This window comes from Passer domesticus, unplaced genomic scaffold (assembly GCF_036417665.1).
Source record: "Passer domesticus isolate bPasDom1 unplaced genomic scaffold, bPasDom1.hap1 HAP1_SCAFFOLD_63, whole genome shotgun sequence".
Classification (NCBI taxonomy): Eukaryota; Metazoa; Chordata; class Aves; order Passeriformes; family Passeridae; genus Passer; species Passer domesticus.
In genome coordinates this window covers 320,373-384,277 of record NW_026990166.1, presented here as the reverse complement: position 1 = coordinate 384,277, position 63,905 = coordinate 320,373, and the positions used below count along the sequence as shown (strand labels likewise).

At 48.9% G+C, this 63,905-nt stretch overlaps 1 protein-coding gene and 1 long non-coding RNA gene across 9 annotated transcripts; one reads left to right on the top strand and one right to left on the bottom strand.

Moving 5' to 3' along the window:
- Nucleotides 1-3,270: 3,270 nt before the first annotated feature.
- LOC135293020 (TOG array regulator of axonemal microtubules protein 2-like) lies at nt 3,271-34,830 on the bottom strand. Of its 4 annotated transcripts, XM_064407023.1 has the most exons (26): nt 34,061-34,830; nt 33,230-33,267; nt 31,752-31,855; nt 28,862-28,989; nt 28,494-28,663; nt 27,607-27,678; nt 25,796-25,956; nt 25,306-25,352; nt 22,688-22,902; nt 21,683-21,843; nt 21,202-21,248; nt 19,534-19,622; nt 18,432-18,579; nt 17,178-17,339; nt 16,333-16,465; nt 14,585-14,690; nt 13,616-13,851; nt 12,450-12,602; nt 11,181-11,298; nt 10,687-10,731; nt 10,114-10,217; nt 8,530-8,734; nt 7,142-7,358; nt 5,975-6,061; nt 4,120-4,674; nt 3,271-3,639 (listed from the first exon to the last, which is right to left on the bottom strand). In XM_064407023.1, exons 1-25 carry the CDS (start codon nt 34,134-34,136, stop codon nt 4,439-4,441), a joined length of 3,258 nt encoding a protein of 1,085 aa, XP_064263093.1. In that variant the 5' UTR covers nt 34,137-34,830; the 3' UTR covers nt 3,271-3,639; nt 4,120-4,438. The 4 variants fall into 4 exon arrangements, with proteins under 4 accessions (XP_064263093.1, XP_064263096.1, XP_064263095.1 ...); XM_064407026.1 differs by lacking the exons at nt 21,202-21,248; nt 21,683-21,843; nt 22,688-22,902; XM_064407025.1 differs by lacking the exons at nt 21,683-21,843; nt 22,688-22,902; nt 25,306-25,352.
- A 2,874-nt stretch (nt 34,831-37,704) lies between these two features.
- On the top strand, nt 37,705-47,834 carry LOC135293025 (uncharacterized). Of its 5 annotated transcripts, XR_010355179.1 has the most exons (4): nt 39,795-43,595; nt 44,346-45,274; nt 45,682-45,772; nt 47,072-47,834. It is a non-coding gene; the product is annotated as an uncharacterized LOC135293025 (long non-coding RNA). The 5 variants fall into 5 exon arrangements; XR_010355175.1 differs by adding an exon at nt 37,705-38,205 and having other exon boundaries at nt 43,325-43,595; nt 44,346-47,834; XR_010355176.1 differs by having other exon boundaries at nt 39,837-43,595; nt 44,346-45,772.
- Nucleotides 47,835-63,905: the final 16,071 nt, after the last annotated feature.

Below are 63,905 nucleotides of genomic sequence, written 5' to 3'. Positions count from 1 at the left end.
CAAATATTTACTGTGTGTGGCACAGAGAACAGAGGAAAGATTTAATATCAAAGGCATCGCCCAGGCAATGCTCTTTTGACAAGTTCTGCCCTGAGCTTTCCTGAGGAAGATCGGAAAGGTTCAGTGTCACTAGCACAAGCTCCTGCAATGGCTGCTGGCCAGCAGAGCAGGGCTGGCAGCTGGGAAACAAGTGTTGCCACAAGCAGCAGCTCAACCAGGGCAGCAAATCCAGAGCAGGGAAGGAGCTGATCTGAAGGCCAAACCCCCTTTTAGCTCCTCCCAAAAGGGCTGGAACAGTTCCTCATCCCAGTGAGGTGCAGTGCTGGACCCCACAGCTCTGTGTGAGCACTGGACAAAAGTTTGCTCCCACTGGCTGGTGCGATGGTTTCTACAGGAGCTCTGGGCTCCTGTTTGTGCTGGACACAAGGAGGAGACGAGGAGCCAAGCCCGGCCTGGACCAAACACACTGCAAGGGTTCCCCTTTGGCCCATGTCTCGAAACATCAGGTGCACTGTTTGATGACTCAGGCTGGTTTGGTGTCAAGGAATTTGCCTCAGAAAGACTGGGTTTGTCTCCCTCTGTGCCTTCCCCTCAGCAGCATTGCGGATGTTCCTGTGTGAAGCCATCTATCCCATGCAGTTTGAGACAACTTAAAACAATAAGTTGTGTCCTCTAAACTGTTCCAACAATCCCCTTCCAGCAACAGGAAATGAAAACTAAAGAAAAAAGGCCAGTGACTTCTAGATACCAAACTGTCAGACCTCACTGTCCCCCCTCTGGAACAAAGGCCCAAAATGCCGGAGGACAATCCCCCCAGGACACGCGCCACAAGATGGCTCCGGGTTCTCCCTCAGGAAGAACAGGAGCTGTCACAGAGCAGTTCCAGCAGCAGATGAAAGTTCGGTGGCTCGTCTGGCATCTGGGACTTTCTCCCAATGGCAGAGCTCTGTGGAGGGGTCACGGCAGGGGAATCAGCTGGGCTGGAGCCCCTCGTGTCTTTTCTGCCCAGTGTGGCACAGCTCACACTCTTGGGCTGGGAGTGGGACCGTTCCACTTCTGCCAGCACGATGTCCCTGGGCTTGGACAAACAGTTTTCTGCCAGGACAGCCCTGCAGACTGTTCCACATATCTTTCATAAAGCCCATAAAACAACTCCAAACACTCTGCCTACAGCAGCTTTCAGAAAGAGCTGCAGAAATCCAGGACAGCTTAAAGCGAGAGTCAGAAGGCTTTTGTCTTGTTCCTGCCTGCAGAATTCTTGATGATCTGATGCAATTTTATTCAAATGTAACATGGGATCTGAGTTTTTCTGTTAAAATATTTCATGATGAGTGCAAGCCTCTAGAGCATGAGGTACAGGAGTGATGTGTGAAACCATGAGCATATCCTCCAAAGTGGCCAGTTTAGTTGTCCATTTTACTATTCTTGTATTTATTCTACACTAATAAGCAAAATCAAGCTTTGCTTGGATGTAAAACAGGCACGGCATACACTACAGTCCTCACAGGATCACCAGGGCTGGCAGTGACAAAGCATGCAATCTGCTTCATTGTGAACCACTACAGAGCTACATCACAATGTGGGTTTAAGTAGCATGGTATTATTAAGACCTCCTTTTTTGCATGAGATACAAAAAGGAAGTCCCAAATGACCTTCATGCAAGCATGCAGTAAAGAACTGATCCTGCTATCCTAACAAAGCTTTGGCTTTGGCATTTACACTCTTCCCATTCATCTTTTGACACAGACACTCCAGGTTTTCCCCCCCACCCCTGCAAGGCTGGCAGTCGCTGTTTCCCATTTACTGTTCTTCCCTAGAGCCAGTACAGCGGCTGGTGAAACTAAAAGCCCTGAGATCTGGATATCATGAAGGAGAATGAAATGCTAATTAAGTGTTCACATTAGTAATACCCAGGTCTGCACTTCCCAGTGCTCTGAAGTAGCAGCTGGAGGTCCTTGCATTGTTCCTGTTTGTGGATGTTCATGTTTCAGGGCTGCAACAGCAATGGCTTTGAGGAGGGACAAGAATGCCCCTATTCAAACAGTGGCTGTGCAAGGAGATGTGAAGTTTCACTGCCCTTTTTAGAATATTTTAGAAAGATCTAAGAGAATATTGTGGCATGGAGCAGATCCCTAATTGTGTCTCCAGAGAAAGCCCCAAAGCACACGTTCACTCTGCCGCTGATGGCAACCCCATAAGCACATGGACTTGTTTTCCCTGCAACATGCCACCCTGCCTGGGCTTTACTAGACCAGGACTAGACTCATAGCTAAGCAAACACATGCAGCCACGTGATATAGAGTTTTCCCATCAGAAAACCTAATTAACGCATTCACACGCAGTTCCTTCTGTAACATCAGAAGCTGGCAACCATGAGGACTTTGCTGTCAAAAGCTTGCAGTATGCATTGGGCCCAGGAAGTGTTTTCCCTTAAGGCAAAGCAAATTGAAATGTGAACTTTAAAAGTTTCAAAAGACTATGAAAGGAAATTGCAAAAGAATTTCTGGATAGGGAGTATTGTCAATGATTATGCAGCCCACCAAGCAATTCTGGAGCAGAATCCTGAATTGCTTGTTCCAGCTATGCAGGAATTCATTACCCTGGCAGGCAGTGGTCCATGGGAACAAATGATCCCTCAGCTCTGGGCTGAATGGTACACAGGCTGCACTTTAGGTTTGAGGAAACCTTGTCACTCGTTATTGGCCTCCCAGTCCACTCATCCTTCTGCAAACAAGTTGCAAACAACAAAGTTGGACTGCTGGCCTGGGTAAATCTATATACAGATGACTTTTCCAAAGCAGTGCATCGTTTCCCAGTGAAATACACGACCTCTTCTTACCTATGAAATTGTGATTGAAGACACCTGTGAGCCAGCTCTGTGCAAGATTGCAAAGGAGCAAAGCTTTGGCATTTGGGCACACTTCTCTTTGTTTCTTTGCTCAGGCCTTTGGTGAGCACAGAACTCATCTAGGTAGAAAACTTTTGACCATACAGGATCTTTTGGATCCATTGTCCCCCAAACATGTCAATGTGTGGCCCTGTTGTCATGACAAGTTAAAAACAGCAGCACAAGTGACACAAAGAAAACATGGCAAAGAGGAAGAAGAGAGGCCCAGTGAAGAAAGGATGTGGTGAGACACTGCACTCCCATAATCTCCAGGAGATCCTGGTGTCACATTCTTCTTTTGGTTTATTTAAATTTAATTGATTCATTTAGGTTGTTTTAAATCATCAAAATAAAATATATACAATTAAAATATGTCATCAAAATTTAAATATACAATCAAACACATTTATTCAAAACTATCAGAACATAGATACATCTGCAACTATGAAGCCTAAACCTATTCCAAAATCCTAACTCCTATTGTTGATGAATCCTATAGTTGATGAATCCTATTCTTGATGAATCCTATTGTTGATGAATACTTTTCTTGATGAATCCTATTCTTAATGAATCCTATTCTTGATAATCCTAAAGCCTAAATCCTATTCTTGAAACATTCTTTGGACAGTTGGCAGCTTCTTCCTGATCTTGGAAGAAAGAGCATTTCTGGACTGGAGGCAAGGACTTTCTTGGTAAGGGAATATCAGAAATGTCCAGAGAAAACTTCTTGGAAAGACTGTAGCCAGTCGTATCTGTGGAGACACAAAGTTTAACAGAGCCTGGAATGCAAACCTAAAGCATCTGAAGCTCCGTATTTCATGGGACAGATTCCTTGGAAATTTCTAAAGAGCTGCACAGGGAAACATGCTCCTGCTGGTTGCAGCTTGAAGCAGACCAGGGGGAAAACCCTGCCCCACTTCCACAGAGCTGCCACAGGAACAGCCTGGCCTCTGGGCTGCCCTGGGACAGCAGGGAGCCCAGAGCCCTGTGCTCTCCAGCCATGGCTCAGCTGCACATGCACCCTGCTGCTGCTCTCCCTGCCCCACAGCTGAGCAGCCCTACAGCTCCACAGGGCACTGCCAGCAGCACAGCTCATTGCAGGGCACATGCAGGGCACAATGTGCACAGCCATTGTGTAATTCAAGCCAATGTTCCCTGCCAATGTGCACAGCCTCTCTGGGCTGCCACAAGACCCTTCCCCCCAACAGAGAGTGGCCCAGCTCCCACCTCACCTCTGTGTGAGGCAGATCCATGCTTGGTCTTCATCTTGTCCTCTGTCTGCAGTTGCTTCAGGCTGATCCATGCTTAGTCTTCACCTTTTCCTCAGTCTGGGTTCACTTGAGGCTGATCCATACTTCATCTTCACCTTGTCATCAGTCTGCTGTTGCTTCTGGCCCCCCATGTCATGACTAGGAAGGGCAATGGTGATAACAGAGCGGGGGCAGATCCACACCCTTCCTTAGTATTTTGTCATTTCTGGCACAGCTGAAAAGTCACGTCCGGTGGTGTCCAGCTCAGAAACTTGTCCGCTTTCTGGAGAACATCAAACCTTCACCAGCCCAGAAGGCTGTTGAGGTTTTCCTGCACGTGTGGAGGTGTGCTGTCAGCAAACTTAATGATCTGGCTGCCCAGTGCCTCACATAGGGCACAGGCCAGCTTGGTGACCACAGCGCAGACGTTGGCGCTTCGCACAGGCAGCGCCTTGTTCTCCAGGCAGGACCAGAGCACGGGCAGGGCGTAGCGCTCGACCGCTTCAGGGCTCCTGGCATGAGCCCATTCCACAAGCACTGTCGGGAGAGAGACACAGCTGCTTACCCACCAGCCTCCATGCAAACAGGGACCTACCTCTACTCTTGCTTCTTGGAAGCCTCTCGGGCCAAGATCAGTGAAAGCACACACAGCCCCGTGACCCAGAAATGGGCAAAGCCGCTGATCATCCTTGAAACACAACCACCAACCCCTCGGGACTAATATCTCCAACCAGAGCCTTGTACCTGTGGCAGACTTTGTACCTTTACTCAATTATTGCACAATTTCTTTCTGCATGAACAATGAATGAAACGTCAAATTGCCTTCTATTTCCATTAACAAGTTGTCTAAACCCACGTAGAAGATTTGGAAATGCACCCTAGAGAGACAATTGAGAGATTTCTAATAAAAGCAATGATTCCATTTTTGAAACTTTGATGTCAAGGGCCAAAAGTCTAATCTGGCTCTCCCCTTTGCTCCGTGGCACACAGCAAAGGGCAGTATTAGAACACACTTCAAAACTCCAGCCCACCAGAGATGGCTGCTACTTGACAGCTGGATGAGAACCACCAGAGACTAGCTGGTGTCTTTGGCAGAATGCTTTTGTGGCTTCCAACAAAGAGTTGTTTCAAACCTCCAAGAAACCTCAGGGTGTCTTGGAGAATTACCCAGACCCATTGCCCTGGCATTTGCCCCGGCACTTGAGCATCTCCACATTTTAATGACATTTTCCCTCCCAATGTTAATAGCATTTCTTCTTACAACGTGCACTGAAATAGGGGCATAGAGACAGAAAAAAGCTACACAGGGGACTGAAATTTATCCAAAACACGAGGGTTTTCTCACATTGCCTCTGGAATCTGCTCTCTGCTCATTTTCTGAACTGAACTATATCAAACACAGACAAAAAGTGACTACCAACAGGCTCCTTGCATGGCAGATTTGGCTGAAAGATCAAAACCTGAAATGCTCAGGAGACCAGTCTTGTTTCCTGATCAGGCAAACTGTTATGTAGTAGCCATTTACTATTCTGTGGTGGAAGAAACTTCATTTCCTCTATGCTGTTAATCCACCAGCAGTCATCAACATTGAAAAAGCTCCTGAAAGTACCCAAAACCAATTTGGCTAAGCAGGAAAAGGGTTATGGTACCCATTCAAAAATGGGACTTCATTTGAGTTTAAATGCAATTAAAGGCATTGGCCACTATGGGACTTGAGAAGGGCCCCAGTGAGAGCTCAGCACCTCCTGATGTGGAGGAGCTACTCTACTGTCTGTTCACTGGCATTCCCTGTAAATACTCCCTCGGAGACCTCTTGGCTTAGAAGGGGAGGCCGTACCTGTGATACGCTCCGTGACATCCAGCAGAGCTTGGCCACTCAGTCGTCTCCATTGGTGGCAGAGCTCTTTCATCAGTGATACTTCATCTACAAGAGAAACACACGTTTCTATTCACTCTTCTGAGGGCATAGGAGAGAGAACAGTGGTGAGGGAAAGGGCAGGGGCAACCCCATTTTATACAATAAAGTCCATTTCTGCTGATTTTTGAATCCTTTTCTTCTTTCCTTCCAGCCTACTTGTCAGTGTTTAAAATGCCAAAAGAAAAGCTCTCCTTTCACATTTGTAAATCCAAAGTTGTCTGCTCTATCAGGAGCTATGTTAAAACATTTCACATCAGGGTCCTTGAGAGTTCAGTCACATGGAAAAAATGAAAAGGTTCTGCATCCCAGAGCCAAAAGGAAGAAGCCTATACTTGGGACACAGAAAGGCACTGAGGCAGTCCATGACTTCGCAGAGCAGCTGAGGTGGAGAAAGTGGAAACTCCCCTTGAAGACCTGCCTCTTCAACACTCCATTGTTCAGCCATATTCCCCCAGTGTGGCATTTTCAGACCCGACATCAATCTGTGTGGCAGAAAAATTTACAGCTGCCCTTGCCTCTATAGGTATTTGCCATTTCCTTCTTGTCCCATGCAAAACAACGTGTGGAACAAGGCATCATTGACAGATGGATTTTGACCCATGTGTTATAAAGAAATGAACTTGATGAATCCTATGGTCCCCTTTGAAAAAAAGAAGACAAAGAAGAAAGGTGGAAAACAGGCAGCTACTGCCTATAATGTAGAGCCTTCCAGGTGGCTGCTGTGCAGAAGCTCTGATGGGCCGGTGTCCCTTCATGCCTACAGCAAAGCTGTTCATTTGGCAAGTCAGACGGGGCCCAAGCAAACTCCAAAACCCCTTTGCCTCTGAATTGCAGCAAAGCTGTAGTCCAGGACTTGCTCTTCAGACCAGCAGCACAGAGCCAAGGGCTCCTGGGACTGTTGGGAAATGCTGCTGCACATTCCAGCCAGTTGGGGATGGTGCATAAGGACTGCACCTGCACAGCTTCTGGTGGGTGTCAGCTGGAGCATTCCACAGACAGCAACAGCTACCAAGGCACTCAGCGTTCTCTTGTGTCGGAGAGACAGAGACACAGGTGAGGAGAGTCCATGCCAGAGCTCAGCCTTACCTAAATGCACAACAGATTGGTCCAGTGCCGTCATAGCTGCAGCATGAACCCCGGGATCCTTTGAGTTTAGGTTCTTTGTTATGCCTTCAACCAAACGGATCATCAACGGGTTCATGGCATCCTGCAGCAGTCCTATGATTTCTGCCAGCGCCTCCAGCGCCTTCTGCTTCACTTTCTTATGTGTGTCACAGATTCTCAGGCCAAAATAATCAAAAATCTGTGAAGAGAACAAACAACATGAAAGCTTGATTAAAATGACCTTTTTTGAAGAGGCGATGTAGAAATGAGCACTCAGGAATCTAAAAGGTGAAAGTGATCCTTTCTCTCAGGTCAGCCCTTGCTTGCACATTTTCACTGTTTTCCTGTGGGCCACTCACTGGAATGGTTGCACAACCTCATGCTGCTTGAAAGATTTTCATCTGTTTTTAAGAGGTTTGGGTGGGGACAGAAAAGTTCCTATGGTGTTTCTCTCCACCTATAAATCATTAAATCAATTCCATTTATTAATTCAAAAGACTACCTTTGCTTTACAAGTATGGAAGCAGATGTTTACAATGCCCATTTTTTTATACAGTTGCCTCAAGTATTGAGGGCAGCTATGATTTTGCCTAAACTATGGCTGGAGGAGATCTAAGTTTTATTTTCTCTGTCTCAGAACCTGTGTCTGGAGAAGGGCAGGGCTCAGATCAACTCTTCCAGGATCCAGACCATTGCTCTGACTAACAGGTGGACTTGTGAAATATAATGTGCTGTACAGCTCTCATTCCAGCAGGTTCAGTCCCTTGACAGCCACATTATCAGGCACACTTTTCTGGAAAAAGGGGAAAAGCAGCTACAGGGAGGAGAAGGGATGGATCTGTCCTTATTTGTTTTCTTCCTTTCCAAAGAGAAAAAAAGGCCCCCCAAGAAGGGTGAGCACCATCTTTACCAAGAGGAATAGGGACGAGGATGGAAATGAGTTTTACCTGTGCAAGACAAGATGGAGTTCACAGAAGTATCCTTTTAAAAACATTTTGTTTAAACCAACCCAGCCTGATACTTCTCTTCCCCATGCAAACCCATTTTTTCTCTAGAGAATAATTGCCATGTCTTCAATGGCTCAATTCCCTCCACTTAACCCAACTGGGAGTAGGAGACAGCAGAGGTTACACCAGCAGAAAATTCTGCCATCATCTGATGAACAGCAGCAATAGGCACCTGCCAGACAAATACAGCTGGACTGAAATAACTTGTCCTGAAGCCTGGAGCTCAATTAATTTGTCTGGATAAGAAGGGCCAGTCTGTCCCAAACAGCCAGGATATAGTGCCAAGACACACTGAATTGAATTTACTTCTGCAGGCTTGGGAAAGGAGCTAAATGAAAGGAGCAATGAAGGTATCCTACATACTTGGACAATGTTAGTGGAGATGAGCTGGGGTCTGGTTTTGGACAGGTCTAGGAGGAGTGCCACTCCTTCCATCCGTGTCTGGAACGCCTTGGCTTCCAGGAGATGGTAAAGCTTCTGGAGCAGCTGCCTTTCTTCCACAGATGCAGGTAACATGACCTGGGCTCTTGCACGGTGTAGGCGGCGTCCACCAGTGGCAGACTTTGCCCTGGAAAATAAAATCAAATTAGGATCTGTTTCTGATAATCCCTTCAGTTAATTGTGAGCCAAACATCTTGGGGAGCTTTCCTAATGATGTGATTTCAAGCTAGAAAATCATGAGGCTCTGAAGTGAAGAACAACGTGGACCTCATGACAATCATTATGGGAAACAATCTGCAAGTCACATTCTCCCAGTGCTCACGCAGGAAAACCAAGGATGAGATGCATCTGATCTAGCTTCAGATGGCTTCTAAGACACACAGGCCACGTTGCTTTGTGGGGAAAGAGAGACACTGCTTCCAAGTTTAAATGCCTCCTCATACGGGATGTGTGTGTCTTACAATAAGGAAACTCATCACTCTGGAGAAGTGTCTCTACAACCAGGCATGACAATCTGCAAAAGTAGCTCAGATGCATCTGAACAGATGAACAGGGGCATAGCTAAATGATCCAGAAAATCAGTAACAGAGAGAAAAACAGAAATCAGACATCCCAGAACTACGCTCACATTTCATTTGCTTCCCTAGAAACTAGATGCACAGCGTAACAAACCCACTGGGAATAATCCTCTTGGATCAACCTGTCTCTTCCATGAGAATGGGAAGATGCTGGGTATGCTACTGAGGCATGTGGTCACTTTCTTGCCACCGCTGAGCATGACAGAGCTAAATAAATCCCCTCTGTTGTCAGAGGAGAACAGTACAAGTAGCTCTGCCACTGGCATGAAGAGACAGCAAGGACCAAATTCCTGTCTTAAATGCTGATTGCAGCACAGGGCGAAAGAAACCAAACACGCTGTCCATCAAGCAAACTGTAGGAAGGACAGGAATCGCAAGACAAAAAGTCCACCTTGAGATACCTGTTGACCAAAATGGCTTAGGAATTGTCTTGGTCCTTACTACTCAAACTTGGTACTGCTGTTTGAGGGTAAGAAAACCAACAATCAGCTAGACCAAACCTCATGGAAGGGAACTGCTTGTTTGAGGAATGGCATCCTGCCTCTAGACTGGGACTTCTCATTAAAACACCCATCTAAAAAGGACTCCACTTGGATGAAAAAAAACCCTGGTTGAATTTACTTGTCTCAAGTCAGGCAGCAGAGACTTGGCCCTCTCTCCCAGCCTCCACAGCCCTGCCCTTGCCACTGCACTGGATCATCTGAACTGCAAGCAATGGGTGACTTTTTGTCGCCCAGTATTTGTGGAAAGCCCTCCAGAGAAACTGTGTTCAACACAATGCAGAAATAGATATTTTTTATCCTAGAGCATTTGTAGGGAAAGGAAACAATCTTTGGCACTGGTCATTTCCATCAGAAAGATGTGCCTGAGGAAGAGGCATGTGAAGTTTTTCATGGGCTTTGTCACATCTGGCAAAAGTGCTCAGTACCGTTTGCTAGGAGGTGATGTGGCCTGGGGCTTCTGGGAGCCATCATTCCTCTTCTTCACCGGCTCCTGCACAGGTGGGAGTTCAGCCTTGTTGTTTTCCATCCCCTACAGAGACACAGAGAAACCCCATCAATCTTTAGAATAGAACTAGGAAATTCCCTCTTTAAAACACCAGTTAGAACCAGGATCACTGCTACCAAGGCCTAGGGAAACATTTCCTAATTTACAGAAATAAACAGACCAGAGATTCAGTGATGCCAACTCTTTCTTTTTGGTAGCCCAAGGCAGGTTATGGGTGCTACCATACTGAGCTGCTGTCTAAAATCCCAAATTTATTAGTTTTGACCATAAATGGGAATTATGCAAACTGGTAGGCAATGAGTGGTCTTAAAGGAAGCAGCAGAAAAAACTGGACTCTTTGGGGGTGGGCCCATTGTGTTGGAAGTTGATTTGGTTCAACACTTATTCTCCCTGCCCCTGCATAAAGAAACACTCCCTTCTGTAATGTAGATAAAAAGAATAAAATCCCTCCCAATCAAAGAAATGATTTTCCACTGGATGCTGCTGAATTTACCAAGCTTCTTCCAGCTCCACAGGGCTTGACAGCAGGGCAGTATTCCTAAAAGACAGACAATAATTGTAGTAACTAGGATTGACTTGGACATCTTTTGTATATTTGGAAATTTTCTTGGTACTACTAAGAGACTTAGAGTCTCTTTTGCAAAGACTCTGTTATGTTCAGAAGCACTATTGTCACTTAATTGCTTTACTGAGGGCAGGGTAGGGAGAGTGCTGTGGGGGCTTACACATGAATATAAACCCATTTTCTTCTCTCTCCCTTTCCTCTTTGTGACCCATATTCAAAGTATTCAAAACCCCACTTTTCCCCTAAGAATACAGTTCCTCTGTGGTCTGCAGAAGAACACGCTGAGGATTAACAGCTCATTTTCAGGAATAAAATGATTCAGCAAAAGAGGAATGAGATACAGACACATTCGGTATGTTGGATCTCCTATTAGCAGTGGCAATACTTGCACAAAGGAGACATTTGTCCTGCCAAGCACTTACTTTCTTCTTAATTCTCTTCAGGATATCTTCCAGGTCATGCGTTGAAAGAGATTGTTCCAAAAGCTTTTTAAATTTTTGATTACTAAGCAACATCTTCACCATCTCCTGTCCATAATGCCTAAGGAAGGAAGGAAGGAAACAAAAGAAAAGTGAACAAAGGAAGAGTGTTAACAGAAGAGGCTGATGCCTTAAACTCATCGGGTGCAATGTTTGCATGAGAAGGCGTTACCTAGACTCAGCAAAGAGGGAGATTTACCTCACTTGACACTGCACAGTGCTGTCAGCTGAACACAAGAGGCAAGAGGAGAATGTGGGGCAACAGAAAAATACCATTTCTCTCTGAAACTTGGGGTGTGCTTCTGTGGGATCAAAGGATCCCAGGCAACAAGGGAAACACATCTGCTTTGTTGTCAGAGCCTATTAGCAGTGTTCTGCTGCCCTTGCACATCCATTTTCCTTCCTTTAACTGGCAGGGAAGCCAGGACAAAACACCTCATCCTTGCTTTTGATTATTCTATACTATCTTTATGCACATGGGCAGTTAGTTGCTCTGGTGTTCTTGGCAGCTATTAATGGGAATTTCATCATCAAAGGAAGGGGATTTTGGTGGCTTGGGGTGGTTTTGCCACTAGGAAACCACAATTTTCTTCAAGAAGAAATGTGGAGGTCACTGAGCCACAGATAATAGCACTCTAGAAATCTGCAGAAGAGGTTTAGAAAGACTGAATACATTGGCTAAAGACCTCTAAAATATTTCTAGGGAAGTCTTAAGTTAATGAGAAACAGATGTTTGGGATCCTTCAATGATGAACATTAGCCAACACTTTGGCTTTCTCTTGTGCACCTAAGGCCAAACAAAACTGTTGGACTGGCTAATCAGAGCTCTTGTGATCTCAGTAAAGAATCTTTCAAGTGTCACAGGAAGGTGGCAATGCTCCTTGCTGCCAACCTCAGGTTACCCAGTACAGTCATGTCCCCAGACAACCCAGAGCAGTGGTCACAGCACCAAGCCTGACAGAGCTCAAGAAGCGTTTGGACAATGCTCTCAGGCACATGGAGTGACTCTTGGGCTGTCCTGCACATGGCCGGGAGCTGGACTGCATGACCTACATGGCTCCCCTCCAACTCTGCATATTCCATGATTCTATGCCTCTTAGCCACACTGTGAGGTCACTTATTATTGCCTTGAGTTTCCACTCTTTCTGGTTTTAGCTTAAAGCCAAACACAAAATGGTTTTCCTGTTTTAGGAGGTGAAAGAAGATCATTACCTCGTGTCCTTGTGACTGTCCTGAGCGAGTGTCCCTGCCACCTGTGCCAGCCTCTCAGCCCTGGGTGTGCCTGCAAGCTTCGTGACTCCCATTTTCTCCATCAAGGACAGGAGGAGTTCCGCCGTACACTTCCGCGCCGGGACGTAGCGGCTCCTGGGAAGGAGAGAGCAAACCCTGGGACACAGGGAGAAGGAGCAGCAGCAGCACAGGCCTTGGCCACAGCCTGCTCCCTGTCCGTGCTGGGGGAAGGAGCCTGGCTTCTCCCTGCAGCTGCAGACACCTGTAGAAGGTTCTGTCCTCAGATAAACACAAAGTTAGCATTGTACAGAAGGGCTGTCTGCATGGAAAAGGGAAGCATTCAGTCTCCCTGCACTATCGGATGCTCAATTTCTTTCCCGAAGTTTACTCGGAGAAAGATTAAAGTAATAGATTACATATGAATTATTTAGAAATTAAGGATAATTCGTGCTGACCCATCAGAGGGCACCCACTACCCAGAGCTGCAGCAGGATGAGGCTCTTTCCACCCATTCATCCCCAAATCTGCAGACCCCTGGGAAAACACAAATGCAGAGAAAACACGCCGTGGGCCGTGAAGTTGAGGAATACCCAGCAATGCAGCCTGTTTCTTTTGTAAAGCTTGGCAAGGGATACGTCTGAGTGCTTTACCATATTCCAAAGCTGAGGAAAGGGTGGCAGTCAGTTTAGCAGCTTGTCCTATTCTAGAGACTGTCTCTTGGAAACTATCAGGCCCAGCACCAACACTTAAGGCATTATTTGCTTCAGCTGTCCCATGGCACTCAGCCGGTGAGGGTGCCTGGAAAGTGCTCCATCATCTCAGGGCTAACATGAAACATCAGTTTGAATAGAAAGCAGAGCTCTAAGGCCAGGACAGTCACACAAGACTCCTTTTGGCAGGAGCTGCACCTGCTGTGCGGGCTATGCCACACCCAGCACATTCTCCCTGATGTGCTCCATGCCCCAGCAAGTACCCTCCTTATTTCTCAGAAAGGAGAAATGAGGTTGATCAGAGAATCAAGTCACTGAGTCCACAGGAGATGCAGGATACAGGGCCCTTCCCTTCCACCATTCCTGTTCTCTCTGTCATCCCTTCCCTCACCCACACACTAGAAGGTCAAGAATATCACAGAAAGAAGAAGAACCTACTTGACTCCATTGTCCATGAGAGCAGTCATTGCTCGTGTAGGAGTCACGTTCTCTACCATCATCCCCAGGCTCTGACAGGCTGCCTTCTGAATAAACTCTGGGGAGTTCCGCAACATGTGGAGAAGGACTGCAGCAATCTGATCCACCTCGGAGTCCATGTCCTTCCCCAAGATCGCAAAGAGCTCTCCCAGAGTGACAATTGCAGAGCAGGACACGTTGGACCGGAGGTTGGTCACCTGGGGAAGTCATGAGGGGAAACATAAGCATCACCTTGAAAAGAAAACCAGTTTCCTTAGACAAAACTCCCAGGAAATCACAACACGTCCCACTGTGTATAAAAGCACAGTAGGAGCAGAAGAGCCCAAGCACAGAAAGGCACTTACTCTGGCACCAATTTCTGGCCACACCCCTGCTTACTGCAGGCATGAAAAATAGGCTTTACTAAAGTGTTCCACTTAACCCTTCTATAATGTCTACTGCTTTGATTTTAGGCCCTTTTATTTGAAAAACATAGAAGCAAAATATAGGAAGGGCTGCTTTCAAACCATAAAGGCACAAGGCATAAAGATAAAACATTCAGATGCTCCTGTTCAAAAAAGCAACACCTATAGCTGAAGCACCCAGGCAGAAAACAGAAAACACAGGCTCAGGTCTACAGACTCATTTGCAGTGTTCAATTACAGCTTGAGCAGAGATTGGGACTCTGGTATATCATGTCATTAGTGTCTCTTTTCTGCCTTGCATTATAATGGTACCTCACTCACAGACAAGTGTCAGATACCCGACCTGCCAGTAAATACAGCTACATGTACACACAGATCCTACAGATAGCTGACAGACATTAGAAATAGAAGGTCTAAAACCAGAAATGAAGGCAGTCCCTGAGCACACATGGAGATGAACAAGCACATATTCTACTCTACAAGCTGTGTATCAAGTATGGGGGACAATTCAGAGCAATGTTCTCACCTCACTGGTAACTGCCAAGCAAATCTCACGAAGTCGACAGAGCAGGACTTCTGAATGGGACTCAGCCAGCAGTGTGATGTTCAAGAGTCCCTTCTTCTTCTGTTCCCTGAAAGGCAAGTACAAAAAAGATTGATTTTTCTCTCTACCCAAGCACTTGGCAGCACCCTCTGAAATCACCAGGCTGGCAGCTCAGTCAAAGCATGGCAGGTGCTTTTCAAGGAGTATTTAATGAAATCGTGGAACACATTGCCACAGGATGTTGTGGCTGTCAAAAGCATACACAAATCCAAGAGGCAAAGAGAGGGCTTTCAGAGTCTTCATTTGTGACCTTTCTGAAAATCTCTGCTATGAAGTCCCTCTGTCATCACTGCTTCCTAGAAGCTGTGAGGCCAGGCCATGCTGCTGGTTCTTGTCACCTCCCTGTACCTGTCCCTGAGACACAGTCCCATTGGGCTGTTACTGGGACATTTTCCTTCTTTAGCAGCCCCAGCAGGCAGTTCAGCACTGAGAGTCTGCACTGGCACTCTGGAGCTGAGTTTCCACTCTACAATCGAGGCCTGTGTGTCACCCACTCCACCTCACACGTTCCCCAAAAAAGTAGCAGGATGCCCCAGAAGATTAAGATTCCACCCCTGGGCAAGAACTGTTAAAACTCTGGCTTTTCCCAGAACACTCCGACCTAAAACAACGCCCACAACAGCAAAGTGTTATTGAAAAGGGGCAAACAACTCCATCTCTCAGCACTTGCTTTGTGCAGGCCCTCAGCTACAGGAAGGTGTGTGAGGCATCAGGGCTGCAGCCAGGGTTGGCAACTGATCCCACGGGCACCCCTGAGTGTCATCTGGACCCCCACACCTGCAGAAGCTCTCTGCACCTCCCAGGGCATCAAAGAGAAATGGGGAAGAGAAAGCAGAAGAGAAAGGGCAAAGCAAAGGAGACTGCACAAGGAGATGCAACGTGGCTAATTTTTCATGCTTATCCCTGTGAGAATGAAGCATCCACCAGTGAGTGGATGCTAACCCGGACATCAAAAAGACAACCAATATCACCTAACATTTGGAAGGGTATCACCTCTGGGCCTCCTTCTGTCTGTGTAGAGTTTTGGGACACATTGTGAGTATTGACAAAATATCTCAAGCCCGTATGATTCCTTGAGAAAGAAAAGTTGAATTGCAAAAGTGCAAGATTCCCAGAGGATTTTATTTCTCTTTCCTTCTCTTCTGCCATGAGCCCTTCAGGAGTAATGGCAGGCAGAGGGACCTGAAGGCCCAACTCAGTCCATTTCTCAAAAAGAGGAGCTGCCTGGAGCACCTTCTGGGACTCACATGCAGGAGTCCCTGCCATTGCTGTCAGCAGTGGGAGCAGAGAGGAATCTTACTCAGTCCCACTGGGCCAGTGGCCCAAGGCACCCAAATCTCTACACTCAAAACTGCTGCCATCCTGCTTCTGCCTTCAGCCAGCAAAGCATCTCGTCCCACAGCTTTCTCTCTTCCCTCAGCATTTCCTTTGAAGCTCCATGGAGCAGCAGCCAAAGCCAGGAAACAGCATGGACCTGCTGCAGTTGGAGCAGTGCTGCAGAGCAAGGCCAAGAAAAGGCTGCTCTCCATCTTTATCCTCTCACAGCTCCACAGTGGTTTCAGCAGTGCCCTTTGGCCCTCTGGGCTCTCGGGGCTCAGAGGCACCAGCAAGACACACTTCTGACCGACCTTAATGCCAAGAGGGACACAGAGTGATAGGGCCTTTCTTACCAGTCGTCGCTGCCCAGCAAGGACAGTGCCTCCTGCAAGGCCTGCTGTGGGTCCGAAAAGGCTCTGTCCTTCTGCCTGTGCCCACGGAGCGGCTCCTCTTGGCGCTGGGCACCAGTGGCTGTCTGCGAGGTCTCTGCAAGGACAGGGTCGGCCATGGGCACTGCAGGCCCGGGCAAGGCACCCGCCATGGAGCGGCCTGCAGCCCATCTCCCAGCCAGGGTTCCCTGTGGCACACACTGCCACTGGGGCAGAGACTTCCCTGCTCTCTGGATCCTGGGGCTCCCTGCTTTCTCTCAGCCTCCCCAGCTGAGCACAGCTCCAGGCTAAACCTGACAATTGCCCCACAGCCCCAGCTCCAAGTGCCACAGGTGCCACAGCCAGCGGCAGGTTCCTGAGGCCGCAGAGCTCCCACTCCCTGCCAGGCAGTGCCAACAGCAGGACTGGCCAGCCCAGCAGGGAACCCCTCAGGTGCCCCTCTTGTCTCAGCACACTGATTTTCCACAGCCCTGAGGACAGGGGCTCTTGGCAAGTCCCTGAGGAGAGACCTGCAGCACCAAGCCAAGCCTGAAGAACCCAGCCCTGCTGGGCCCAGCTCAATCCCCAGGGAGCAACAACCAGGGAACAGCCACACCTGACCCTTCACACCTGACAGTGCCTCTGTTTCCATTGACTTCAAATATTCTAGACTACCAAGCTGGAGTAACTCCAAAGTAGATTTGCTGTTCATTCTCATTACAGACTATGGACCCAAGATCCCAGCTGTGCTGGCTGAGGCAGGAGGCAGTTCGTGCTCCTTTTGCAAGGACAAACCCCTGCAGGAAAATGCTGCCATGGAGCAGGCTTACCCGAGGAGCTGCGTGGGAAGCTGCCATCTCCAGGGAGGGTGGGCGTACTGGGCTGTAAGGGCACCGTGTCCTGCTTTCTCACGACCGTTTTCTTCATGGCGCTACCAGGGTCTTTTCTCTGTACACTGGAAACTGTGCCATTGATAGGTGGTAGGCTGAAGCCTGCAGGGACCAAAGAGGAGCCTGTAAGTGGTGAGTTCTGGACAGGGTGACGATGGAAAAGGCCAGAGAAGTTGCTAGAGCTGGGTAACATTCGTTGTTGTCCCAAAGAACTTCAAGTATAACAATGGCACACTAACATGGGACAGTGATCACAGAATCCCAGAGAAGTTTGGGCTGGAAGGCACCTTTAACCACCATCTAGTCCAACCCCTGTGAGCAGGGACGTTGTCTAGATCAGGTTTGTCAGAGCCCTACGTAAACTGGCCTTGAACACCTTCAAGGATAGACCAACAACAGCTTCCTTTGGCAAATCCTGCCAGCTTTTCATCCCCTTCATTTAAGAAAAAATTCTCCTTAATATCTAATGTAAATCTGCCCTCTTCTAGTTTAAAAGCAAACTGCAGTGACGTTTCTCCCAAGAAACAAGGAAAACCCAGTATTGCTTTGCTTTTGTTCTCCTGTTCCAGAGGCAGGCAGGGAAGTTACCAAAGTGCAGATAGCCTGGTGTGATGCCCTCGGGCTGAGTGCTGCCCCTGAGGGCCCCGCTGCCGCCCTCGGGCAGCGCTCACGGCCCTGCAGGCTGAGCCCCTCAGCCAGGATTCAGTGGGGAACGCTGCTTGCTCCTGGGGCTACAGCAGAAGCACTGCCTGGGGCTTCAGCACAGCTCTACAGCGCCAGCTCCTCAGCAGGGAGCGGCAGGAGAAGGATCTCTGGTGTTTTCATCAGAAGGAATGGAATTTTGTTCCTTCCAGGTTGCAGCCTGGTTGAAAAGCATCCTTTTGGCCTCACCTTCCCTGGAGGCTGCTCTCCAGGAGAGAGTCTGAAGTCCCAGTGTACTTTGCAAGACAGAATTTTCTACTCTGAAAGACTTTACAAGTGGAGGTGGGAAGCTAATATTCTGTTACTGACTCAATGAGGCCATGGGCAAGACACTTCATGTCTCTCTATTTTTCTTTAGGAAACAGAATTAAATCCTAATGCAAGCTTCTTACTCATATGCAAGCAGAACAGCCCCCTCAGTCTGATTGCAACATTGTGCAAAGGGCAAGCAAGTGGTCAAAAAGGACCACTACAAGTGTAGCCACCACTTACTTGCTTCAGCTGCATCCCCAGGCTCAAATGTCTCTGGAGGAAGTTGCAAGGATTTTTCATTTTGTCTCCTCTTCATCTCTTCCATCAAAATCTCCATTTTCTTCAGCTCTAAGTTCTCTTTAGCCAACCTGCACAATTCAGCGTGGGTCTAGGTGCAATGGAAACACATCACAGACTGTAAGCAGAGACACACCAAGCAGACACAACATCTCATCAGGAGCACAGAGTGCACAGAGTGCCACAGTCTTCCATGCAGCTCCATATCCATTCCAATAGTTTCAGAGGAATGTCTCCCATGCTCACCTTGGCAATTACACACAGTGAGGTGGAACACACTTCACTGCCACAACCTCACACTGCTGCAACTGCAACCTATGTCAGGAAGCCCTGCTTGAAGCATGAAAGTCATAGGAGTGCTCCAAGACAGATGAAGAGCTCACATGACAGTGAGCAGGCAGTGCAGTTCCTACAGGCCATGGCAGAAGAATGAAAACCATGTGCAATAACCAGCAAGGAGGGGCAATGGCTGTTGCTTAACACTCATGGCTAGGAATTGCAGCTGTTTCTCACTTCCTGGCTTCTGAAGGACTCAGCTCTGAAGGACTTGGTCTCTGGGGCCAGCAGACCAAAAGGAGGAGTCTTGTGAAAACAAGTTGCACAAACGCTGATGTTAATGAGCAGAAAACATGAGAATGAGAGGGCTGTGAGATACAGCCACAAAGGTAACCAGGAAAAAGCAAACTCTCCCATTTTAGTTTGCAGCCTTGCTTACACTCAACATTAGAGTCTTTGCTTCTCTGCATCCAAGGATGCACTTCTCCCACATTCACTGATGTCTAGCATGATCTGCCATTCCGAACTTCTCTAAACCAGCCTTTGCACATAAAGAATGCTTCTGGTGTGACCTTAGCACCATCTCCAAACCAGTCACCTTGGCACTACTGGAAATAGCCAAGCAATTGCTCTGTAGCTGTCAAATACATTCCCAAGAGAATCCCCATCCCCCAAGGAGTGGAAGATTATGATTTTCAGTGGCATTTTGGGCCAAGCACTAAACAGCCACTGGAAAGGAAGTCTGCTCATCCCTGTTCTTATCCCTTACCTTTCCAAAGCTGTCCCTCCGCTCCTTGTCACTCCTAAGACCAGGACTGCTGGGATGATCTGTCTCCTTGGCCTGACTCAGTGAGAGGCCTGGGAATGGAAGCAAAGGTTCCTGTAAATCTCTGGCACCACGTGTTGGAAGCAAAAGAAGCTTTGCTTTCCTCATTAGATGTGCCCAGTATTCTGCAATCCTGTATTTGCAGGGAACAAAGTGCTCATCCAAAAGTTCCACTTTTGCTCTCCTTCCTCATTCCAGGGGTTTATTCTCTGCTTTCTTTTCAGCAGAGACATCCAAACCCAAATAAACATGACCTATCTCAAAATAATTTTGATCTTGGCTGATATTGACAATTCAAAATGTCCTTAATAGAAATAGCTGATGGCTGGTCATTCTGAAACACTCCCCAACAGAGCTGGTAGAACTAGGAGAACTGATTCTTCACATGGTTTCACAGAGGATAAAAAAATGTAGCAGTCAAGCACTATGAGAGGTATACCTGTCTTAAAACTGGATTCTATCACCCTGCTAAATGATTGGGTCAGTAACAAAACAAAGACCGGAAAGGATGAATGACAGAAGTGATTTTTAGTCCAGAATTAATCCAGAAAAAATGTCATTTACTTACTAAGGACTACCGCTGCCTAGCTGCAGTAAGCATTGCAGTTGCATATACACAATTAAGGAGTTATTCCAAAGGTGCCATACTCAGGATGTGGCAGAACAAACCCTGAGCAAAGGGACCAGGTGATCTGATCCCTTTTTCTGCATCAGCAGAATTACTTCTCCAAGTCTCATCTCTCCTATCATTACACAACCAGAGATGCCAAAGGAACAACAACAGTGTCATTGAGGCTTACAGCTTGAAAGCAGTGGATGACCCAGAGGTGCCAGAGACTGCATTTTGTCTGGCATAATTCCACTTGTCTGGGATCAGGCAAGGCAGGGACAGGAACAAGGCAGGAGTCATCTCCTCCCCAGCCTCAGCCTGCAGCACTGACACAGGCACAGACAGCCAGGGAAGAGATTTGTCATTGGGAACCTGCCACAGGTGGCTTTGGCCTTGTGCTGTCAGAGGATGACAAACTCACACCCTGCCTAGGCTGCAGCCATTTGGAAGTCTCCTTCTCCTTCACTGGAAAATTCAAAAGGACTTTCATCATAGGAGGTATGCCTATTCCATACAGTGCAAAACAAGGAATAACCAAGTGCAGACCAAAAATCCATGAATCTCCATCAAATCTCAAAGGGTTCAGACCAGAAACTACCTCAAGGAATGGTTTACTCCTTCAAAAGCAGGAGGAAGGAGTGGAAACATTTCTCATTTCATACTAAATTCCTTCATTTTCTACTCTAATTTTGACACAAGAAAGGCTGCAGGGAGATAAAAGGCATGTGCAAGAATGTTTCCTCTTCCTGCACAGCACATCCAGGAGCCAAGGTATCCCCCCAGCTCCTGCCACTCAGCATTTCACACTGGAGGAATTTTCACTGCACTGCCAGAGAACACTCCGAGTCATTGGGCTCTGGGAGAGTCCACTGAGCCCATCAAGAAAATGAAATTAATATAAAGATATCTTTAAATGAATGTGTTTTATCAAAGCTTTCCAAGTGTCACCTCTGAGTCAAGATCCCAATGATCATTTTAGGACAGACATGCCCTGTACATACTTGCATGCTCCGGGGTCTTCTCTTGGCTTCTGCTGCTGGGTCTTGCCCTGAAGAAAATGGAGGACAAAAAAACATATGAGGAGCTAGAAGGAGAAGGGAGAGAATGGGTGTACCATGCAAGGAGGCAAACCTTCTTAGCATGGTCACTGTGACGAAGGAGGAATTGTAACACATAAACCCAAATATGATTTATTGTCCTTAAGCTTTCAGTTGCTGGAATCACACAGAACTGGCCAAGCTCTGGCTGAAGTAACAGCCAAGTTCAGCAGGGGACCCATTCTGACATGTTTTGAAGCCCTGCCTCCTCTTCCCCAGCACCACCTCTGCTCTTGGGGCATTGCTCTTGGGTTTGACATTGGATGGGCAAAATGCGGAATATTCAGAGGTTTGCCTAAATACATGGGAGACTGTGCCAAATCACCACAGGAGATGGGAAGAGTGAGGTGAAGAGCACACTGGAGCAGCAGACACCTTGGCTTACCTCATCTCTTGGGACTCCTGCAATTCCATCTTTGGAGAGCTGTGCACAGACCCAGCAGCACTGCCCACAGGGGGAACTCCTGCCTTGCACAGACGGGGGATTAAAGATTTTCCCAATTGTCTCTTCTTCATTTCCCCGCCAGTGGAGCACAGCAAGGAGGTCTGGAAAGAGTAGAACACAGTGCTCAGATCAATCATCCACACTTGCCCCGTTTGATGCCTCAAGAATTTTATCAATGCTCTTAACTGGGACCTGGTAGGAAAAGTCAAACTGATGCAGCAGCTTGGCTGTGGATTGGGAATGCAAAGGGAACTGGGAGAGACTATGTCCCACATTTCTGAGCTCTCCCCACCTTCTCACTTCCCTGGAAATGCGACTACATTCCCAGCTGGCATCCACATGTTAGACATCAAGGTGTTCTGGGGTGCCACTGCCTCCCCTGGCCTTTTGGATGCCATGGCAGTGGGTTTAGATCACTCTTCTCTCCCTGCCCCTAATGTGTCTCACAGCCAGTGCTGATCTCCAGCCAAATCCCCACAAAGCCATTCTGCAGCATGTCCAAACCTGCTTGTCTCAAGTCCCTCATTCCTTCTGCTGCTGCCCTTCCCTCCTACACTTCCCCAGCAGCCTTGGAGCCCAGATGCTGCTGCTGAGCTCTCGGGATGCTCGCTGCTCTCCAGCTCCCACACATCCATCATCTCAGCCTCACTGCCATTCAGGAAGTTCAGCAGAGCTCCCTGCCCTGCTGCTCTCTGCAAGGTCTCTGCCTGCCCAACTTGCTCCAGGGCCCCCATGCCATGGCCAGGAATGGGGGAGGAGGCAGCAGGGGCAGATGCACACCCATGCTTAGTATCCCATCATTTCTGGCCCTGCTAAAGAGCCAAGCCAGGACCTGTTCAAAATTCAGTGAAAGGGTCAGTTCCTGTCAGGGAAGAGGTCTCAGAGCTCTGCTGACAGCACATGAAATGAAAATTTAGCACAAAGGACTTAGCTTGGTCTCCTTACCTCTCTTCCTTTTCCCTCTGCTGTGAGCTCCTGGTTTTTTCTACTCTCCTCATCCCAGCCATTGCCAGCATTCCCAGTCTCCTGCTCTCCGCTGCAAATCTTGCTTGGCATGGCAGAAGGAGAGCTCCTCTGGATGGGAGGCAACGGCTTGGAGGGAAGGAGCATCGAGGGACTTGCCAGGGAAAACCTCTTGGCAAGAGGGTAGCCAGTCAGATCTGCAAAGTGGAGACACAAAATATAAGAGAGTCCACAAAGTAAATCTAAAACATGTGAAGCTCCGTATTTCATGGGACAGATTCCTTGGAAGCTTCTAAAGAGCTGCACAGGGAAACATGCTCCTGCAGGCTGCAGCTTGAAGCAGACCAGGGGGAAAACCCTGCCCCACTTCCACAGAGCTACCACAGGAGCATCCTGGCCTCTGGGCTGCCCTGGGACAGCAGGGAGCCCAGAGCCCTGTGCTCTCCAGCCATGGCTCAGCTGCACATGCACCCTGCTGCTGCTCTCCCTGCCCCACAGCTGAGCAGCCCTACAGCTCCACGGGGCACTGCCAGCAGCACAGCTCATTGCAGGGGCACATGCAGGCCACAGCTGTTCCCTGCCAATGTGCACTCTCTGGGCTGCCACAAGACCCTTCCTCCCAACAGAGAGCGGCCAAGCTCCCACCTCACCTCTGTGTGAGGCTGAGCCACGCTCACAAGGGAACAAGTGAGTTCGGTGAACTCCCGTTTTTACAATCAATCCATCTAATGGGTGAGGCATGCAAGGGGTGTTTTCATTATTCAGAAGATCTCTCTGCTTTTTCTTTTCATGCAACTACCATCACTAGAATTCCTTTGAAATGTATGGAGCTGGCAAACCAGGAGAGAAAGCTTCTACAACTTTGCTTATGTGTTGTTCATTACCCATCCACTACTTTGAAATCCCTTTCCTTCTAAACTGTGGGCAACCCACAGTAGTCAAGAGAATTTGACAATTACAACCCAGAAGTAATTGCTTTTCAAAGCTAGAGTTCATGGCCTTTGTTTCAGTAACTCCCACTCAGTTCCAGGTTGGGTTTTATTGCTTCATTGCTTTTCTTTCTCTTCACAACAGAGGAAGTGCTGACACATGAACAATGGCACCTCATGTTGGAAGAAGCTTTGCAATCCAGGTTACATGACCCCAGTACTCAAGGAGTCTACATTTGCAGGGCATAAACTGGCCATTCAATTGGAAATTGCCACTTTTGCTGTGCTTCGTTGCTCCATGGGTTTTTCTCCCTGCATTCTTTCATGCAGACAACAACCAACCAACATAAAACCCAAAACCAACATAAACATGATCTGCCACAACACGTTTCTTATCTTGGCTAATACTGCCAATTTAAATTTTCTGAATGGGAAGAGTGGAGGGCAGGTGATTCTGAAATGCCCTCCAACAGAGCTGTTAGAAGTAAGAGAACTAATTTTTTACATTATTTCACAAAGGGGAAAATAAAAAGGCAGCCAAGCAATACAAGACGAACACATCTTTTAAAACTGGATACTTTCAGCTGGTATATTGCTCTGAGGGAGCAAAAATATCACCTGCTTACAGAGCAATACTGGTCACTTGATGCATTAAGTATTGCAGGTGCATACCAGCAATGAAGGAGTCATTCCAAAGGGGCCATACCCAGCATTTGGCAGAACTAACCCTGAGCAAAGGGACCAGGGAATCTGATCCCTTTTTCTGAATCATTTCTCCAAGTCTCATCTCTCCTATCTTTACATGCCCATAGATGCCAAAGGAACAACAACAGTGTCAATGAGCCCTACACCTTGAAAGCATTGCCGGACATAGATGTGCCAGAGACTGCATTTTGTCTGGCACAATTCCACTTGTCAGGGATCAGGCAAGGCAGGGACAGGGACAAGGCAGGAGGCATCTCCTCCCCAGCCTCAGCCTGCAGCACTGACACAGGCACAGACAGCCAGGGAAGAGATTTGTCATTGGGAACCTGCCACAGGTGGCTTTGGCCTTGTGCTGTCAGAGGATGACAAACTCACACCCTGCCTAGGCTGCAGCCATTTGGAAGTCTCCTTCTCCTTCACTGGAAAATTCAAAAGGACTTTCCATCATAAGAGATTTCCCTATTCTTCCCAGAGCAAAACCATGAATAACCCAGTGCAGAACCAATATCCATGAATCTCCTTTAAATCTAAAGGAGTTCAGACCAGAAAATACCCAAAGGAATGGTTTTCTCTTTCAAAAGCAGGAGGAAGGAACGGGAATATTTCTCATTTCATGCTAAATGCCTTCTTTTTCTACTCTAATTTTGACACAAGAAAAGCTGCAGGGACATAAAAGGCATATGCAGCGTGGAGCGGAAATGTTTTCTTTTTTGCGCTGCAGTTCCAGAATCCCAAGGTACCACTCAAGCTCCTGCCACTCAACACTTCACACTGGAAGAATTTTCACTCCACCACCAGAGAACACACTCAGGGACTGGGCTCTGGGAGAGTCCACTGAGACCATCAAGGAATTGAAATTAATTTAAAGACTTTTTTTAAAGAATGCATTTTAACCAACCTTTCCAATTGTCAACTCTGAGTCAAATTCCCAATGGTCATTTTAGGACAGACGTGCCCTGTACATACCTGCATGCTCTGGGGTCTTCTCCTGGCTTCTGCTGCTGGGTCTTGGCCTGGAGAAAATGGAAGACAAAAGAACATATGAGGAGCTAGAAGGAGAAGGGAGGGAATGGGCATACCATGAAAGAGGCAAACCTTCTTGGCATGGTCACTGTGATGAAGGAGGAATTGCAACACATAAACCCAAGAGGATGCAAAGGTGATGCATTGTCCTTAAGCTTTCAGTTCCTGGAGTCACACAGAACTGGCCAAGCTCTGGCTGAAGTAACAGCCAAGTCCAGCAGGGGACCCATCCTGAGACACTTTGAAGCCCTGCCTCCCCTTCCCCAGCACCACCTCTGCTCTTGGGGCATTGCTCTTGGGTTTGACATTGGATGGGCAAAATGCGGAATATTCAGAGGTTTGCCTAAATACATGGGAGACTGTGCCAAATCACCACAGGAGATGGGAAGAGTGAGGTGAAGAGCACACTGGAGCAGCAGACACCTTGGCTTACCTCATCTCCTGGGACTCCTGCAATTCCATCTGGGGAGAGCTGTGCACAGACCCAGCAGCACTGCCCACAGGGGGAATTCCTGCCTTGCACAGACGGGGGATTAAAGATTTTCCCAATTGTCTCTTCTTCATTTCCCCACCCTTGGAATACAGCAAGGAGGTCTGGAAAGAGTAGAACACAGTGCTCAGATCAATCATCCACACTTGCCCCCTTTGATGCCTCAAGAATTTTATCAATGCTCTTAACTGGGACCTGGTAGGAAAAGTCAAACTGATGCAGCAGCTTGGCTGTGGATTGGGAATGCAAAGGGAACTGGACAGGGAGAGACCATGTCCCACATTTCCAAGCTCTCCCCACCTTCTCACTTCCCTGGAAATGCGACTACATTCCCAGCTGACATCCATACGTTTGACATCAAGGTGTTCTGGGGTGCCACTGCCTCCCCTGGCCTTTTGGATGCCATGGCAGTGGGTTTAGATCACTCTTCTCTCCCTGCCCCTAAGGTGTCTCACAGCCAGTGCTGATCTCCAGCCAAATCCCCACAAAGCCATTCTGCAGCATGTCCAAACCTGCTTGTCTCAAGCCCCTCATTCCTTCTGCTGCTGCCCTTCCCTCCTACACTTCCCCAGCAGCCTTGGAGCCCAGATGCTGCTGCTGAGCTCTCGGGATGCTCGCTGCTCTCCAGCTCCCACACATCCATCATCTCAGCCTCACTGCCATTCAGGAAGTTCAGCAGAGCTCCCTGCCCTGCTGCTCTCTGCAAGGTCTCTGCCTGCCCAACTTGCTCCAGGGCCCCCATGCCATGGCCAGGAATGGGGGTGGAGGCAGCAGGGGCAGATGCACACCCATGCTTAGTATCCCATCATTTCTGGCCCAGCTAAAGAGCCAAGCCAGGACCTGTTCAAAGTTCACTGAAAGGGTCGGTTCCTGTCAGGGAAAAGGTGTCAGAGCTCTGCTGTGTCCTGGGTTGACTATATGATGCTTTTATCCCCAATTGTCTTGTTCTGTTTATACTGAATAATAAGTTTTACACCTTTAAGACTCTCTTCCAGACAGTGAAGAGGGGAGGGAAGAAGCGCGAAGTTTGTTTTCAGACTGCTCTCACTCCTCCACATTCCTGCTCCTGGACTGTGTTGTCTGCGGATGGACAGACAGCCGGACAGTGCTCCTTTTCCCCTTTTTTTCTGCTTTTAGTTAGTTTTAGCTAGCTGAGGCAAAGAAGTTCCCTGGAGTGTGATTTTTTTCCTTTTTTCTTGGACCTGTTCAAGCCTGCTCTGGACTGAATACCCAGAAGAGCACCGGCAGCTCCACCTGTGGCCCCCTGGCCAGGCCTGCGCCGCGGCGTTTCCAGCACCAGAGACTGGTCAAAGACTGAGTGAGCCGAGCTGCAACCCGGGGAGGGGACTGTTCTGAGTTTGCTTTCTTTGGAGCAGTGAGAAGTTTTATTGTTTAATATTGTTTGGGTTCTATTGTTTAATAACAGGTTTCTTTCCACTTTTTCTCCAAGGAGATATTTTCTCCCGAACAGGTTAGAGGGGGCAGGGGCAATTGAATCTGCTTTTGTAGAGAAGCCCCTTTGGGGGTTATCTCCCAAACTTGCCCTAAACCAGGACACAATGCCACCCAGACAGACAGTGCCCAGGGAATCAGTGCCCATAAGGAGCCCAGAGGAGTCCAAAACAGCACACAAACTCTCTTTCCACACTCTGTGCCTCTTGACTGCCTCTGCTTAGTAGCTTTTTTTCTTCAGCTTGCATGACGGCAATTTCCCCCTTCATCTCAAGCAGCCTTTTCTCCTGCTCCCTCTGTACCTCTGCCAGGAAGTTTGCCCGTTCCTCCAGCTGCTTCCATGCCTCCACATGCTGCTCTTCCAGTTGTCTCTCCTGATGAGGGGAACAGACACTTCCTGATGAAGTCCAAGCAATGCTCCCCATAGAAAGAAATGGAAGCTTCATCCCTCCAACAACCCCCCCACCTGGAAAGTGCACATGAGTTGTGACTTTGTGCCCTCCAGCAATGCTGTTCTAACCCAAAATGTAGAGGGAGTGTCAGCAGGTGGAAGGAAGGAGATGCCACCTTCCTTCCCTGCTCTCATGGCTGCCCGTTTTCTAGCCCCTCTCTCCTCAGCATTTCTGCCTGTTCTCAGAGGCTCGGTGCTAACATTCCCCCTGCCCTTTGATCAAGGAAGAGCTGCACATGGACTGCAGGATGAGGATGAGGCCAGCGCCTCGATGATCCAGTCACAAGGCAGGCCACCAGCTGAAATACCAGCAACACGGGGCCTCTTGCATATGATTCAGGCCCAAAGACATCTGTCCACCATGGGAGGACTGAAAGCAAGGAACCCAGTTGCTGGGACTGCAGTTGGCAGCAAGGTCAGCAGCCGCCTGCTGCATGGCACAAGGCTGTGGGGAAGATCCTGCCCCTTCGCTGCCATGCTTTGGGTGGCGATCACCCAGCCTCTTGGGGAACTTGGCTGATGCCCATCCTCAACCTGTGCATGCATATTCTGTCCCTGCATTGTCCTCTGGCTCTTCACAGGCCTTCAAGTATGAGCCCTTGAAGGCCCCTGCTGCCTGGCCCAGCAACGTCTGGCCTACAGCAGATGCTTGTGGCCATGTCACATACTCAGGCTGCTCTTCTGCTTAGCCAGGCCACCAAACCTGCCTGAAATCTTCAGGGGCCTCTTGTTTCTTACCAGTTCTTGCATGAGATTCGTTTTTTCCTCTTCCTGGGCAGAGTGCCAGAGTCTCAGAGCCTTGCAGCACTGCTCTTGTGCCCAGCGGAGCTGTTCAGCCATGTCTTCACATTGCTGCTGGCTGAGAGCTCTTACAGCCAGCAGCTCACGACGAAGGCCCCTCACATCCTCTGCAAACATTACACACAGCAGCAGTCAGACACTCCACAAGCAGAGCAATCTGCTGGCCTTAAGCCCTTCCAGTTTCAGGCAAGGAGGGACCTGCCCTCAGCTGCTTCACTGCTCAGAAGCCCTGGGCACAGAGCTGCCTTGGCAGCCACTGCACTGGGCAGGGCCATCAGCAGAAACAAAGCACACCAGGCTCTCACCCAGTATCGCCTCCTTGGCCTGCCTGGCCCTGCACACTTGGGCTTCCACACGGCTCCTGGCCATCTCCAGCTCCCATATGTGCTGCTGTGCCTCCAGCAGGCTGCTTTGCAGGCTCTCCTTCTCTGACCTACAAGGCGTGAAGATGAAGAGCAATTGCTCCTGGCACACAGGGGCAGCTTCTCCAGTAAGATGTGCCTTAAGATCCCTACACCTTAGTATGGAAAATGGCTTGCATGGAAACTCAGATACAGCAGGACTATTTTGCCACTTTACATAGCAAAGCAGGCCCCTCCAGGTGACTGGGCAGCCTTTCCTCATGACCTAGCCCAGCTCAGTTTGGTCTCAGCAGCCAAAGCTGAAATTGCTGTTGCCTGACCTATCACACACGGGTGTGCCCACCAAGTATCTGCAAAGGGACAAAAGCCCAGCCTCTGCTCACAGCCCTGAGCTCATCAGCACTTCCAAGTCACTCTGCAGGTGCAGGACAGAACAGGGCTCTTCTGGCTGACTCCTCAATGCTTCATGCCATTCATAGTGGATGTATAGGTACTTTGTTGGCCAGGCACTCTCTAAGTAAAAGGGACTAAAGGCATTCACCAAACCATATAGCAAAACCTTTGACTTCTAGCAGCATGAGTAGGAAACCAGAAGTAGGTTTCTATCTGCACAAGAACTCACTAGGAGGAGGGACAGATATCCGGCCAATTAAATTACTGGAATTGGATGAACAAGACCACTTGCTACCTTTATGTTTGGCTAACTAAGCCAGCAGTGCCCAAATATCTGGGCACTCTTTAAAAAGGAAAAAGGACCAGCCAAAAAGATCCTTGACAGGTTACAGAGGTGGCTGGACAAGTGGGAAAGAATCAGTGCGCAGCAAGAATCCCCAGACACTGTCAAGAAGTCACAAGACCTTTCCCTTCTGCTGCTGCTGCTCTTTGTAAGCAGTTCTAGGTTCTGCACCATCCTTCACAGGAGTCAGCTCTGCAGGCTCTCAAGATTTTCAGCATGACCCTCCAGCTTCACCTGAAGCGTCAGCACCCTATTCACAACATTCACATCTAAGAGCCTTGAATTCCAAAAACCCCATGTCAAACAACTTGGCAAGCAAAGATTGATGGTCAGATGCACTGAAGGAGAAAGCAAAACCAGAGGGAAACTTCTGGTTTCAGCAAACATCTGCACAGTGTCCCTGGTCCTCAATTCAGTGCCAAGTTGGCTTGCTTTGCACTTGTCACAGGAATGTGCAAGGGGTCCCAAGCAGGCACCCAAAAAATGCTTTGAGAGCTTGAGCTGGCAGAAAAGTAAGATTCACATCACAGTATCCTTCTCTTTTTGCTTGTATCTCTTTGTTTCTCTGTCCGACAAACATCTGGAGAGCACAGAGCAGGCAGTAAATCCTGACATAATGCTCACCACCTTTGTAACTACAGACCTTCAGTAATGTCCCACCCAGGGTCTCCTCCCTGCCTTTACCTGGCCTCTGCCAGCTGCTCTGAAAGGCCTCGCAGGTCCCGCTCCGTGGCTGCCAGTCGGGCTTCCAGGGCAGCGTTCTCCTGTGCCATCACCGCCTTCTCTCTGCACACCTGGGACAGGGTGTGCCCTTGGCGGGAGAACTCCTGCAGCAGCTTCTCCAGGCCCCTGTGGGCTGGCCGCTGCCGCCGGAAAACCTGGCAGTGGAGGGGCACCATTTTTCAAGAGGAACAACAACAACAACACAGGCTCGGTCTCAGCTTGCTGCCAGAAGCAGCATTCGGGGGGGTCTTGCTAGGACAAATCCCTCTCCCACAAGTGCTGCCTAGGAACAAGGTGAGCATACCTTTGGCACTGCCAGAGGAACAGCTTCCTTCAGCAGATCCCTCTGAGGCTGCCATTCCTCCGCTGTCGCTGCCGCCACTTCAGACACCCTCTCCAGTGAGGAGTGGCGCTTTCTCTCAAATGCAGCCAACTCCTTCCACCTACGGCAAGCAGACAGACAAACAAGCCTTTAATTGCAACACAGTCTCCTTGCAAGACCAGGACTGCATACCATGTCCCACACAAGGCAGTCTCAGGGGCTTCCAACAGCCCTCTACTTCCCCCTCAAGTGAATGCTGCAATTCCCTCCCTAGACCAGCATCTCTCTTTGTTGTTCATGTAGGTGAAAGTCACCACTGAGGAAGTCAAACAAGCTTCCAGAAGCCACAGAACACTTCCAGAAAGCTCAGGTACTCTCAGTTGAGTAACAGCTTCCTGCCTGCTAGCTCTTACACTCCTTTCTGATTACGGTGGATACTGGACTTGCAAAAGTTCTTCTTTGGCTAAGACATGCTTGCTAAGTCGAGATGAGTACTGCCACAATTACTCTTGCTTTCACTAGTGAAACAAGGAAAGAGCCTGCAAGCCATAGCTTGGGGAGGAGGTGGGGATGATTTTCCAATCCAGTTATCAAAGGATGGTTAGGCTGGCAGAGATGCCAGGAAGCCTCTAGCCCAGTCTTCAGTTCCAAGTACTTGGGGTCAGCATCTGGACAGGCTGCTCAAGGCCCCATCCAGCTGGGGTTCTGAATTTCCAGGGGTGCAATCTACACAAGCTCTCTGAGACACTTGTTATGCTGCATGACTGCCTTTGCAGGTCAATGCTTTGCTCTCCTTAAGCCCAGCCTGAGCCTCCCTTGCTTTTACTCTGGTCTAGTTTGGAATGCTTTTTGTCAAGGTTTAAGGAGTGAGTCCCAGGAGGCATCTGTGCTCTAGGTTGCTCAGCAGCCACACCTGCCCTGGGCTGCCTTCCCCCGTCTGTGCTCAGCAAGTCCAACAAGGAGAAAGCCAAATTTGTCCTTTGACACTGGGCCTCCTAAAGCCCAGCAACGCCCACCCCTGCTCAGAGAAAGCGAGAAAGCTCAACACACACCTGAACTCCTGGGCGCCGTGCACTCCGTCCGTGCTCTCCTGCCGCTCCGCCTTTCCTGCCTGGGCCCAGGAGTCCTGACTGGCAAGATCCTCTCCTAGCGGAACCTGCAAGGAATAGGCAGGGAAAAAGCACAAACAAGCAATCAGGAGCAGGGAAGTTGGCTCCTGAGAGCTGGCAGAAGCAGCAAGCAGCAGCTCACCTGAAGGCAAAAGCTGTTGTGTGGGGCTGTTTATGTGGTGTTCATGTGGTGTTTATGTCCCAACTAACCCTGGAGTTGTTCAGGGAGTATCTGAGTAGAAGCAGGGAACATTTCCCTGCTCAGCTCTGCTCAACTGGCTTCCCCTCAGGATTTCAGGCCTTCAAGAGCAGCCAACAGGAACTGCATTCCAGCCCTTCACAGACAGATTTTGTCTCTGCCATGCAGAGCTGCTCAGGAGTCTCCTCAACACACTTGGGTCATGTCAAAGTTAAGGGGGCAGTCGAAGCAGTGCCTGTAGGTACCTAGATAGGGCGTGGAGAGGGGTGGGTCCCTGCAGGCAACAGCAGCTCCTCGGCACCCCACAAGGCTGTGAACTGCACCTGGGGACCTCTCTCTGCTGACAGCAGGGAGCCTGCACAGGCTCTGTGCACAAAGGGGCTGACTTCCACACCAGTAGCACTAAAGGACATCATGCTACCGCTTCTCTGACACCAAGGCAAGTTCACAGTCCCTGTGAGAATGCCAGGAAAACGATGCCTGCATGTCAATTTTCAGATGCCATTTCCCACGGGTCAGTGGCTGGGCTGAAGAGTGAGGTCATGGCAGGACTCCAGCCCCCAGCATCCTCAGCCACAAAGGGCAAGGGCTGCCTGCTCGGAAACTTGCAGCTCTGCACTGCCCCAAAGCTTTGCACTCAACCAACCAAAGCTGCCACTGATTGCTGCAGGATGCTCAGGCCCTGGACTGACAACACCTAGAGGTTTGTTGTCCTTTGTGTCCCCTTTAGCCTCTGGAGGCAGAGAGCGAGCCAGAGGAGGTTCTGCTGCTGCTGTGGTGCTCTGCAGACAGGCAGCAGTGTGAGGGACAGGGAGTCACCTGTCATTTAGAACCTGATTTCTTCTGAGCTCTATTCCCAGCTGTCCTAAGCACAAGTCATGAATTTGGATAAAAGTGAGATACTCAGGCATTAAAACTCAATTAAAAAGGGCTGATAAGTCTAATGTTTAAACGGGATTGTGCATGCTTCTGCAGGAGATATTTCAGGCTGGCTACAATCAGCATGCAGCCTCCTGTCTGCAAAGCTTGACTTTCATTAGTTAAAACCTCCTCAGTGGAAAAGGAGGAAAGGGATGGAATCCTTCTAGTAGTGTTCATGCAGATGCTGATGTGGACTTTCTTTCAGCTTGCCAGGCTGACACTGTACTGCAACAGGCCAAGCCCACAGCTTTCTCCACACTCCTCAGACACCAGGAATGTCAAGGGTGCCCGTCCCACTCACCGAAGCGCGCGCTTGACTCCTTCCACCTCTGAGGCGAGCTGCCGGGGGCAAGGGAAAATGAACCAGGTGCTGTTAGAAAACTGTTTGTGCTGAGGAATCCCACAGAACAAGCCCACCCAAGCAGAGAGCATTCTCCTTTCACAACATCCCTCCAGGAGCAACACTTCTTTAACACAGCAAGCAAGACTGCAGGCCAATACCCTAGGCTGTGTCTACCTTTTGCTCGGCATTGCCACTAAGGAACTAGAAACTTGGCCGTGAAGATGCAAATTGTTCCTTAGCAGGCAGTGCCTACATTGGAGCTCATTTTCGAGCCTGCAGCTAAAGCAGCTTTTTTCTCCTCTCTTTCCTGGACTTGCTTTTTCTTTTTGTAAATTGCATGTAGCATGTGCCATGTGCTTGCCGTAAACAATTCCCTACAAAACCTTCCACCAAACCCCTCTCAGCACTTGCAGTTCTGTTGGGACACAGCACAGGCCCAGCTCTGGGCTTCAGGAGCACACACCAAGTGCTCGGCAGTTTGCCCTTCAGCACAGAGCCAATGGCTCTTGGAGCACACAGAGGGGGTCCAGTTACACAGGCACATCCTTGAAGGATGGAATGCAATCAAAAGATGCTTTTCCTCAGTTCTGGAGAGACCTGCATAGTTTTTAGGAGGATGCCTGCAAAGCTCTCCCAGTCTGCATTTTGGAGGTTCCTACACCCTGCTGGGCAAGAGACACCCCCGTCTCCAGCGGAAGCTCTTGACAGGAGCTTTACCAAACAAATGGCATCTTTATGCCATTTTTGTTCCAACGTGCTGCCCCAAGGGGAAAAACAACTTCTATTTACCAGCCAAATGAAGAAAAGCTTTCCGAGAAGCCGCCAATGAAAAGGCGCTTCTGACTGCTCTACGGACTCGCTCCATCCTTTGAGCAGGGCTGCTCGAGTCCGTAGGCCAGGAAACAACAATGGAAAAAAACCCCACTTGCACAAGTCCCGGGACTGTGCAAGTAAAAAGGGGGAAAACAGGACACTTGCACAAGTCCTGAGACTGTGCAAGTAAAAAGGAGAAAAACAGGACACTTGCACAAGTCCTGAGACTGTGCAAGTAAAAAGGGGGAAAACAGGACACTTGCACAAGTCCTGAGACTGTGCAAGTAAAAAACGGGTAAAACAGGACACTTGCACAAGTCCTGAGACTGTGCAAGTAAAAAGGGGAAAAACAGGACACTTGCACAAGTCCTGAGACTGTGCAAGTAAAAAGGGGAAAAACAGGACACTTGCACAAGTCCTGAGACTGTGCAAGTAACAAGGGGTAAAACAGGACACTTGCACAAGTCCTGAGACTGTGCAAGTAAAAAGGAGAAAAACAGGACACTTGCACAAGTCCTGAGACTGTGCAAGTAAAAAAGGGGTAAAACAGGACACTTGCACAAGTCCTGAGACTGTGCAAGTAAAAAGGGGAAAAACAGGACACTTGCACCAGTCCAAGGACTGTGCAAGCAAATACAGAGACAAAACAACACTGTCTGTAATCTGAGAACAGCTCAGACGAGGTGATCCTCCTGCAAGGAGCACACCAAGAGCTGCTCTGGACGCTGAGGCCTTGTGGGCACCAGGAAAACCTCCTGCTGACAATGCTGTGACGTGGCAGCCCTCTGCTGACATCACAATAGCAGCCGCTCTGGCTTGCTCTGTGAGTTCATGTATGGCAACCAAACCTTCCCTACAGCTAATGCAAAACAAAAGCCCCGAAAGTTCTCCTCTGCCCCAAAGGAGCACAAAACCCCCCTGCAGTCCATAACCCACAGCTCAAAGGATCCCAGAGTAACACAGAACAGGCACCAAGCCCATTCACCCTGTTCGCCAAGCTGAACACTCAGAAAGAGCCAGCATGTCAGGAAACCAAAGGCAATGTGCCCTTTTGCCCAGCAGTGCTTCTGACTAAAACCAAGAACTCTTGGTTAAATGCTGTGGATGAAATTGTGCTTTGCTAATATCCTGGAGAGTTCCCTCAACTGGAATGCCTGTCATTCCCACCCACTTGCTGCATGGCTAACATCAACCAGCAAACTGTAGGGCTTGCTGAAGGAACAATGACACCTAAGTGGGGAGAAAAAGCCAAGTAACCAACCTGCTGCACACACAGCACACTGCTGATGCACAATTACAGCACCTCAAAGAAGCCTTTGGGGCCTGTGCCTCACTTCTGGCAGCTTCCCTGCAGTATGCATCTGGCAGTCACAGGGATCTGACTCCAATGGACACACAGAAAGAAGGAAAAGAACCTTAAATCCCAATGTGGGACAATGTAGAAGCTGGTGGGGGGAGGAAAACCACCAAAATGGGCAAGTCCCACCTAAAAGGGAGTTATGAGGCAGAGACCAAATAGCTCAGCTGGTGGGCACACCTTAGCAAGGCAGGCTCAGGAAAACAGAGCAACCACAAGCTTTCCAAAGTTCAGAAGCTTCCTTCCCCCTCCTCTCCTCTGCCCTTGGAACCAATTTTTTTTCTCCCTCCTAAAAATAACTTCATGAGCACGAACAGAAAGTGCCTGGAAAAACCACCAGGTCTCAGTTAAAAACTAAAGGAATGGAGAAAGATCTGGGCTTTTGCTGTTTGCCTGCTCTTGCAGCCATGGCAGCATTTTGGAAGGGCTCTACACAAGTCCAGGTGTTTCCCAGCTCCAGGACCACCTCTGGCATGAGCCCAGCAAGTGGAGTGGAGAGAGCAGCTGGTCAGACACCACATGTGACAGCTGGGAGGCTGCATATTGTCCTGATGCAAATTCCCTCTGCGTGTCACATGGAAAGTCATGATAATTCTCAAGAAATGTCTGATTAGATGAGGAATGCCTGTGGATCTGCACACCCCACATTTGTGCCTTACTGGTGTCATAATCCTGAAGCTTTTATATGTTGCTGGGTGACCCTAAATTCCTCCAGGCTAGACATCAGGGAACAGTTTCAAACATGCACTGCTTACAAAACAGTCCCCAGAGCCAGGCATACCGTTTTCTGCCCACCATTCACAAAACACTGCTGTTTCCTCAAAGGAAAGCAACAGAAAGCTCCAGCAGCCTGGCCCCAGCCCAAGAGTGTTTCCACATTCTCTTCACAGAGAAAAGCAAGGCACAATTCTTCCCAGGAATATTTCTGGGTTTCACATTTTCTGAACATCAGAGAAAGAGAAAACACAATTCTTATGACTGTGTTGTGCCAAAGTAGAATGCAATATGGAGATTGTTTCCCCAAAGTGAGGATGTTTTGTTCCCTTGGCCTATCAGGGCCAGGAGAATGTGTGTGTTGGGACTGCCACGAGACAGACACGAGAGAATCAGAGTGGATGCAGTTTTGTGCAGCTGTGAGCAAGGGTGAGTGTGTGGCAGATTCAGTTTAGATGCAATGTTATAGTATGGTATAAGAAAGTAATTATTTAGCCTTCTGATAAGGTGGAGTCAGATGAATCCTTCTCTCTCCCTCTCCACAATGTCAGTCGCCTTGATTTTCCATACAAGAGTTTCCAACTGATTTTTTTCCTCTACTTACTTTCTATGTCCTGTGTCTCAGCAAAAGTGGCTTCTGCCAGCACAATGAAGTGGACACAGACCATTGGTTCACATGCAACAGCATGGGTTGGTGCTCCAGCCTGAGAGCTGGAACTCAGCAATTGGGCAACTGTGCTTTGAGATGCAACAGCAGCCAGAGAACGAGGCTGGGGGTGACAGCTTGGGGACAAGGCTGGCCCAGCAATGGCATGGCACACAAGCTGTACAGGAGGCACTGTCAGCAAGACAGCCCTAAGAATGCCACAAAACCCACACAGTTTTACACATTTATGCAACGCTGGTTGCTCTGCATATATGTCTGTACTGCTGCCTTTATAACCTTTTGGAAATGGTCAGAGCTAGCAGGATTCACCCCCACCAGGAGCTGATGCAGCCTGGCAACCTGCTGACTTACAGACGCTTCTGGCTTTCCAGGTGAAGCCAAGGCAAGCCCTGATGCTGCTGCTGCTGCTGTGGCAGAAAGCCCCGTCTGGGCAGGGATGGCACCACTGTGCCACGGGCTGTTTCTCCTTCCAGAGCTGGGCGCTGCTTTTGAGCCACTGATGACAGCTGGCGGCAGAAGGAAGGGGCCTTTTCCTGCACCAGCACTCATGGACGCACCAGGGCCACCTTCAGGGGAGACGTTCGGCCCCACAGAGTAAAGCAGAGGGCCACAGCTGGCAAACGCTTCCTTTGGAGCCTTCCTCTCTCTGGAAAGAAGGGAGCCGAGGGACAGCACGAGCAGCAGGGCCCGATCCCGGCCCGGGCCTGCAGGGAGGGGCGGCTGCCGCTGGGCGGCGCCATGGGCAGGGAGCGCGCCTGCGCGGGGCGGGCGGGGCCGGGCAGCCGCCAGGGGGCGCCCGGGGCGGGGCGGGGCCCCTGTGTGAGGGGGGAGAGCCTCGGGCAGTGCGGAGCCACAAACGGGACTGTCCGTGCGGCACGCACAGCGCCAGGGCAATGCACAGCGCCGGGCACAGCACAGCTTCAGCGCAGCCTGGCCAGGAAGGGAATGCTCCCACGGAGTGCAGGAGTCAGGTGGTTGGATTCCCAGTCCTGTGCTGAGCTGGCAGGGCACAGAGCCTCCTCAAGCACCGCTGCCTCCTCTCCAGGCTTCCTGCCCTTCCTTTGCTGACAGGGTCCCATCAGCCCGGCTGGGGGCAGGCTCAGCTGATGTTACAAAGCACAAAGATTTTTACAAAGGTTTCTTCAAATCCCAAGATGTTGTCTTGAGCTAAGAGGCTTTGGCTCTTTTTATTCCAGAATAATGTATCCAGGATTTTACCCTGTCTGTTTCAATGCAGCAATATTGTCTGCAGAACTTGGGAAGGTCCTGCTTTGGCTGCAGCAGAGCAGTTTCCCCAGCCTTTCAAGTACACCCAAGCTCTTGGTTGGAACTTGTGCACTGCTATGTCCAGTCCTGTTGGTCTGGAGATCGCCACTGCTCGCTGTAAGTCCTGTAAAGTTTTGCTAAGAGAAATGAGGTAATTATTCAAATCAGCCTCTCCTTATATGTGTGTGTTTCCTGAAATGTGTGGTACTTGGTAGGGTCAACCATACAGCAGCTTACAGGGCCAGATTTTGCTGGTGCCCCATGTCTGATTCAAAGCAGAGCCATGGGTAAGGCTTGAACCATGTCAAGGAGGTTTTCTGACATATTTTACCCAAGTTCAGTTGGATTATGTAATTCATTCTCTCTCCTTTGCCACTAGCTTGCGGTCTGTAAGGAGCATGAAGACCCCAAGCTATTCCCAAGGCTTTCCTAACCTCTTGTACCCCTTCTGCAAGAAAGTGGGAACCTCTATCTGATGACATTCCCAAAGGTACCCCAAATCTAGGTATTATTTGATTCAACAGTATTTCAGCCACTTCCCTAGACTGGTTGATATGACAAGGGAAGTCTTCTGGCCACCCAGAAAAGGTATCCACCAGAACTAGGAGGGATTGATACCCCCATTTTCTGGGAAATTCAGTGAAATCCATCAGGCACTATTCCCTTGGAACACCTCCAGATTTTATGGCTCTTAGCACTACATTATGAGCTGTGCTACAGTTGTCTCTTTTACAAACTATACATTTTAGAGTCTTGGTTGTACAATCTGAGCCATTTCAGACCCAGCTAAAGTTTTTTGCAAATGTTTCCAAAGTTTTTCAGTACTCCAACGAGTGGCTTTGTGTTTGCAATCCATTTTTTCACACAAGAGTGATTCTGGGACTACTCTTTGCCCAGCTGGGATAACTGCCCAGCCTTGTGGATCAAATCACCCTTCTACAGTTTCAATTAATTGACAGTTTCTAGCATTATACTCTGGTTTTTCTACTGGGAGAGGTATCTCTGGCAAGGGTATTAAAGATAAAGCTTTGTTTTCTAACATGTCTTTTTCTGCAGCCTCGTTGGCTAAATGTTTCCCCAATTCCAGTTTGGTCTTATCCACTTGGTGTGCTCTGCAATGCCTGATGGCAATTTCCTCTGGTTTCTGGACACTTTCAAGTGTACCCGAGATTTGTTTTCCATTTTTGATTGATGTGCCTTGAGAGGTCAAAAGGTCCCTTTCTTTCCAGAAATACCATGTGCCCGTAGCACTCCAAAGGTGTATAATGAATCAGTTCAAATGTTAACTCATTTTGCTCTACTCAGTTCCAAAGCTCGGGTGACTGAAATTAGTTCTACCTTCTGGGCTGGAACATCAGAGGGGAGTGCCCCCGATTGGATTACCTCGGGCTGTGGAGTCACTGTGTATCCAGATGTTTGGATAGGAAGATTGAGGACATGGTCCTGTGAGAGAGCAGCTGCTCCTGCTGCCCGCTCTGCCTTTGGCATCTGATATGCTGCAGGTGTGGCAGCTGCAGAAGGATTTCCTGTGGGAAGAGGCAGCACTGCTGCCATGGCCCTCAGACTGCAGGGGCCCTTGGCTGTGCCCCCAGCACAGGAGTGTCACCCACGGGGGGGCACAAGGGGAAGGGGAAGGGCATTAGGAGGGAGAGAAAGCAGTGTCTAGGGAGTGTGTGAGGGAAATAACAATTGATTTCCTTTTCCTTGAGTAAAGAGTTGCAAGAGCCCTGCTAGAGCTGCTGGTGGCTTGGCCTCTTTCAGGACTGGGGAGAGCCCTGGGGCCAGGGCCCCTCCTCTTTTTGGGACACCAGGTCTAGCTGGGCAAGTGGCCCCTGTTCCAGCCAGGAGCAGAGGTGCTGTGCCTTCTGCCCTGGGCACAGGGACCTGCCACTGTCACCAGCTCTTTCCACAGCTCGTCCTGATGCTGGGCCTGCCCTGAAGGGATGGGCACAGGAGGGGAGTGGCTGTGAAACCCAGGGCGGGGCTTTCACATTGACTGCTCTCAGTGAGTGTCTGGAAATGACAGTTTTCCATCTTCTGCCAACCAAGGCTGCCAGTGTTTCTGTGTTTGTATTGATGAGAAGGGTAGAGTGTGGGTTTGTGGTTTCATGGAGAGCAAAGCAGTGTCTGAATTCAATTGATTTCAATTTTTTCTTTCATGGTATTTTGTCTGTGAAAAGTCTGAAAATCAAGGACATCTTTCTGGAATCTGCTGTCTGTGACCTCAATACTGGCCGAGTGACCCTTCAGAACCTTGACCTGACTAAGCGAGCGCATGAACTCTTTTAGGTCTTTTTAGAGGGAGAAAATAAACCAAACCCAAACCTGTTTGTTGAATCTTTGGAAAATCTGACTTATCCAAGACAGTATCATTTGGAATGTACAGATCTTCTGTTCATCATTCATTCAGGCGCCTGTGAAGCCAGAGCAGCAATGCTCTCTTCAAAGATTTAACACAGCTGATTGACATCAAGTCGCTTGAAATTTTGGCCTCAACTTTCAGTGATATTTTGAATATGACAATTTCCGTTTCAGGGAGGAGCAGAATGCATTTGCACAGTTCCATTATGGTTTGTTTTTTTTTTTTTTCAACACACAGATTCTCTCATTTCCCCTTCTGTAGCCTTAAGCATTAAAGTCAACCATCTGCTTTGGAAATGCAGCTGAAATGTAGCTCTTTCTGCTATTTTGCTTAACTTTTTTTTAGGGGCTGAAAATATTCAGTTGTAATTTGCTTTACATTCTTTGTATTATTTGCCACTGTGGCATTGGAAAAATTCACAGGAGTTTCTCCCATCTTGGATTTCAAAATAATTTAAAATATTATTATAAAGACGATTTGGCAATATTTAATTTTTGCTTCCTGTGTAACTTTATTAAATCTGTGCTTTAAAACAGGTGTCACCTAGCAGGCTTTCAGTTCAATGACAGCAGTTGCTTTTCAGCAGGCTGATTTTCCTGTAGGACTAGCCAAGGAAAGTACCTTAGGAAACTGAGTTTTCCACATTGTTGCAGTGTAGGAATGGTATTCCCTAGTTGAGTGCTCACGCTGATACTCCTCAGAGCACATGCCCCTCACTGACTTCCCCACCACTTTCCCTGTGGCAGGATGGAGAGAAGAGCACAAATGGGTAAAGATCACGGGTTGAGATAAGAACAATTTACTAGAAACAGCAGTGAAAAAAGAACACAGACGGTAATAACAGCACTAAAAGGAGAGTGTACAAGAGGCGAATGAGTCACACGTGATCGTTCTCCACACAGAACTTGGCACAGCCCGTGACTTACAGCACACAGGTGGAGGAAGAACAAACCCTTCCATTTGCCCCTGCCACGTGGCAGGTGGTATCCAGTTACCCCAAGGTCCTGGCCGTGCTCCTCTGAGCTGCTGCAAAGATCACCCTCCTGGCCGGATCCAGGACACAGGATCCTTCCTGCGGGTCCTGGCTCTTGCTCTGGGTGACAGACCCCCATGGCATCTGCCCCGGCAAAAGGGACTTGAGGACAACCTCTCACTTACTGACATCAGCCCCTCTGCCCCTGCCCCAGCTCCCTTTTTGCCTCCAGAAAACTTTGAACAGAAGTAGCACTTAAGTACAGTTCTGCACATCCTGAACTGGCAGGAAGGTGACCCACATGTCGCTCTAGGCACATGTGCAGCAAGGACAAAGAAGGTGTTTGAGGGGCTGGCTCTCAAGGCATTCACTCATGCAATAGGAGCCCTGTTTCTGAGAGGCACAGCCGAGAGTGGAGCAGTCAGGTGTGGAGAACAGGGGATCTCCTGAGCCAGGGAAACCCTGGGGGAGCAGAGAGACGCAGACACCGGGCAGACCCCAAGTGACACCTGCTGCTGGGGCACAGGCACCGCGGGGACACGCACACTTTGGGGTGAGCTTGCTGTGCTTTACTGGAGCATGCAGCACACAGGCATTCTGTTTCTCAGAAATCATTAAATATGTATAAATTGCTGGAGTCTGCACAGTTAGTTTCTGAGGGTCTGCTGGGGATCTTTAGAGACCCTGGGTGTTCACTGAGCTTTTGGACTTTTGTTGACCTTTCATTGTGGTCTTCCATATAGTAGTCATTTTCATCTTGGTTATCTGAGCTGCAGAATGTGTTCTTGAGGAAACTGTATTGCTCTGGCTTGGCTTGGGACATAGAGGGTTTCAGAGCTTTCAGAGTTCCACTACCCACTCCTTCCTCCTAAACTATTTGCAACATAGATCCTCACACAGATCCTTTCAAGATTTGTCTTGGAAGTCTCACTTCTAAAACTAATTTTCTTTTCTAGGATAATAATATTTGTTATTATAAATATTTGCAAAACATCTCATGAAAGCTGACATACAATGAATTATCACACAGAAAAAAAAATGCAAACAGCAATAATTCCAGCACGGGCTATAAATACTTCTGTAAGCCTTTAAAGGTCTGGTAGCCATGAGGAAAGCCAGTCCCACCTACAGTGGGGACTTCTAGTCTTCTCCCATTCTTACACTCCTTTTTCTGATTGATTGATGATATGCCAGATTGCTGGATATCAAATCAATTAGCATTCTTGTAACAAATCCAGCAATTTGTAACCTTTACTCAGGGTTCAAGGCAGTAGCTGTCTTTAGCACCACGTCTTTCGTTCCAGGAGCACCACCTGTTACTTTAAGGTTCTGTTCAGGGATAACCAGTGACCTCCTTTTTGTGCTGAACCAGACATAACCATGTTGGGCACATAAACTGACACTTTTCTTTCCCATTTATTTTCAAGTATATTCTATCAATCAGGACCATGGTGGTTCCTGCCCTGAGGTGCATTGACCATGCCTTGAGTACATTTTTTAGTTATTTTTTGAGAAATACACTCAAAATACCACAGGGTTCCTTCCTTCGTTCCCATTCTTTGAGCTAAATATGGGGCTACTGTGCAGGGCAAAGGCACTCATGGATGAACAGTGCAAAGGGTTCCATCAAATCTGGTATCTCCAGAGTAGGGGTTGTCATCAATAACCTTTAAAAGATATGGAAAGGCTGTTGGACATTCCAGAGTCCAGTGTAACAACCTCCATGGATTCCTTTCATGGTTCATACAAAGGCTTTTCCAACAGTCCCTAACTGGGGCTCCATAATCAACACAAACCAGTCATTCCCAAAAAGGCACGCAGTTCTTTTACAGAACCATTGCCAGTTCAGAAATGCTGCTTTTCCAGAATGGGAGCAAAACTAATCAGGATCATCTTTGCAGAAACGGCCTCTGGCTTCTGACTTTCTCAATCCTGTGATGGGCAAGAAGCAGAGGATTGACCAAGAGCCCAGTGATGTCCAGCCAGCAGCTGGTGGCCACTCTCCTTCTTTCTTGGACCTGCCTTCCACATCCTGTTCAATTTTGAACATGTCTACAAATGTCAGATCCATTTCCACTTCCACCCCTGAAGAACAACAGAAAAATAAGGTTCAGACACATTCTGGATTGCCAGTGTCTGCCAGGGTGCAGGGGAAGACTCTCAAGTCCAAGGGTGAGTAAACAGAACAAGACAGGGTAAAAAAAATCCCATCCTTTGGATTTTTGTGAAATGCTTGCCATGATCAAAGCCAAAGAGAAGAGCAGAGAGCTCAGGACCCAGGCAGAAAAGGAGTCACACAATCCAAGTTCAAAGGGTATTAAAGTGATGGACCCCTTTCAGATATGCTTCCATTTCATTTTTTTACTGGATATCTATATGGTTTCTTGCTCATATCCAGCCTTTCATCCACCAGCACCTCCAAGTCCTCCCCACCTTCATCCCCAGGTATGCCTCGGTGCATATTGCCTCGGGCATGTCCCAACCCCAGAGATGCAGCACTTGGCACTTGGCCTTGTTGAATCCCATGAGGTTCCCAGGGCCCCAGTTCCCAAGCTTGTCCCAGTCCCTGTGGATGGCATCCCATGCCTCTGGTGCTGGCAAACTTGCTGAGAGTGCACATATTCCCACTGTCCATGCCATTCTTGACATAGCCAATGCTTGAGCTTACAAACTGGGGAAATCATATAAAAGCACCATGCATAAAAAGAATTTTTCATGAAAACCTCCCATCCAGTATCACTCCTTTACCAGGCATTTTACTAACTGTTTCTTTTTAATGCTTTACTATTTGGATTCTTTTAGATTTGTAAATGCCCAACCAATAGAGGTTCAACATTCTTGGTGCATCCTTTGGAATCAACTACCTTGCCTTCTGCAAACCTGCAATTTGAACTCTCTGTTTCTGGTTTTCCCTCACTTTAGGAGAAGAAGCAGAGGTCAGAGGAGCCCAACAAAACAATCCAGGTCCTGTGCCTGAGAAGAAGAGGATGGTGCCTGTGAGACTTGCAGACATCGACTGGAGCGGCTGCGCTGCTGTTTACGGCCGACCCTACAGGGACAGGGTGATTCATCTGCTTGCTCTGAGGGATTACAAGGAGCCAGAGTTACTTGCTCGGCTGCAGAGAGATGGAGTCAGGCCAAAGGACAAGGACTCCCTTGGAAAGATCCTTCAGCAGGTGAGATCATGGAGCTTGTGCCAGCAATTCGTCCATTATGCTGTTTTGCTGTTCCTAATTTTACTACTTCCTCACCTGTTCAAATTAGAGACTTTTCCAATACTCCTTCAAGATAAGTTCCACTGGTATTTCTTTCTGATAGGCTTTCGTCAGAGGCACACCCATGGAAAGATGCAGTAGCTCCTTCTTTCATTTTTAAATATTCCCCATGCACCTAAGCTGTTGCTGAATTATGCAAGCATTATTATATTAAATAGGATTATTTCCTCTTTAGCTAAGAAAAAGAGTTTTGGAGCCTAGGCAAAGGATTCAAATTCAACGTGGATACAGTTTCAGTTGTTCACAGGATGACTTTTAAGAACTCATTCTCTGAACCTGTGAAGTTTGTTGCTGTGTTTGCCCAGGGCAGTGGCAGAGCTTTTTCACCCTGCAGACATTCACAACATGATGAGAGCCATGTTCTGCCATCCCAGCTGAAGTAGCTCCTTTAGATTTCTGTAGTTTGCATATAGGTGTAATGAAGATTTGTTTTCCTGAACATCTGCCTGTAGGTAGCCAACCTGAATGCAAAGGAGAATTCCTTCAGTCTGAAGGAACATCTATTTCAAACCCTTCAGACTGATTGGCTGGCTACAGTAAAATCGAAAGAAAGAGTTTGAAGTTAATACTTTCTAGGTAAGTTCAGTCTCTTGGGGAAGGAAAAGAGCCTTTTCAGAAAAAAGCCCTGGAAATAAAGCCTAGATTCTTACAATATGCTGCACCAGCAGAGGCCCACCAGGGTCATGGAATCCAACTCCTGGCCCTGCACAGACACCATGAGAATCACACCCTGTGCCCAAGAGAGTTGTCCAAACTGTTCTTGAGCTCTTGCTGCAGTGACCACTGGCCTGGGGAGCCTGTTGCAGTGCTCGAGCACCCTCTGGGCCATGAATGTTTTCATGATATCCTGCCTAAAGCTCCCTCAACTCTGCTTCATGTTTTTCCCTTGAGTCCTGACACTGAAGGTCTGTTTTCCCTGCAAGGAAAGAACTATGACAGTTGATATTTAGACTTTTTAACATGAACTCTTGGACCATCCATAGAAAATCAGCTCCATCTCAGAACCCCACCAGCAGCAGCCAAGCGACATCTCCAAGGCCTTCTGAGACAGATGCTCCAGCAAGACCTGCTCAGGTATTTTGTGCATTTTTAACATTCTGCACTGTGTATTACATTTTAGCAGACTTGCTGGTGATGTAAAAGCTGTGATGGGAATGTGCAGGACCAGGCCTGGGCATGTTTTGCCACACACTGCTGTGACCTCAAGCTTGTGATAAGAAGAGAGGATCCAGCAGGGGTGGAGCAGCATTGTCCTGATCCAACTTTCTGCTCTGCCTGGAGACTTGAGCTCAGCCCCCACCCTCAACTCATTCCCTGGACAAGGGCTCAAAGGGCTGGCTCTGCTTGTGTGACAGAACTGCATGAAAAATCTCCTGTGCATAAGAGGCTGCACCAGGTGGGGCAGATGGGGCCCTCTTGCTCTCTTCTCCCTCTGTCTCTCTGTCACTCTCATTGTTGACCCCACCTCCGCACTATCCACATGGCTGGACAAAACACAGCACCTACGGAATGGTGCTATTCCCTCACTCCCTCCTCTGCCTTAATTTCTCTCCTCCCTCCCTCTGCCTGGGCACAGCACGGCTGTCCTGTTCTACTCCATCCCTGGCCCTGAGGTTTGCTGTGCCTGTGGGGAGCTTGTGGCCGTCTGTTGTGGCTCGTGAGGCAGCACCTTTGAGAAGCTCCTTGGGAGGAGCTGAGAGATGACTGAAGGGCCCTGAGCAACAGCAAGGGCTCCTTGGTAACCACTTGTGAAACTCTCTTGTACAAGTTTAAAGACTTGTTAGCCAACAGCTTTTGAGTCTGCGGAGTGGGTAAGCCTGCTGGATTTAAGACAGCTGTAGCTAAATGCACAAGAGTTTCTGGACATGTGACTGGTGACTGTGTTCATCCTGATGAGAATTCACAACCAACCATAACAACCTGTACTCATGGGTTGTAATAGTGAAGCATTAATCTTGTTTTTAATGCATAAAACTCTAAAACAGCCATGTTCCTCTGTAACAAATTATGTGGGTGTTTGATAGCAAAAGCTGAGTCTTTTCCTGGTGTGTGCAAGCAGTAATTGGGACCTAGTCAAAACTTACCTGGCATCCCCATTCTGGGGAGGCTTTGCTGGAGCTGCTGAAGGGAGTGCCTACTTCCCAAAGCCTTTTAGCAGTAGACTTGGAGAAGGATGTGCTAAGTGCTAAGATGAGAAAGTAGGAATGCAGCAGAGCAGATATTTACCTGCAGGTCTTCCAGGTTTGACAGTTATTTTTAATTTAAAATAGTGCATTTTAAAACGTTGCCAATTCATAGATGCTTCTTTTTTAGAATGGAGAGCAAAACCTGATTGTGATCATAGAAGAATGAATTATTTTGTTTTTGTTGCAGAAACGGCCTCGGGCTTCTGGCTTTATCAGTCCTGTGAGGAGCAAGAAGCAGAGAACTGAGCAGTAGCCCAGTTACATCCAGGCAGCAGCTGGTGGCTGCTCTTCTTCCTGAGTGCTGGCTTTGACATCCCATTCTACAGGGATGTCAGAGCCATCCCCATGGAATGGGATGTCAAAGCCAGCACCCTGCCTCCAAGTCTGGGATCCATTCCCCTGCACCCTTTAGGTTCAAAAAAAGACAAATGTTGGAGTTCTAGAATGCCAGCACTCATGTGTAGAGGACTAGCATGTCCAAAAAGATGTGAAGAGAACTGGGGAGGCTGAAGCAGTAGTGTCCCTTGGATTTCAATGAAGGTATTAATGTGCTGCTTTTCCTAACTCCAGTGTGGACAATGATGGACTAAAATTTAATTATTAAGAGAAGCCTCTGTTCAAATTTTGGTGCAAGCAAGACCATATTTCAGAGTTAATACTACAGATGTTATTTACAAGTAATTGTGAACTAGGGAGATAGAAAGGTAAAGGAGGAGATGGGCCAGGTGGGGGGAAGTGCTGAGATGAACACCGAGGTGGGTGAGGCCCGGACGGGCCCTTCCTTCCTGCAGTGCAGCTGCACAGGATCAGCTGCAGCAGTGCTGCTGCATCCCCTCATGGCATTTGCAGGAGAGGAGGGAGAAGTGTGTGTGTGGTAGAAAGCCCTGGAAATTGCTGGCAGCTTGTGTCAGGGCAGTGATGTTGGCAGGGGCAGCCAGGCCTCCTGCAGCTCTGGGGCTCTGGGGCAGCTGCGGCCTTTGGAGCAGGCGCGGCAGGGCCCCGGCTCACACTGGATACAGCCAGGGATGCTCCGTGCCAGGCTGAGGGCAGGTCTGACCCTGCAGGGCAGCAGTGCAGTGAGGCCTGTGCCAGGGCTCTTGCCAGCAAATGTCACTGGGCAGAAGCCAGTAGTGCAGGCTACTGCTTCTCTGGTGCCTCTCAAAATGTTGAAAGGCATCTGTAGTTTTCTTTTCAAACCTGTCTAACACAGGTTGGTTGGTGTATCTGGCCTGGGATGCATCCCTAGCACAAGTTGTTGTCTGTCCTGGTACTGAATTTCAACTTGTTAGGGATTTGTGGCTTGTAAATATTCATTTCAGGATGCTTTGAAATGTTCATTTCCATGTGGAGGGAGACTTTGTCATCCCAAACAATCCAGGTCTTCAGGCCCAGAGGATCAGAAGCATTGGTGTGAGAGTGCTGGGAAGTGGCATCTATTATTCTCATTGCCACTTCATCTTGGATTTGTATCATCAGCTTGATAAACCTCACACCTGCTGATTTCAGGGAGACGGGAATGAGGACAGTTTGACTCCCATCGGTGGCTTTGAGCATTAATGAGTTTTGGCGTCCTGAGGAGCTGATGTGCTTTGGGTTTTTGTTGTTGTCGTTTCTGACTTGTCTAGAGTTTGTTTTTCGGTCTGCATTATAACAGCCTCAGTTTGCAAAGTTCCCTCAAGGGCGGTGGCTCACAGAGAAAAATAGCTCAAAAGATAAACTGAGTGTATTTTTACTGTTTTACATGAATAAAGCCAGACTGGACCAGCTGAGTGTGCCTCAAGGCTATTTTGTAGGAAAGGTCATGAAATTCTAAACTCTGCAGAAATGTTGGCACACACTAATTTTCTTTTGATTTCTCCTTCATAGGATAGCCCCAGCTACTCCGAGATGAACAGCAGGTACCAGTGGCTCCACAAAAAGCTGTCCCACATTCAGCAATGAATATCTGAATTTGGCAAGCAGCAAGTCCTGGAGTCCTGGCACCAGTCTTCTGCTTCAGCAAAGGAACATCTATGAGCTCCAGCTGTTTTATTTTAAAAGAAAATTATGTTTTTACGTTTCCTCAAGTTAGTAATAAGGAGATGATTATTTGTTAAAAATGTAGGATTAGTTAGTCTAAGATTAGAGAATTTAGTCTTGAACTTTAGCAATAAAAAAGTTGCATTTCTGTTAACTCCTTCTCTTATCATCAGTTTTATCATCTTTGGAGAGTCTTTCTTCTGGTCAGATAATCTCTTCAAGACTTAACTCTGTCCACTGAATGAAACTTATCAGTAGAGAATGGAAGCCCAGTACCTCTATTATGAAATTGTGCACAATTTAAGAAAATATTGTAGCAAATGGAATTTCTTTATGATGAGAATAAGCCTGTTTTCTGATTTTCTTGTTAATTTAAGATCTTTGACTTAAGGGGTGGAAGGCATAGAGGACAACCTCCACCCCAAATGACCTTGTTTTGGAGGGTTGGAGAGGAGTGCCCATGGGCTGCTCTGAGCTGTCAGCTGAAGCAGCTCTCAGGACTGCTTGGAGATCATGGCCTCACCTTGTCATGAGCCAGGGAAGATCCAGATCTCTGTAAGGATTTTGTAAAAGACATGGAGAAGTGTTGGAGGCAAGGTACTACAATAGGTTTAAAAAGAGAAATTCCGTTCCAGTGTCCCTTCAGGATCGCTATCAGTTTCGTAGATTTCTCCAAACTAGTCAGTCACAACCTGTCTTTCTAGAGAGACACAGATGTTGATTCCTGCACAGACCTATGGGGACTTTGATGTCTAGTTCTTTTCCTAAATTTCCTGCCATTTATTTATTCAGCTGAAAAAGAGGACATGTTAGCAACAAGACCATAATCTTCTTTTGGGAAAGGATATGAAATTGTCTGAGGGAGGATAATATTTGGGAACACTCAAAGGTGGCTGGGAATGCCCCTTTCTTCCTTGCAGAGCATTCTACAAATTCCTCCATTTTCTCCAATCCAACAATGTTGAGTCCCTGTACCTGAGAGCCCTTGGGGTGTTTTGTGATTGAACACCTGAGACGTTGTTGCCCTTCTGTTCTCCTTCAAGCCAAGTTCAAGAAAATGTCACCTCCTAAACCCTGAGACTTGGGTCCATTTTTGCCTGGCTCAGGGGGTGCTCCTCCAGCTCTGCAGTGCAGCAGCCCCAGGGACGCTGCCGTGGGGGGCATGGGGTGAACTGTGCTGGGCTGCCTCCCCTGGGCCTGCTGGCTGCTGCTGCTTGACAGAGCGTGCCAGAGTGCTGCTGCCCAGGGTGGGCTGAGCCTGAGGACTTTTCATGGTTACCTCTTCATGACATATCTTTCCCTTGATGGGATTTCTTCTAGCTCACTCTACACTGCATTGGAAAGTTTTATTTCCATGCTTTAACAAATAGAGGCTTCAAATTCTCATCTACATTTTCCCCCTCAAGTCCCTTATGTGTTGGGGCTGTCTTCCCTTGGGGGCAGGTGTATCAATGTACTGATCCCATCCCCTTTTATTGCTGCAGAAGTGCTTAGGAACACTTCAAATGGTCCTTTCCACTTTTCTTTAAGTGGCTTGTTGCTCTGCTTTCTGGCATAAGACACAGTTCCCAGGTTGATAAGGATGTGCCTGAATCACCAGGGATGGTCACAGCAGAAACTTGTGGAAAGATGAGATCACTTTCCACAAAGATGATAAGAAGGGACTGAAATTATCATTTCCTATCATGGGCTCACTTTTTTCTTTAGAACCAATGGAATTCTGGACCTCAAGAGAGCAAGGAGAAGCACTGGTACCACTTCAGTGAGTTTTCCTGGCCACTTTTACTCATTTCTGCTTTTAGACTCTGATTTGTTCTGTCAGCCTTGCTGCTGGGATTGACCTCCGTGGGCTCAGCAGGTCCCATTTAACAGGGAGTGTTTTACATAACTTTTGTACTGTTTCAGTTCTAAAATGAGAATCTCTATCTGATGACATTCCAAAAGGAATCCCTATTATTAGTAGTTTTTCTTTTATTATTACTTGAGGTGATTCTTTAGGATCTTTTTTTTTTTGTTGTTGTTGTTGTTTGGTTTTTTTGTTTTGTTTTGGGTGGTTTTTTTGTTTGTTTGGTTGGGGTTTTTTTTCTGAAAAGGAAAAGCCTCTGGCCTTGCAGAAAATGGGTCTACTAAAATGTAGAAGGATTCCTGGCTGAATGAGGCCATGACATTCTCCTGTGAGAATTGGAAAATCTGGTCTGCAGTTTACAGAGTTACTCTGAAGACCATGTGCTGTCCCCAGAACGAGACAGACCATGTGCTGTCCTCAAACAGATGCATCAAGGAAGAAGGAGCATTGTGCCCAGATGAAACCAAATGCCAAGCACACACAAGTGGGAACTGCTAATTTGGCACACCTTAGCTAAAGATGCTTATGGCGTGACAGCCAATCAGTAATTAACATGCATGTGTGAATGCAGCTACTGAACCAAGGAGCATTAAGCATTAGTGGCGTGAGACAGTGTCTAGAGAAGGATAAATGTGCCAAAGTTGCTTAACAAAGGGGAGCAGCATGTAGCCACATGGGCTGTGAGTGTCGTTCCTCGGCCGACTCTCCGTGGGACCCTCTTCCCTTTGGCGCCTGTGCACAGGGACTCTCTTTGCTGAAATGCAGTTCGCTGAAATGCAGTTCCCCTAAACGCGGAAGACTCCGAGCATCAGGTTCCCAGGCATAGCAGGAATCTATGGATGCACTAATGGAGCACTAACATTCTCAGCCTGCTCTATTTACTTTACATTTGAATACAGGCTGGTAGAAGGAGAGATCTGGCTTTGATTTCTCCCCAAGTCACCTGTTGCACTTTCAGGTTAGGAGTACATGTAAAATGCAGCTAATCACTCTCTCTACCCATGAATATTCTACTAGTGGACTGACATACAGAAACATCCTTTTTCTCTTTCTACCTTCCCAAGTGGTGCACTAATGAACAGGAGACTTGCAGAAATCACACAGAAAATCACCAAAATTGCTGAAATTAACACTCAATTCCATGAGAAAACCTCCTGAGAAAATGCTTGACAGGATCACTGAACTAACTCAAGCTTGGAAGAGAAACGTTCATTTTAGCACTGATCAAGGGGAAAGAAAAAGAAATGCTACAAAAATTCCAAGTGGAAGATAAGGAGAAAGACAGGAAGCAGAGGAAGAACAAGGCCCTGTCAGATGAGCTGTGGAAGGTAACTTTGTGCCCCAGCGCTGTCAGAGGACGTTCCCTGTCATTGGTGCAAGCAGCTGGAGACAGAAATACTGCTCGATTTGGGGGCCACAGTCTTGGTAAGTGCAGAGGTGGTTCAATAACGTGACACGAGGGAGATCCCCCAGAGCAACTGGGATGCCTGAAAGAAGTGAACAGCTCAGCACAGCCTGGCCCCTCGGCTGCTTTTCCTTCTGACCCTCCTGGGGAGGCTCTGACATTTCCTCTTCCCTGGTGGAAGTGCAGCTGCTGCCAAGGGAAACGTCCCCACACTGACTCAGTGTTCCCTTTGCTTGCCACATGTCCCATCTGCTGTCCCTGTCCAGGAGAGCTGCTCTGCACGGGAGGAGGAGACCGAGTGAGAGCCTGGGAACATGGGGGGCTGCAATCCCTCCTGATCTGGTTCTGTTTATGGATGGGTAGAGTTAGACTTGGATAGTTACAAGTGTAGGGATATTTACATACATTGACTGATATTTGTGTAGGTATCTATGTATGTATTTTGTTATATTGATGCATGTGTATTGATCTGTTTACATCTGGAGTTATATTTACATACTTGTACATTTTTGTAGCTGTGTAGTTCTTTTGCTGGGGTTGTATAGATTTTTTTATTAATCCATTGATATTTGTATATTTATAGATATGTTTGTTATGTGTGTACTATATGTCACATATGGAATGAAATACATAATACGTATTTACATCTATATATTCTTATATATATATATGTATTTACTTTACTTAAATATATATGGAGTTGCATAGTTCTACAATTGTATTTATTTAGTTCTGGATCTGAGATTCTGTAGAGAGGGATGTTGATATTCCTGTATTTGTATATGGGCTGTACAGTTGTAGCAATATGTAAAAAATTTAATTGTTAAACTTCAATTCATATTTGTGTATAGTGAGTTGTAGAGTTGCAATAAACTAATTTTTTATACTGAAGTTGATATTTGTATATATTTACAAAGCACAATTATCTCAAAAGAATTAAATTTAAACTTAAATTGATATTTGCATGTTTATACATTGGCAGCACAAGTGTAGTAATTTAAAACAAATTTCATTTTTAAACTAAAGGGTTTTTTGCATATTTGTACATTTCTAGTGCAGGTGTAGCTATCTGCAATAAATGCAATGATTCAATTGAAGGAACTGTAGATGTGTGCTACCCAAAGCCAGGAGCAGATGGAAATGCTGCAGGATTGGGCCATGGAAATCCCCAGCCATGCCCAGCACAGGCCCAACCTGCACTCAGGCTGGGCAAGGGCAGCGCAGATTTGGGATGGCAGCAGAGCCACACGTTGGCTCAGAACTCGCTGCCAAGGCCTGCTGAGAAAACTCCGGGACTCCACTGAGAGCAGAACTCCAAGCAGGAGCCACCTGGGGAGGATAAATCCACCCCCCATCCCACGGGCAGCTCTTTAGGAAGGGCTCCAAGTGTCCCCCTGAAGCTCATCCCAGAGCCCAGAAGCCAACAGGGATCCTGAGCCAGCTCCGCTGCCTTTGGCAGCACTTGGGCAAATGAGCTGCAGCAAGGGGGAGGCAGCAGTGACTGTGACTGCTGCAGGCTGGGGATGAAGGAAGGGCCATGGACACAAGTGCTGAGATGCTCCAAAATCCAGGAGGAGGCTGGAAAACTGGGAAGGAACAAGTTCTAAAGGCACTGAAATGATGGAAGCCCTTTGTGTGAAGTTCCCTGAAGGAACTCCCAGGGACATGGATGCTCTAATAAGTAGTACCAGAATACACAAATGCAGTAACACCAGGAGATGGTCTGTATGACCCACAGGCAATGGCTTAGAAAAAGACCAAGTCTATATTTTATATACTTTATTTATTATAGTATCTATATTAAAATACATAATTCATGAAAGACAGAGTAGGGGTAGGGGGGAAAAGGAGAGGAGCTTCCGGAGTCAAAGACTGAATCTTCATACAAGTATGATCAATGCTCGTTTACGACTAATCTAAGGGTACATTTATGTCATAACACAGGATTCAGGTGGCATGGGGACACATCCAATTGGTTAACAAAGCACTGTGCATAAAACAAAGAGCATTTCTTAACATATCTTGGTCATGTAGCTTAGCTTGTCAGCAATATCAGCAGAACATCTTCACATCCTCTGCTAGCATCTTCAGACCATGTTCTTCAACATCCTTTCCCCTTGGATGCAGTTGGCAAACTTCCTCATGCTGGTTGCCCAAGGGCAGAATGCTTCTGCTATCAGGCACGTACACAGAGCATTTGCAAGCGTGATTCAAAATCCACAGAATGTCCATTGTTCTGCCTGCAGGGTTGTGCACACAGGCTACAGTGTCTGCCCAAAATGACCTCTAACATATAATATGTAGTATATAGATGATAAATTACATATATCATCAATTCCTATGTGTTGTGATACATTTTGATATATTTTGAGAAATATTTTTATTTTGTATAGATCTGATATATTCCTCCAGCCAGGGAGAGTGAAGATGTACAGCAGTCCAAAACCTTCTGCCTACACAATCAGCCCTGGCTGTGTGCATGCACATCCACCCACTGTCCTTGCTCTTCTCAGCACCTTGGGGCTGCTGTTTGCACAGAATTGGGATGAATTTAACTCAACAGTACCATGAGTGGGGTGTCCAGCTTGCCATGTACACTCACGTGGCAAGGAACAACAGAGCTCTCAAATCACATCATCACAGGTCCTTTCATTCCTGTCGGGCACTGAGGAACTCTCAAAAAAACCACCAAAGACACAGAGAAGAGGTGGAAAAAATTGGCATCATGCTACTGCTGGTATCCTCATGGAGGAAAATCTGTTGGGTTTCTTAAGGTCAAAGCTTTCCAAAAACTAGGAAAACTGCTCAGCACCACCAGCCCAATTGTGAGAGGTTTCCTTGACTTGGCAAAGCTGGGATGTTAACAGTGGACTCTGTCCTTGGCTCAAATCACCTGCCCTCACCTGCAGACAAAAGCACCACCACCAGCAGAAGCTACACCAGTCGATTTTCTCAAAAAAGCTGGGTTAAATTTGGGAGACAAAAGGAAAACATATCAGACTCTGTGGATTAATGACAGGACTCTGTGAAAGAGTTGCAAAGCAAAGGGCAGCAGCTTCTCTCTGGGACACTCCTTGTGCTGCAGGGCAGCCGGGCTGTCCCAGCTGCCCAGGACCCGGCGCTGCGCGGGCTCTGCAGAGCTGCACAGCGGGGAGGCAGCTTCGGGCACCTCAGCCCCTGGCCAGGAGTGGCTTCTTGCTCTGGACGGCTCCCTGGGGGCAAATGTAGGCTGCTGGCCTTCTGCTCTTGGCCCTAGCCTGGCCTTGCAGGGCTAATCCTCTTCCCTGTCTCAAATGTGCTAAAGACAGACTTGTTTGTTTCCAGTCTGCACAGCAATGATTTGCACCACAAAATACTGAAGGACTGAAGGCTGAACTTCAGACCCTGGCTGAAGCCTCAACAACAGGACCTGAGCCAAAGCTGCCCTCTAGGTGACCCTTCCAACCAAATGTGCTGTGCATCTGCTCTTAACCAAGTATTGCTATCAAAAGGATCAATGCATCCATTCACTGGGGAAACACGTCTGCACCTTTCTGCTTTAGGAAAATGGACAAGGCCACAGCTGGCCCTGGCTCCTCCTTGAGCCCTGGGCAGGCTCAGGGAGAAAACCAAGAGGAGAATGAAATCAGCTGTCCCCCAGCAGAAGCTCTGTCACGTTGCCTGTCCAGCACTGTCACAGCCGGGCTGCTCTCACAGCGCACTCGGAAGCCTCGTGGCCGCCAAAGGTGGAGGCTCCGCAGGATTTCCCAGTTCCCAGCCGTGGCTCTCCAGGGCTTGGCTGGGACAGCTTCCCCCAGCTGATGTGCCACTCTGGATGAAGGGGAAAGTATTGGGGCATCTGCTGATGTGTCTTTCTTAACCACTAGAGGCAACCTTTTGTAATAATGCTGGGGTGCATTGCTTGGCTTCTCCTTTTCTGACTCTCTCTTGCACTTTTGCATTGCAGTAAATGACACTATTCCTCCAGCTGGTGTCTGTGTCTGCATCTCCGACCCTCCCTACCATCAAAACAAACACACAGCCACTTTAGCACCAGACCTGCCTCTCTGCCAGCCAATCTCTTGGAAAAATCCCTGATGGCCATCTCTGCAAATGAAATTCTCACTTGGCAACTTCCTTTTCTGCAGGCAGCTGAGAAAAGGAGCCACTCCCAGCTCTGGACACCTCTGGAAACCAGCTGCTTTCAGCAGTCACAGCCCTGAAATGTCAACCTCCTTCCTTAACCTGCCACTGGGAGCTCCCACCAAGAGGTCTTTTGTCCAAGGATGCCCACAGAAGAGCTCGAGGAGGGAGCAGTTTGGAACACAACTCCTCCAGAGTTTAAACCTGCCTTTATCTAATGAGCACACACCGACCTGTCCCAAAGGGAAAGCAGGCAGGAAAGAGAAGCTGCTCTCCCACAACAGCAAACTCTCTGCTTTCTTCTGTTCCAGCTGGAGAGTGGAAAACATGGGCTACACCTCAGTGTGGGAAGGAACCTGGGAATTGGCCTAATCTGGGAGCCTAGCAGTGGGAATTTTCCTAAAGACATGGAGAAGATTCTCTGGAAGCAAAAGATTATGGCAATATTTCTGCAGGGAAAAAAAAAAAAAAAAAAACAACCAAAAAAAAAAAAAAAAAAACCACAAAAAAAACCAAAACCAAAACCAAAAAAAAACCAAACCAAAACAAACAAACAAACAAAAAAACAAACAAACAAAAAACCCACAAAACAAAACAAAACAAAACAAAAAAAAAACCACACAAAAAAACCCCTAAAAAAAACTAAAAAAAAAAAAAATAACTGAAGCATTTCAAGATTTCAAGAAGTTCCCAGACTGAAATTTATTCCCCAACATGACAGCCCCAATGTCTCTGTGGCACGTCAGGAAGCTCAGGAATGAACCTGCAGGCATGGATAAACATCATTGGTGTGCGTCCCCCAGAGCACAAGCAACTCCCCAACAAGACTTCAAGGCTGAGGGACAAAGCTTCCCCCTTCAGCTCTCCACAGCAGCTCTAGGGAGTCTCTCTCCATTGCAAGGTCTCCTTTGTCAGTCTACAGTGACAAGAGCTGGCTGCAGGAGGCATTTGCATTGGAACTCTCCCCAGATGGGGGGAAGAAGAGGGGATTCCCGAGGAAAGAAAAGTGCAACACCATCTGGGAAGACACCAGCGTGAGTTCCCCACAACTCTAGGCCATTAATTGGTGCCCAAAAAGTAGGTAATAAAACAGTGCTCCATAGTGTGGGGTCCATAGGGCAGGTATTGGTTTGTTCATCACCAGCAGTGACGGGGATAGCTCCACCACAAACTCACTCGCCCGTTATTCACACAGTACTAGTTTTACACTTTTTTTTTTTTTTACTTCATGGGCACATTAACTTTTCCTAACCTCACATTGTAGCATATTTTCTAATTACACGATTAAAAAGCCCTTGTGGCACACTTGCAGTTTCTGCACAAGGTGGTCATCACTCTCCTGCTGGTCATTTTGGATGAAGGCTCAGAAAGCTTCCTCGGGCTTGAACTTCTCACCTCTCATTTCTGCACATTCTACAAGATTGTCTGCTCAAACACCAAGTGGTTACCATTTGCAGTTAGCTTGTTCTGCTAAATTTGCTGGTTTCTGGAAAGCGCTTCATTCCCATCCCCTGTTACAAAGTAAATGCTTCTTTCAGCACAGCTACAGCTTTTAGCACAGCTCAAGCATTTCCTCATTGCCTTGGCACCAAAAAGAAGCGAAGCAGGAGGGGGAAAACCAGGGAGGGTGATGGGGCAACATTGTCTTATTGCCCAGGCATTACAATTCCTTGGGTAGAGTAATATCCATCCACAGGCCAGCACTTTAGCTTGGATGACAATGCTGACAAAATTGCTGCCCCTTCCTGCTGCTGTAGCTGACTCCAAATCACGAGAAATGTGCCAACTCTGCCAAAGACAGGCAGACATGGGAGATAAAAAGAGCCAGTCTGCTGAAAAGGAGACCAAATGAATGTTTTCTAATGCCCCCCTTTCATCCATTCCCCAGCCCAGACAGAGCAATGTCCTTCCTCCCTGTCACCGATGGTGACCCAGGCACGGGATGCAGCATGGGGACAGAGCCCGCCGCTGCTCTCAGTGCCCCGCCCTGCCCTTCCCTGCCCGCCTTGCCCGCCGAGTCCTGCCGTGCCGTGCCGTGCCGTGCGGAGCCCGGCCAGCGCCGGGAGGCGCCCCGCCCGCGCTGTGCCCGCAGCCCCGGCTCTGCCGCGCTCGTCCCCGCCAAGTCCGGCCCGCGCCGGGGCCGCGCCGGGCGCCAGCGCAGCGCCCCCCTCAGGCCGCGCGCCGCCGGCGCAGCCGCGGCCGTTGCGCCGCGGGCGTTGCGGCCACAGGCGGCGATCGGAGCCATGGCGGAGCTGCCGCTGCCCGCCGGGCTCAGCGCCAGCGCCTTCCCCGCCAAGCTGTGGCGCCTGCTGAACAGCCCCCGCGTCCGCTCCGTGCGCTGGGACAGCCGGGCCCGGGGGCTGCTCGTTGACCGCTGCCTCTTCGAGCGGGAGCTGCTCAGCCCGGGCCCCGCCCCCGGGGGCGGTGGCGCTGGGGCGGGGCCGGTGCCGCGCCCCTTCAGGGCCACGCAGTTCCGCAGCTTCGTCCGGCAGCTGTACCGCTACGGCTTCCGCAAGGTGCCGGGCTGGCTGGGCGCGGCTGCGCCGGGCGATGCCGGGGGCTGGCTGCACTACAGCAGCCCCTGCTTCCGCCGCGACCGCCCCGACCTCCTGCTGCGCCTCAGGCGGCGGAGCGCGGCCGACAGGCGGCGGCCGGCGGCGGGCCGGGAGCGCCGCAGGCGCCCGCCCCGCGGCTCCCGGCAGCTCCCCGGGGCGCGGCCGCTGCCGGACGGGCGGCACGGGCGCGGCCGCTTCCAGCCGCTGCCCCGGGAGCGGCCGCCGCTGCCGCCCGGGCGCCCGCCCAGCGGCTTCCTGCTGCTGCAGCGGGAGCGGACGCTGCCGGCCCGGCGGGAGCTGCGCAGCCCCCGGCCCGGCCGCCTCCAGCAGCGCCCCGGGGAGCGGCCGCTGCTCGCCCGGCGCCCGCCCTGCGGCTTCCACCTGCTGCACCGGGAGCGGCCGCTGCCGGCCCGGCGGGAGGGGCCGAGCCGCTTCCAGGAGCTCTACGGGGAGCGGCCGCCGCCCGCCGAGCGGGAGGTGCTCGGGATCCCGCCCTGCCGCTTGCTCGGGCTGCACGGGGAGCGGCCGCTGCCGCTCGGGCAGGAGGGGCCCCCCAGCCGCTTGCAGGAGCTCTACGGGGGGCAGCAGCCTCCGCTCGACCGGGAGGTGCTCCGGCTCCAGCCCTGCAGCTTCCAGCAGCTGCACAGGGAGCAGCAGCCCCAGCCCCCGGCTTTGGACCCACGAGGTAGGAAAACAGTTGTAGCCTTGTTTTTCTAAAATGTAATTAAAAGTGTCTGTTTGAAGTATTTTTCCACAAGGCTCTGTCATTCTCAGCCAGCAATTGTCAAGACTATTAAGAGGGGGCACTTAAGAGGCCAAAAAATTCTCTGCCTTTTTTTTCCTGCTTCCTTCCTGTGATGTTTGATCTATAGCACCCGTAGAACTCTGTGTCCCAGAGCCACATTGTGGAGTGTGATCATTCTGTTTGGATTCTTGCAGCCACCCCAGGCACTTCAGCACCCAGTGCTCCACTTGGCCGTGCAGGTTGTGCAGCACCAATGGCCTCCAGGTCATCACAGAGCGCACCTGAGGAAGAGCAATGGCCACCAGCAGATCTGGGCCTTGCAGTCGAGCAAATGATTCGGGAGATCAGGAGGTCCATGTCTGAAAGATCTCCCTCTGCTCAGGTAACTCCCTTGAATGGGAACCAAAGGGGCTGGGAGCTTTTGATCGTTGTTACATGGCTCAGAAGCAAAAGCTTCTTTAATTGAACTCATTTCAGTATTAATTAATCATTTAATTATTCTTAGTAAAGAAATAATTTTTTAAAGTCTTCCCCCCCCCCTTAGTGAGGATGAGCATTGTGAGCCTGTGTTGGCCAAGTTTGAGTGCTCCTTTTCCTGGGAAGAATCCTTCCTACAGGGGCATTTGTAGCGAGGGCTGAGCTGCAGCTGGTGCTGCTGTGTGAGCCCTGCCGGGCGTGTGGGCGCTCCCAGAGCCATGTGTGGGGCTGGGCTGGAGCTGCAGCTCTCTGTCCTTGTGCAGATTATTATGTGTGTTGGCCAAAGAATGTCTCTCTTTCTATTCATGTGCTGACCCAGTGCCTGCAGTACATTCATGATCGAGGCAGGGCAGACTCAAGGAGGGGAGTGGGATTTTTTGGATTTCCCAATATCATATTCTCAAGTAGCTTGTCTTTTTTCTTCTGTAAACTCACACATAGCAGCTTTCAGAAGCATTTTATTCCATAACAAAAGGAAACATTGCAGGCTCGCAACCATCTTTAGAATCTTTAGGATTCTGATGGAATCAGAATCGCAGAAGAGATGAATATTTTGGAACTGGTCCTAGTGAGAATATCTTTCTGCCCAAAGGTAATTTGCAGGTGCTTCATTGTGGACATTGACTTCCTCAGTGGAATAGGAACACTGCTTGGTTGTTTGGCTTTTCCTGTCTTTTGGGTTGTTTTTTTCCTGCTCTCCTGATTTACACATTTTTGCCACTGGTCATGAATGTGATCCTAGAAGTAGCCTAGCTGCATAAATGCTTGCCTGGATCATACACATGGGGCAGCAGCAGAGGGCTCCAAAAAGCACCACGGTGTGATGGGTTGTCTGAGCGGCTGGGTGGGGCTGGTGGGACTCCCAGCCAGAAATGTGTGCCTTGCGTGTGGGTTTGCAGCACAGGGCAGGGCTGGGAGCGAGCTCTGCCCTTGCTGACAGCCGTGCTGGCAGCCAGGAGAGCCTCTGGCTTTCTGCTGGCTGGTTTCTCACAGCTCCTGAGATAAGCCAGGGTCAGAGAGTGAGGGCACCTCCCCCACATCCCCTCACTTGGTGTCTTCTGGTTTTCTGTGTTCATATTTTGTCCCAGAGATCATTTTGTAAGAGCTTCAGTTTCACCTTGGTCACCCAAATTCTGAGTTTAAGAGGCTTGTCATGTAAACCATGTGGGCAGTGTTCCCCCTGTGCTCCATGTCCTTTGGGAGTGGAGAAGGAGAGTTATTGTATCCCTGATGTGATTCCAGCAAAATAGTGAGTGATCTTTGGGTTCCCTTCTTTCTGTGCTTCTGCTCAGGACAATATTGGTGTTGCCCCTGAATCTTCAGGAGGGGAGGCTGTGGACAGAGCTGCAGCAGAGGAAACTTCATCTGGCACCGAGAGCTGCAGGAGCAGTTCCCCAGAGCCTGAGGAGCCTGGTAAGGACAGAGCCCCCCTTGGTTTAGAAGGTGTGAGATGGCTGCTCTGAGCCTGCCTCTGGCAGCAAGGGAGATGAGCAGAGCTGAGTTCCTGTCTGCAGGGCTGGTGCTGCCTGGTGCCTTTAGTTCAAATCCTGCACTGGCACAACCTCCCCGAGCCCTGCCCTCCACGCTTCTCCAGAGGCTCTGACACTGAGTCCTCTGCTGTGGCAAGAGAGCAGGGAATAAATCTGACCCTGGGGCAGTTGTGTCACCAAGCTGGGTGTCCCAGTTTGGTTCATAACTCAGCTCCCAGCAGCCTTCAGCTTCAGCCACTTCAGTGAGGACTGGGGTCTCTCTGTCACTGAGCTTGAGACTTGCTGAGGCTTTATCAGGATACTTAAACACTTCACACAGTTAAGTTTTGAACACTTGGAAGGATCCCTGTTCTTTAAAGAGCAGGCTTCAAATTGCTAAGTGAGAGTTTGCCTTTCGGGCCATCTTTTACAGTCCCTGATAGAAGGACAATTGGTGCTCCAGGAACATTTGCACAAGGGCCAATATTGATTCAGTGTTCCCTTTGCTTCCCAGATCCCGTGTGACCGACCTCTCCAGAAGGGCTGCCCTATGTGGCAGGAAGAGACAGAGGGAGAGCCTGTGACCATCAGGCAGGTAGAATTCCTCTGTCTCTAGTTATATTTATAGATATGTATAGTTTATTTAGGTAGTGGTATTTATAGATTCATGTAATTATTGTTAGAGAGCTGTACAGTTAATTATTTTTTTATTTTAGATATATATTGTTATAGCTTTAGATGTATTGTTGTGGTTATAGATGTGCCCAGTTGCTTTTATAATTGTGTCGTTAGTTACATTTACATATATACATTTGTAAATGCATATTTATATTTGTATATGGGGGTTTAGACGCATAGATTGGTATTTATATACACCTCTTTTTAACCTCTTGGCCTGTTCTACTTCCTCGCTCACCTCTTGCTTTTCCCCCTGTGCCCCCTGTGTCCCCTCTCCCTGGGCTGGGTCCGAGCTGGCGGCCGGGCCGGGCGCAGCAGCAGTTCCAGCCCCGAGTGTCCCTGGAGCGCTGGGAGCTGCCGGTGGCCCCAGGCACTGTCCCCTGAGGAGCTGCTGAAGGACGGTGAGACTGAGGGGGCTGGGGGGGCTGAGGGGGCGGTGGCGCTGAAGGGACGGTGACCCTGAGCTGCTGCTGGGGCTGAGGGCTGTGGGGCAGCCCAGGGCCATGGTGGCACTGAGGTGACAGGCAAGTGGCACAGGCTGAGGGGGTGGCGGGTCTAAGGGGACGGGATGGGTCAGAAGGGACTGAGGGAGGTGAGGGGACTGTGAGGGGCTGGAGAAGCTGAAGGGGGCTGGGGGTTTGCCGAGAGCATGGCGGGGCTGAGGGGATGGAGGGGCCAGCAGGGAGCACAGAGGGCTCCGCGACTGCAGCTCTGCCAGGCCTTGGAACCAATTCCAGAACCTCCACTTTGGCCACAGCTGTAATGAAGACCACGAGGAGAGCCAGAGACTGCCAGGAGCCAGCAGGGAGAAGCTGAGTGCCAGCAGCAGGAGCAGTGAGCGGGGCCCTGCTGCTGCCAGCCTGGAGAGAGCCCGGGTGAGGCCCCAGGGCCGGGGAGGCAGGGTGGGGCTGAGGCTGGCGTGGGTGCTCACCACAGCCCGGCCCGCTCGGCTGCTTTCTCTTTCTGACCCTCCTGGGGAGGCTCTGACATTTCCTCTTCCCTGATGGAAGTGCAGCTGCTGCCAAGGGAAACGTCCCCATAGTGACTCAGTGTTCCCTTTGCTTCCCACATGTCCCATCTGCTGTCCCTGTCCAGGAGATCTGCCAAACTTCATCTGCAGGATCAGAAGAACTGGTGTCCTTTGGCCACCCCCAGTTCCCACTGAAGATGGGACCACCTGCAGAGCAGAGGGGACCAGCTGCAGCTCCAGGCCCAGCTCTTGCTGCTCACAGCTGAGCCTGTGGCAAGCTCCAGGAGCTCCTGCCATCTCCCTCCCTGTTGGCAGCTCTCTCCCTCCAGACCACAGGCCCTGCCCATCCACGTTTTTCCCTCCCAGTTCACCCCTTTGCTTTGCCTTCCCTCATTAAACAGTTTGTCTTTTTCATTTGACTCGTGGATCTGTCCATGGAGCTGAAGGAGCAGAAATCCTGAGCCTGGGGACACGCAGGGCCCTGCTGCCGTTCTCTTCCATGCCATCGTCTGTGCACAGGCAGAGAGGAACAAGGGCAGCTCAGGCTGCAAAGGTCCCTGTCCTGCTGCTCCAGTTGCACAGCACTGTGGAGTTGAAGATTGTGTTGAGCACACTGAAGGGAACAAGGATCCTGGGTTTTAGGAAAGCCAGCTTGAGTATGCTCTTCCATGGCAAACATCCACCAAGGGCAGAGGAGCTTGCCATGCTGGAAGTTCTCCCCAAGAGCTTCCTGAA

Excerpts from the sequence above, each read along its gene's own strand:
- LOC135293020 (XM_064407023.1), bottom strand. The coding sequence starts at position 34,136 with ATGGAGCGAGTCCGTAGAGCAGTCAGAAGCGCCTTTTCATTGGCGGCT. Across the intron at positions 27,679-28,493 it reads CGAATCTCATGCAAGAACTG|GAGAGACAACTGGAAGAGCA; the intron begins GTAAGAAACAAG and ends TCCCCTCATCAG. Across the intron at positions 6,062-7,141 it reads CCAATCTGTTGTGCATTTAG|ATGAAGTATCACTGATGAAA; the intron begins GTAAGGCTGAGC and ends TTTCTCTTGTAG.